Source organism: Sus scrofa, chromosome 14 (assembly GCF_000003025.6).
Source record: "Sus scrofa isolate TJ Tabasco breed Duroc chromosome 14, Sscrofa11.1, whole genome shotgun sequence".
NCBI classification, from domain to species: Eukaryota; Metazoa; Chordata; class Mammalia; order Artiodactyla; family Suidae; genus Sus; species Sus scrofa.
Window position 1 is genome coordinate 51,472,564 of NC_010456.5, and position 66,493 is coordinate 51,539,056.

General features: G+C 58.6%; 5 protein-coding genes and 1 non-coding gene across 12 annotated transcripts; 4 read left to right on the top strand and 2 right to left on the bottom strand.

Annotated features, from left to right (window-relative positions):
- DGCR8 (DGCR8, microprocessor complex subunit) lies at positions 949–16,972 on the top strand. The gene is given in 13 exon segments (NM_001206919.1): positions 949–1,973; positions 2,421–2,580; positions 4,203–4,345; positions 4,479–4,761; positions 6,066–6,263; positions 6,419–6,520; positions 7,127–7,225; positions 8,329–8,411; positions 12,578–12,678; positions 12,896–13,002; positions 13,742–13,869; positions 14,819–14,932; positions 15,338–16,972. Coding segments are annotated over 13 exon segments (2,322 nt in total). The 5' UTR covers positions 949–1,253; the 3' UTR covers positions 15,422–16,972.
- MIR1306 (microRNA 1306) lies at positions 1,355–1,434 on the top strand. The gene has a single exon (NR_035395.1). It is a non-coding gene; the product is annotated as a microRNA 1306 (primary transcript).
- TRMT2A (tRNA methyltransferase 2 homolog A) lies at positions 17,326–21,641 on the bottom strand. Of its 2 annotated transcripts, none has more exons than XM_021072787.1 (12): positions 21,291–21,641; positions 20,616–21,175; positions 20,283–20,391; positions 19,931–20,112; positions 19,614–19,728; positions 19,409–19,524; positions 19,102–19,330; positions 18,662–18,784; positions 18,446–18,521; positions 18,090–18,206; positions 17,860–17,956; positions 17,326–17,759 (listed from the first exon to the last, which is right to left on the bottom strand). In XM_021072787.1, the coding sequence occupies exons 1-12, from the start codon at positions 21,315–21,317 to the stop codon at positions 17,528–17,530; spliced, it is 1,983 nt and encodes a 660-aa protein (XP_020928446.1). In that variant the 5' UTR covers positions 21,318–21,641; the 3' UTR covers positions 17,326–17,527. The 2 variants fall into 2 exon arrangements, with proteins under 2 accessions (XP_020928446.1, XP_001927820.3); XM_001927785.5 differs by having other exon boundaries at positions 19,219–19,330; positions 21,291–21,640.
- On the top strand, positions 21,695–27,857 carry RANBP1 (RAN binding protein 1). Of its 2 annotated transcripts, none has more exons than NM_001185070.1 (6): positions 21,695–21,972; positions 22,954–23,090; positions 24,815–24,972; positions 26,243–26,371; positions 26,900–26,965; positions 27,447–27,857. In NM_001185070.1, exons 1-6 carry the CDS (start codon positions 21,958–21,960, stop codon positions 27,560–27,562), a joined length of 621 nt encoding a protein of 206 aa, NP_001171999.1. In that variant the 5' UTR covers positions 21,695–21,957; the 3' UTR covers positions 27,563–27,857. The 2 variants fall into 2 exon arrangements, with proteins under 2 accessions (NP_001171999.1, XP_005670990.1); XM_005670933.3 differs by lacking the exon at positions 21,695–21,972 and adding an exon at positions 21,980–22,411.
- On the top strand, positions 30,511–45,014 carry ZDHHC8 (zinc finger DHHC-type containing 8). Of its 5 annotated transcripts, none has more exons than XM_005670948.3 (11): positions 30,513–30,733; positions 36,872–36,993; positions 37,165–37,322; positions 37,401–37,573; positions 37,772–37,874; positions 38,319–38,410; positions 38,572–38,710; positions 38,915–39,035; positions 39,108–39,217; positions 40,408–41,408; positions 44,111–45,014. In XM_005670948.3, the coding sequence occupies exons 1-11, from the start codon at positions 30,630–30,632 to the stop codon at positions 44,421–44,423; spliced, it is 2,436 nt and encodes an 811-aa protein (XP_005671005.1). In that variant the 5' UTR covers positions 30,513–30,629; the 3' UTR covers positions 44,424–45,014. The 5 variants fall into 5 exon arrangements, with proteins under 5 accessions (XP_005671007.1, XP_005671005.1, XP_020928447.1 ...); XM_021072788.1 differs by lacking the exon at positions 44,111–45,014 and adding an exon at positions 43,014–43,603; XM_001929653.5 differs by lacking the exon at positions 44,111–45,014 and adding an exon at positions 42,436–43,603 and having other exon boundaries at positions 30,514–30,733.
- On the bottom strand, positions 45,106–48,059 carry CCDC188 (coiled-coil domain containing 188). The gene is made up of 9 exons (XM_021073688.1): positions 47,927–48,059; positions 47,325–47,434; positions 47,076–47,183; positions 46,813–46,935; positions 46,665–46,736; positions 46,509–46,568; positions 46,340–46,404; positions 46,122–46,179; positions 45,106–45,917 (listed from the first exon to the last, which is right to left on the bottom strand). Exons 1-9 carry the CDS (start codon positions 48,057–48,059, stop codon positions 45,672–45,674), a joined length of 975 nt encoding a protein of 324 aa, XP_020929347.1. The 3' UTR covers positions 45,106–45,671.

Sequence of the window (66,493 nt, forward strand, 5' to 3'; positions counted from 1 at the left end):
GACAGGTCTGCCTAGAGGCTCTGTCCACTCTGTGCAGGCCCCGGCCTGAGTGCCACAACGCTTGTCCTCAGCCCCTCTTGTCTCTTCTCTCCACCGCCACCGGTCAGCAGTGCTGTCAGTTCTGTGCCTGCTATTCTCGAGGGCTCTGTCCCTGTCTCCAGAGCCTCTTTCACCCCTTTGCCCTCTGCCTCGGGTGTAGGCACTGTGCCTGGCATGGCTGTTGGCCTCCCTTCTCAAGTAGGGACTGAATGGTGGCAGGTTAGTCACTTCACCCCTAGTGGCTTGTTGCTCCCAGGATGGAGCCAGGCTCCAGGTGTCTCCTGCGCCCCCGCCCTGACCCACCCTGACCAGGCCCCCTTCCCCACAGCCACCACCCCTCCTCTCTTGAGAACAGAACCTTGCCACCTTTGGGCCCCCCAGCACGGTGCATCACTATCCCCATCCATGTGCCCTGGGGGTCAGGGGTAACAGAGCCCCTGGCCGTGCCTCTGAGGCCCTAGTGCCGCAGAGTTGAGCCGAGGGTCTCACGCTGGCCTGACTGCCTGGCCCTCGCAGGTGAGTGGATTGCTATCGATGTGCTGGAGGGAGGCCACGCATCTCTGTGTGTCCCAGAGAGGGCCGCACACTGTGCAATTTGCCTGGTAAACCGAGTTGGGGATGCTGTGGTGAAGTTTAGTGGAGATTTTTTTTTTTTTTGTAATCCTTTTTGAGCCTGAAGATAATATTGTTTTTGTGCTTCTGAAGTTGGAATTACAATGAACAGTTTAAATTTGGATTTAAATGATAATTTAGGTTCTGAAAAAAGTGAAGGTTGATTGTTTTGAAGCCTAAAAGATTCTCTCAGGCAGTATTATTTTTAAGTTCTGACCACATGTTAGTAGCGCTTGGTGCCAGGGAAGCGGGAGGTCTCTTGTCATTTTGTGACAACATCTTTACGTCTCTTCGCAGGTGGAGGAAGACAGGTGCCCCTCCGGCATGAAGACAGACTCGCTTAGTCGTCAGTCATTTAAGCTGAGTGCATTGTGATTTCCAATAATTGAGGCAGTGGTTCTAAAAGCTGTCTACATTAATGAAAAGAGCAATGTGGCCAGCTTGACTAAGCCGCAGCGCGGGCAGGACGGCACCTGGGTCTCGACGGACTTGTGCATGTTAGCTGTGTAGATTTATGTAAGGTTTTTTTTTTTTTTGTTTTTTTTGTTTTTGTTTTTTTTTTAAAACTCTGGTCTTTTAAACTAGTCTTAAGCACTTTTACTATGGAGACGTGTGAGAGCCCCTGTCCTCTCCCGCGTGAGCCCGCAGGAGGAGCGGTCATGGAGAACCCAGCTTGCCCCCTCCCAGCGCTGCCCCATGGACAGTCTCCACCACCTCCCCTGCAAACGTCCAGTGATGCAGAGGTAATGGACGTTGGCTCTGGTGGTGATGGACAGGCCGAACCCCCTGCCGAGGACCCGCTCGACTTCTACGGAGCTTCTCTTCTCTCCAAAGGATCCTTCTCTAAGGCCCGCCTCCTCGTAGACCCGAACTGTAGTGGCCACAGCCCACGCACTGCCCGGCACGCACCTGCGGTCCGGAAGTTCTCCCCTGACCTTAAGTTGCTTAAGGATGTAAAGATTAGCGTGAGCTTTACCGAGAGCTGCAGGAGTAAGGACAGGAAGGTGCTGTTCACGGGAGCGGAGCGCGACGCGCGGGCAGAATGCACCCTGGCCCTTAGCCCTGTCAGTGGAGACGTGCATGCTTGTCCTTTTGGCGGGAGCATTGGTAACGGGGTAGGCATAGGGAGTGAGAGTGCTGATAAGAAGGATGAGGAGAATGAGCTGGATCAGGAAAAGAGAGTGGAGTATGCAGTGCTGGATGAGTTAGAAGATTTTACTGACAATTTGGAGCTAGATGAAGAAGGAACAGGCGGGTTCACGGCTAAAGCGATCGTGCAGAGAGACAGAGTGGATGAAGAGGCCTTGAATTTCTCCTATGAGGTATGTTGGCGGCCCCTCCTTTGGAGCACTCTTAGCGAACCCCAAAGAGAGGTGTTGGAATTGTGGCACCTTTTGAAAGCCGGTGTTGCAGGGAGAAACACTGACGTGAGGTGGAGCCATTAATGTGAACAGAGAAAGCTGCCAGGAGTCCAGGTTTTCAGACTTTGCTAATGAAAAGCTTGGCCGACAGGTCTGCCTCCTGCCCTTTGTCGCCGCTGAGCTGGAAGGAGCTGCTGGCCACGCCCCCTGGTGGCACGAGCACCTGCCCGAGCCTGTGGTTCAGCTGTTGGTTTCATCCCATTTGTTTTTCAGATGATCACGTGCCATAAAGGCCCACCTAGACCCCTTGAGAGCGCCTCCTTTCTCATTGTCACTGATGCTGTGACGCTTGCCGTCGGGCAGGAGCTGGGTGCTGGGGCCAAGGGGTCTGAACAGCATGTTTTGCAGGACGACTTTGACAATGATGTTGATGCTCTGCTGGAAGAGGGCCTCTGTGCCCCCAAGAAGAGGAGGATGGAGGAGAAGTACGGAGGAGACAGCGACCACCCGTCCGACGGGGAGACAAGTGTGCAGCCGATGATGACCAAGATTAAAACCGTGCTCAAAAGTACGTTGGGCCAGTGAGCACTGAGCGTTACCGGGTGGCTTGGGGCTGCCCTCTGAGGGCGGGAGGGTCCTGTCTGTGTGGGGAGGTGGAGAGGAGACGCCCAGACCCAGCTGCAGGTGGGGCTGGAGCAGTGTAGCATGGCGGTTGGGGGCAGGGCCTTTCAAGGAGGTTGGGCAGAGGCCAGAGGTGGGTGCCAGCATGGTGGCTGGTTTGGGTTCTGGGTTCTGTGCTGACTGTTGGGGAAGTGCCTGGAACCGGGCAGGCATTGGTACAGTCTAGTCTGAGCATGTCCTGGTGTGCAGCATGGCTCAGGCACTGGCAGGGGCAGAGGTGGAAGACATGGAGGTGTGGCTGGGGGCCATGCGTCTGCCCGAGGGGACTCTGGTTGGAACAGGAACCTGGGCCTCAGAGCCTCTGGAAGGTGGTGTCAGTGGTCTCCCTGGGCAGGTAGAGCCGTGGCTGTTCTGAATGGGTTAACAGGGTGCCTACCTGCCCACCCTTGGCACTGCTGTATCTTTCCCTCTGCAGCCTCCTCCTCCTTGACTGCCTCTTTCCCAAGAACTGTAGGCTGGGCCTTGAGGCCACAGACTGTGAGCTGCCTGCGAGCTGTCTAGGCGGCCTTGCTGGCTCTGACTGCAAGCTGTCGTGAGCACACTATGGTCCCATGTTGTGCTCTGCTCGGTTAGCATGTCCTCCACCTGACTTAGCCCAGAGCTAGTTTAAGGTGGCTCCTGGCCCAGTCTTGGGGTGGGGTGGTGCTGCCTGATGGGGTCTGTGTGTGTCCAACCTCTTGTTCTCTCCCAGGGCCGTCCAGTGTTGGCTACATGTGGGTGTCCAGCCTGGCACTGAGGGGGCACTCCCTTTTCTGTGAGGGTCACTGGTGGTGTTTTTTGTATATTTACGTTGCTAAATTTCACTTGGTTTTTCACCTTTGTTTTCAAGTCTGTAAATTGTTCTCAGTGTTTGTAAGGAAATTTTTATTTTAATCTTTGCCATGTGCTTTCCCCCGCAGTCAGGTCTGTTGGTGGCAGCAAGCCTCAGGCCTCCTTTATAACTATAGAACACAGATGCGTGGGAGTGGCGCCACACACAGGTGTGGAAGTGGGGCGGTTTGAGGCTGTGCTCTGTGTGCTGCTGAGAGTGCAGTACAGTCTCGACGAAGGCTTGTCACTTGCTCGTGGAAAGCCGGGGTCCACAGGAGGGACTTACTAGCCAAGCCCGCCCAGCCCCTGAGGTACCTTGGCCTCAGCCAAGTGTCAGTGGTGCTTGCCAGCTGTGGAGGCAGGGCTGAGGTGAGGCCCTGTGTCTCCCAGGACACTGTTCCAGGCTCTGTGTTTTGCCAGCACTGTTCTGTACAGCATCCTGCTGCGTCAAAGGTCTTGGGGTCTGTGGGTCACACCAGGTGACAGGTGCCGTTACGGTGTGCACAGTTGTGCAGGTGGGAGGTGCTGAGTGGCAGGCGCAGCACTCCCCTGCTTCTGCTTCTTCGAGCGTCTTTTTAATGTTTGGTTGAGCTTACAGTTGTTACCTGCCATGGGTTGTAACTTTGAAAACTTCCTGATGATTTTTACACAGTTTTAAGTGTTTTCAAGTGATAGTAGGGTGTTCCTGTCTTCACGCAGGCCGCGGCCGCCCGCCGACAGAACCGCTGCCCGATGGGTGGATCATGACGTTCCATAACTCTGGAGTCCCCGTGTACCTACACAGAGAGTCTCGAGTAGTCACCTGGTCCAGGCCCTACTTTTTGGGCACGGGAAGCATACGGGTTAGTCTTGTCATTGCAGCAGGAGTGTGCGTGTCTGAACAGGTTGCGTTGCAGGCAGATGGGCAGGTTAAAGGAGGACGTGCAGAGCTGGGGTGGCCATCCTGTAACCCATGTTGTGGTTTCACATCTGCAGAAACACGACCCCCCTCTGAGCAGCATCCCCTGCCTGCATTATAAGAAGATGAAGGACAGTGAGGAAAGGGAGCAGAACCGGGAACTCGCCCCTGGTGGGGAGGTATCCCCTGCCAAGCCCCCGGGCCGATCTGCGGAGCTGGAGCTCCCCATGGAAGAGCCCGACTCCTTGGGGGCCGATTCAGGGCCCCCAGACGAGAAAGACACACTGGGGGCCGAGGCCGCACCTGGGGCCCTGGGGCAGGTGAAGGCCAAGGTGGAGGTGTGCAAAGATGAATCGGTTGGTGAGTCTCCAGAGTGAACTTGGTCCTTCATGCCCGAGGAAGGGGCCATGCGGGCCCATCCCCTCCCACCCTCCCACAGTTCTGAAAAGCCGTCTCCCGAGCCCCACGCTGCCTCCCTGCATGGTACTGCCACGCAGATGGCCTTTCTCTCTGGACATGTTTTCCATCTTCCATCAAGTCTTGCTTTTCTGTGGATGTGCTTATGTGGCATCCTGATGTACCGGGCGCCTGTGGAGTAAGCCTCTCCAGCCACACAGTGTGGGCGAGGCCTTCCTCTCAAACCCACAGCCGCCCTTGGGTATGTGATGTCCCCCTTCCTCCTTCCTTCCCTCCTGTGTGTCTTCCTCAGTGGCAGCCTGTTTTAGCTGACCTGCTAAATCTTTCAGAGGGCTTAGTGTTTTTGGGATCCCCAGTTGTCTGTGTGCTGAGGTCTCTTGAGCGTGAGGAGCTGGGGCGGGGGGCACTGCTGCTGAGAGCGTGACAGAACCCTCTCAGGAGAGGCTGGTGCAGTCTCAGGCAGCCCACCATCCCACTGGCTCCTCTGTCTGTATACAGGCTTTTCTTGGGGGCACAGTTGGAAGGGATCCCTCTCTCAAGACTCTAACTTAGTGGTTTCCCCCTGCTTGGTGTCATCACACGCACACACTCACCTAACACCTGAGTATGCTCCTGCTCTTCTGAAAATACCTGCCTCCCACCTCTGACCTAACTGCATTTGTTTCCAGACCCACTCTTATGCACCCCGTGTAAAGAAATAGGTGGTTTTGATCAGTACTTAAGAGTAGCTCAGGTGGAACCTTGGACTTGGGCTTGAGCTGGGTGCAGGCAAGTGTGGGCATGAGCATGCCACATGGGAACCCCATGGTCCTGCGGGGAGGCAGGGACCTCCTGAAGAGGGTGGGGAGGAAGAGGCACAGCAGACAGGGTAGGGCCGATCAGTGCCAGGGCCCCCAGCCACCCAGCACTTTGAAGGTGGGAGGTGGCTGTGGGGCTGGCTTAGTGCCTCAGCTGCTGGTTTCTGTACAGGGAGAAAGGTCCAAAGACTTATGTCTTTGTTCTTCTTAAGGTTCCTTTTTCTTTGTTTTTGTATTCTTGTTCTTACTCTAAGTAAACTTAAAAAAAGGACAGAAAGTTGTCCAAAGGGGAGCTGGCAGAGTGAAGGGACCTGGGCCTTTGCTTCCCTTGCCCTTGGAGAGGAGAGGGGAGGAAGTGTTGTGTGGCCGGGACCTGTTTTGCTTACTGAGCAGAGGACAAGACGCTTAGGTTGGGAGTCAGTGATTCGGGTCACTCTGGATCTCGTATAGACCTCGAGGAATTTCGGAACTACCTGGAGAAGCGCTTTGACTTCGAGCAAGTCACCGTGAAGAAGTTCCGGACATGGGCTGAGCGTCGCCAGTTCAACAGAGAAATGAAGCGAAAGCAGGCAGAGTCGGAGAGGCCCATCCTGCCGGCCAATCAGAAGCTTATCACCTTGTCTGTGCAGGACGCGCCCACGAAGAAAGGTGCACCGGGCTCAGAGATCATGTCCGCCTGACATTCGGGATGTGTGCTTTGTGGGGCTGTGTGGGCAGAGCCCGTGCTGCCGTGAGGGCTCAGCATGGACACTGCGGGTCCCCAGGGTCCCCTGCTTTTGCTGAGACAGCCCCTCTCTTCACAGAGTTTGTCATCAACCCCAACGGGAAGTCCGAGGTCTGCATCCTGCACGAATACATGCAGCGCGTCCTCAAGGTCCGTCCCGTGTACAACTTCTTCGAATGTGGTGAGTTAGACCTTCCAGCTCAGCCCCAGAGGTGTCAGGGCCAGTGGAGTGGGAGCCCCCTTCAGCCTCTCTGCTGGGATAGAAACGGGTGTGGGGATTGGCGGGGAGGGTCAGATGGGCCAAGAGTGTCAGACTGTGCCCTGTCAGCGTGACCATTCTGCTTCCCACACCCCCATCCTGCGCTGCCTGGACCTGAGGCAGGCCTCCCCACTTTGCCTCCAGGGGTCGAGTGAGGGGCAGGTGGATGAAGGGCCCATAGGTCTGTACTGGCCACCAGCTGTCCTCTTCGACCATCCTCAGCACTCCTTTGTGAAAAGTAGAACCTCGGCCTCAGTCATTTTCCTGTCTGGCCCTCCGTCCTTTCTCCGTCTCTGTCCCTGGCAGCACTGCCTCTTGCCCCCTTCTCCTGTCCAGTTTGCTGTCCATGATCCTTGTATCCCTTGATTTCCTGGCTTTGTTCTCTGCCTGCTCTGTTCCTTGGCTCTGTCTCTGTGCTCTGGGACCCCCAGACCCCCACCTCATACATTGGCCTGAGCAGGTTGTATATGTACCAATGCTCTTAATGTCTGGGCAGGTGTGTTTCAAGATGCTAACTTTAATTCTTAGAGAACCCAAGTGAACCTTTTGGTGCCTCGGTGACCATTGATGGTGTGACCTATGGATCTGGAACTGCAAGCAGCAAAAAACTTGCAAAGAATAAAGCTGGTAATGTGCCTGCCTGGGCAACAGACTGGGTCGCCCTGCCGTGGGCCAGGGAGGGGTGTGGCTGGGGCACATCTGTTTTCTGTATTTGTTCATACTTTGACTTTTTAATATTATGTTCTCACTGGAGAAAATTCAAACAGAAAAAGTAAAACATGAGAAATGAAAGTAGAAGGCTCTTCTCCACTTGACAGCTGGGCCGGAGCCTCCCGCCCGGTCCCCTATGGCTCACAGATATTGAGGTGTGCTCACCGCCAGCCAAGCCCAGGGCCCGTTTGTATTTAAGCTGAGCAGAATGTGGGTGTGCTTGGGGGGCAGCATGCTGTTGGCATTCTTGGTTTTGTTCCCTGAATCCTTCAAACTCCAAATTTGGGGTTGCCGCTTGCTGAAGGGGACCCAGCAGGCACTTGGGGATGCTGGTGTTTTCTGGTTAAGGCCCGTGAACCTCTGACCATGTGCCGCCTCTTGCTTTATTCCTGGCACTCCTGGGCATTGGCGTTCTTTTCCAGAACCATCTAGCCCCAGTATCAGGCTTATTTGGCCTCTCCCGGGGAGTGGAGCACATCACAGGCAGGTGTTGGATGCACCCCAGGTCCTGGTGGGCCTCTCCCATGGTGTTGTTTGCAGAGCGTGTTGGCTTTTTTTCGGTCTCCCTGAGTCTCAGTGGGTGGGGCCTTTGTGCTTCGGTGCTCAGGTCCCTGGGCCTTGCTTTGGTGGCAGTGCTGAGATCGATTGGAGTCTGTTACCGACTGTCCTGTGTGTGGCTGCACTGGGCTCGCATGCTCTCTGCCCCAGCCTCCAGCAAGCTGGGCGTTCCCGGGGTCCTAGAGCGGGAACCAGCAGAGGGGCCCAGTGTGGAGGCTCCAGTGCTCTACTGACACCAACACCCCTGCAGGGCCAAATGCCACACACACCCCTGTCCACTGGGCACCTACACTCAGATTCTGTCCCTCCCTGCCATCTGTCCTGCAGACGCTTCCCCATTGTCCCCTACCTGGCCGCTGTTCCTGCCTGTTCCCTTGGCCTGCTTGTCCTCAGGGCCCTGTCCTTATGTGTCCTGAGCTCCCTGCTGCTGGGCCTTCGCTCTCAGGGTTCTCTCTCCACAGCCCGGGCTACGCTGGAAATCCTCATCCCTGACTTTGTTAAACAGACCTCTGAGGAGAAGCCCAAAGACAGTGAGGAGCTGGAGGTGAGTGTAGGACCCTGACCTTCTGGTCAGGCTGAGTGGCCCAGGTTCTAGGTGCTCTGTTTCATGCTGCTGTGTGCTGGTGCGTGTTTGGGGAGTAAGGCCAAGGTGTGAGGGAGCCTTGGAGGCAGAGTCTACAAAAGGCTAGGTAGATTATTCCCTATATTAAGAACCATTTAAAACTAAACTTTTTCAGGGAAATAATAGTTTTTCATAGCAAGGTTTTTTGTAGCAAGAGCTTCTCACTCTGAAGAATCCGTTCTTTTCCTTAACAGTTTTATAGATAATGTAATTTATGTACCATAAACTTTGCTCTTTTAAACCACACAATTCGGTAAATATTCAGAGTTGTACCAACCATCATGACACTCCAATTCGGGAACGTCTGCATCCTGGAGAAAGCACAACTGTCCCTGTTATCGGCCTCTCCCCTGCCACCACTAATCTAGTCTAGTCTCCTTCCGAACCTGCTCTGTGGCTCACCCGATACATGGTCCTTTGTGACTGGTCTCTATCTTCGCTGTGGGTTTTATCAGATTGAGGAAGTTTGCTTCCCCTCGAGGAAGTTTCTTTCCACTCCTGGTTCGTTGAGGGGTTCTGTGGAGCTTGTTTTCCTGCTTCTCTTGAGAGGGTCACGTGGATTTTGGCTTTTACTGTACTGACGTGGAGGTGTATTACATTGATTTTTGAATGTTAAACCTTCCATTCTTGGGATAATTCCCACTTGGTCACCATGTATAATCATTTTTATGCGTTGCCGGACTTGGCTCCCTAGTGTTTTGTTAGGGATTTTGCAGCTCTATTTCTAAGGGATGCTGGTCTGTATTTTCTTTCTTTATGTTGTGTTGGTGTTGGTTTCAGGGTAATACTGGCCTCAGAGTGAGTGTGAAGTATTGCTTCTTCTTTCCACGTGTGGCATAGATTGTCAAGGATTGATATTAATTTTTGAGCACTTGATAGAATTTCACCAGTGAAACCATCTGGGCCTAGACTTTTCTTTGTTTGAAGTTATTTATTTATTAATTCAGTCTTACTTGATGTACATCTTCAGATGTTCTGTTCCTTCTTGAGCCCTTTTTGGGACTTTGTGTCTTTCTGGGAATTCTTCCACTTGATCTAGTTTGACAAATTTATTGGTAAATACACAGTCATGGTGTTCCCTTGTGATCCTTCCTGTTTTGGTAAGGTCATGATGTTTCTTGCCTTACTGATTTTAGCAGTTTGAGTCTTTTTTCTTGGTTGGTCTGACTAAAGGTTTGTCAATGTTGTTAATCTTTTCAGAGATCCACTGGAAGTTCCTCTGTAGCCCGGTGGGTTAAGGATCTGGCATTGCTGCACCAGTGACACAGTTCGCAGGTCTGGCTCCATTTGATCTCTGCACTGGGAACTTACACATGCTGTGGGTGCAGCCAAAAAACCAAAACCAAAACAAAGATCTACCTTCCAGTTGATTTTTTTGGTTTGGGTTTTTTGGCCTTGCTTGCAGCAGGTGGAAGTTCCTGGGCCAGGGACAGAACTCTGACCATAGCAGTGACAATGCTGGATCCTTAACTGCTAGGCCACCAGGGACTTCTTTTTTTCCCCTACTATTTTTTTATTCTCTATTTCTGCTGTAGCGTTTATTATTTCACTTATTCTGCCAGTCTTGGGTTTAGTTTTTGTACTTCTGTATTTTGTAGTTCCTTAAGGTTAGGGTGTTGATTTGAGACATTTTTATTTTTTAATTTATTTTTTTCTTTTTCATTGGCATCCATGGCATATGGAAGTTCCCAGGCCAGGGATCAAGTCCAAGCCACAGCTCTGACCTGTGCTGCAGCTGTGGCAACGCCAGGTCTTTAGCCCACTGCACCAGGCCAGGGATTGAAGTGGTGCCTCCACAGAGACAAGCCAGAACATTAACCCACTGCACCACAGCAGGAATTCTGAAATCTTTTTTTTAGGTCTTTTGTCTTTTTATGGCTGCACCCGCGGCATATGGAGGTTCCCAGGCTAGGGGTCAAGTCAGAGCTACAACTGTCGGCCTACACCACAGCAACGCCAGGCAGATCCAAGCCTCATCTGTGACCTACACCACAGCTCTCAGCAACGCCAGATCCCCAACTCACTGAACAAGGCCAGGGATTGAACCCGCATCCTCATGGATGCTAGTCAGATTTGTTAACCACTGAGCCGTGATGGGAACCCCCTGAGATTTTTTTTTTTTTTTTTTTTGGTCTTTTGTCGTTTGTTGTTGTTGTTGCTATTTCTTGGGCTGCTCCCACGGCATATGGAGGTTCCCAGGCTAGGGGTTGAATCGGAGCTGTAGCCATCGGCCTACGCCAGAGCCACAGCAACGCGGGATCCGAGCTACATCTGCAACCTACACCACAGCTCACGGCAACGCTGGATCGTTAACCCACTGAGCAAGGGCAGGGACCGAACCCGCAACCTCATGGTTCCTAGTCGGATTCGTTAACCACTGCGCCACGACGGGAACTCCCCTGAGATCTTTTTATAGGTGAAGGTTACAACTATAAATTTTTTTCTGTGTACTGCATTGCAGCCCATGATTTTGCTTTAGTATATGTTGTGTCTATGTTTTCATCTATTTTCAGGTATTTTCCTAATTTCTCTCGTGATTTCTTCTTTGAACTGTTGGTTATTTTAGAAGTATTTTCTTTTCATGTATTTGTGAATTTCCCAAGTTTCCTTCGGTTATTGATTTCTAACTTAATTCGTTGTGGTTTGAAAACACAGTTTGTGTGGTTTCAGTCAATCCTTTGAAGTTTGTTAAGGCTTGTGTTGTGACTGCCTGAGAGGATGTGTATTGTGTTGCCAGTGGAGTGGACAGATGTCTGGGTGGTCCAGCTAGTGTGCTGTTTTTGCTGCTCTCCTTCCTTGTGGGTCTGCTATCATTGAAGCAGACCCCCCATTACTGCTCAGTTGTTTATTGTACCCTTCACCTCTGTCAGGTTTGGCTTGGTGCATTTTGGGGCTGTTGTTAGGTGTGTGTGTGTGTTTGTGATACTGTGATGTACAAGAAGTACGTGTTTGGTCTTTGTCCCCAGTTCCTGAAGTAGCTTCTGTTGATAACGGTGAAGGGAACATCCTATGAATGCCCCCTCAGCTGCACCTGCTTTATGTTCATGAAGTGACCTGGAAACCCTGAGGGTGGGGCTGGTTCCCATAGAGCCCAGGCCAGGGCTGTGCTCGGGCCCACACAGTGAAGCCTCCACAGAAACGCTGACCGGGGCTCAGCGGGGCCTCATGGTGGTGAGTCTGTGGAGGTGTTTGGGGGCGCGTGCTCAGGGACCAGCGCCTCGTCCTGACTTGGGTGAGGGAGAAAGCCCCCTCCCCACAAGAGCACAGGGGGCGCCTGGGGCCCCAGAAGCTGGACAGTCCAGGAAGGTGCCTCCTTAAGAGGCCTCACAGGAGCAGCCAGCAGAGACTTGACTTTGGACTCTGGCTTCCAGAACCGGGTGAACATGTGTCTTGGTTTCAGCTATACTGTGTGTAGTTTGTTGTTCCTGCTACCCTGGAAGATGAGCACATCCCCTGCCAGGGCATGGGCCTCACTTTCAAGTGGGTGCCAGGGGCTACCTCTGGGCTGGCGATGCCTCTGTCACTAAGAACTTGCTTTTCCTCCCTGAACCAATTGGGTATCTCCTATCAAGAACCCCTGGTAACCTTTCTGTTTTGCCAGATCCTCTATAAACTCACCATGGTTTTCAAGCTTTTCTCCAAAGGTTGTTATCTTTCGGTTTCTGACCAATTATCTGATCAGACTCTGACTCAGAACAGGCTTCTCAGGAATTACCATCATGACTCTGGGTTAAGAACCTGACTAGAGTCCATGAGGATTCAGATTTGATCCCTGCCTTAATTAGTGGGTTAAGGATCTGGCGCTGCTGTGAGCTATGGGGCAGGTCACAGACGTGGCTTGGATCTGGTTGCTGTGGCTGTGGCATAGGCCGGCAGCTCTGATTTGACCTCTAGCCGCAGGTGCAGCCCTAAAAAAAGAAACAGAAGTTCCCTAGGCTCTCAGGCAGTGACCTGGGCCCCTGGCCTGTCCAAGTTGAGGGCACCTGGTGGTGAGGGGTGGCATGCTTGGCCAGGTGCCAAGGAGATGGGAGGCAGCTTTGAGGGGCTGCAGACACGGCGGGCACTGCCACTGCAGCTTTGTTTTGTAGTATTTTAACCACATCAGCATCGAGGACTCACGGGTCTATGAACTGACCAGCAAGGCCGGACTGCTGTCTCCCTACCAGATCCTCCATGAGTGCCTTAAAAGGTAGGAGGCTGCTTCTAGCGGTCGGGCATGAGCCTCTCCTGGTTGCCTTGTGCCCTCACTGGTACAGGCTCTCCCTCTGCTCTGCTGGCATGTGCTCGGAGAGGCCCCTCCACTTTAGCAGAGCAGTGTCTGGGGAGCGGGATGTGCTGTCTCTGGGGGCCCTTGGAGGGCCTTTCCTCCCCCTCAGCTGATGTGCCTGCTGCGTTTCCTCCCACAGAAACCATGGGATGGGGGATACCTCTATCAAGTTTGAAGTGGTTCCTGGTAAAAACCAGAAGAGTGAATATGTCATGGCGTGTGGCAAGCACACTGTGCGCGGTTGGTGTAAGGACCTCCCCGCCCCCAGGCACACACAGCACTTTCAGTGACCCCTGGGGCCATTGCCCTGCCCCCCTACCCCCCACATTGACATCTGAAATGCCACCTGAGGCACAGGGCTGGTCATCTTGGCTGGGCTGCATGCTCCCCTGACCAGTCCTCTGTCCCTGTGAGGGGACAGCAGCAGGACCTTGTGCTCGTGGTGGGCACCAGCTGTGCTTACCACCTGACTTGGGTTATTTAGAAGAAATTTTAACTGCTGCAAACACAGGGTGTTGGTTGGGAGGTGATGCGTCAGGAGGCCTTGGGCAAGGCCTGGGTGTGTTTTTTGTTTCAGTGGCTGCCAGGCCCTCCACCGAGACCTGTCCTGGCAGGTGGGCTGGGCAGGGCATGGGACAGACCCTCATCTGAGCCAGAGGCCCCATCTGGATGGGGGCCTAACCTCGGCTCAGCCCACCTGGTCAGTGGTCGTCCCTGGTCCTCACTCGCTTTTCAGACCCACCGTGGACCTGCCTCCCACCATCTAGAAACCTCCACAGCCCAGGACACCTTCTGGACACTCCCTGCCCCCACCCCTGCCCTGCAGGATGCCCCCTCTGTATGTCTGCAGATGTGGGTGTAGGGGGTGGGAGGCTTTGTGAACCATGGCCTTGGTTGTGTTCCGATCTCAGGGCAGAGATGTTGGGACGAGGTGTTCCCTTGGATGTCTTGGTGTTTGTGACTCCCTTCCTGCGTTTCCTCACAGGTAAGAATAAGCGAGTTGGGAAGCAGTTAGCCTCTCAGAAGATTCTTCAGCTTCTGCACCCGCATGTCAAGAACTGGGGGTCTTTGCTGCGCATGTACGGCCGTGAAAGCAGCAAGATGGTCAAACAGGTAGCTGGGGCCCTGCCATCACAGAGTCAGGCAGCTGTGCTCTTGTCTGTGGCTGCCTCTTGGGCTTTGTGGGGGCATTGTGCTGTCCCTGATGATGCCTGCCTGTGGAGGGGCCTGGGGGCAGGCAGAGTTGGGGGACTGCCTGGTAGGAGGTGTGTCCTGTCCTCCCTGGGGCTAGAGGGAGTGTGAGCAGACACTCAGCTCTCCTTGGCCACTATTTACCTCGTATGTCATCTGCTTTGTTTCTGCTGTTTGGTAAAGATTGAGGTTTTAGCCAACACCTTTAGGTTTTTGTGTGTTTGGGGTGGAGCAAAGCACAGGCAGGGAAGTGAGGTTTGTGTTCTTTGATAAGGGCCTGGGCACCCACTGAGTGGCAGGTGGGGCTGGTGGGGCCGGTGGGGCCGTCCCTAAAGAACTCCTGGCTCTGGGCAGGACAGGGCTGGTGAGGGAGGGGACACTGGGCCCAAGGTGCTTGGATGTGCTGAGCAGTGCAGGGGATGCTCCTGCTCTGTGCTCAGGTAACCTCTGCCCTGCTGGGCTCTGAAGAGCGAGAGGAAGCCCCTTGAGCTGGATGGCATGGTCCTTTGAGAGTGGTGGAATATGGCATCCCAGGGCCAACAGGTGTCCTCAGAGGTGGTTCCTCACGGGAGGGGCCCTGCAGGGCCTGCAGAGTGCTCCACATTGGGGGCCCACAGGCTCCGAGGGCCCCAGTGCCAGGGCGAGTCCTTTCCCATGATGTGCTGTCCCTGTAAGCCAAGGTCGTGCTCAGTCAACCCAGTCTCAGGGCTCTGGGCAGTGAGTGCCCACCCAATGGCCGTGTTGGAGGCTGAGGGTGTTGGAGTGGCCACCCCATGTGAGGAGGAGGCAGAAGAGAGGGCAGTGTGGTCAGGAGGGAGCTTGTGTGCCCGTGGGGCCCAGGCAATCCCTCGAGCAAGGCTCTGCTCTCCAGGAGACTTCGGACAAGAGTGTGATTGAGCTGCAGCAGTTTGCCCGGAAGAACAAGCCCAACCTGCACATCCTGAGCAAGCTGCAGGAGGAGATGCGCAGGCTGGCAGAGGAGAGGGTGAGGCTGTGGAGCTGTGTCACCCGGTTCTGGGCTAGAGCTGGCACCCCTGGCTTCCCAGCCTCTTGTGTGTTGGCCTGGGTTTCCCGTGGGTCCCTCACTGGGGTTCAGGAAGCTTTGAGTCCCTGGTGGTTGTGACCTCTGTGACCCTCCACTTCTGGGTGTGCATCCTGATTCCCAGGGAAGCACCAGCACACCGAGCTCTGTGATGACATCCACAGAGACCCTCCTGCCCAGTCCCTCCCCCATCAGCCCACTCTTTAGGCCCTCCTACTACTACACAGGCCGCCTGGTGCCTGGCTGATGGGCTCTCCCTGCCCCCTGCCCCCTTCCAGAGCTTCTTGCCCAAAGTTGGGCTGTGTGTTCCCACAACACCTGCATCCCTGACCTTGGCTTTTCTTCTAGGAAGAGACGCGGAAGAAGCCCAAGATGTCCATCGTGGCCTCTGCGCAGCCTGGTGGTGAGCCCCTGTGCACTGTGGATGTGTGAGGTGGTGGCCAGGCTCAGGGGCCGCCTGCTGGGGAGACCTCGCCTGCTCACTCTGTGGCCTTGAGCCTTCAGTCTAAGGGCCTCCCCACCGCAGTGTTTCTGAGGCCGGAGACAGCCAGGGCTATGCCGCTTTTCCCCGGGGGCCACCCACAGGTCTGGGTGGACGAGCTGAAGCATCAACTCACCTACCGCACAGGTGGAAGCTGAACGTGCGGAGGTCGCTGTGGACCTCTGCTTGTGCGGACTTGCTACAGACCGGTTTTATGAAGGTTTTCATGAATTTTAGTACATAACACGCACTGACAAGAAGTGGTGGCATGAAATGGGAAGGCCCCATGCCCGGGGCTCCCATAGGCACCAGAGGAACCTGGTTAGAAGGCGCACACTAGCACCCCATCCCCTTCTCCACCTCCTGTGATTCCTTTTTTCCTCTGAAAAAGTTGGACTATTTCAGACCCTTTTGGTTTAAAATAAACACGGTAGCAGAACTAATTTTCAGAGGTTGCAGGAAAACCATCAAGGTGACTATTCTTTACCTTGAAATGCATTGCCAGTGGGTGAAGGTGCCTATCCCTGCCTGGCTTGGGATGTGGTCCTTTCTGAGTAAGTCTTAATGCCCCCCCCCTCCCAACATGCCTTCTCAGACACTGAGGCCCCTCACCTTTGCTGGCCTCTGTTAACTTTTTACTAAAATTTTGCAGTTAAGTCTGTCTGTCTGCCCATTGATTTTTAAAGCTTTTATGATATTTTAGAGTTTGGAGAAACTTTTACAGTGAGAGTAGAAAATAGATTTGGAATCATGTAGCAGATATGAAAATTAATGCATTTTAGCTCACAAACTTATTTAAAAAGGAAACAAGGACTTTCAGTGCAGTGCATTCTGTCACATGCTGGAGTGCCTCTCCAGAGCTGGTGTATGTGGGGGTGGCACTGGATTTTAAGAGCAGCTGCCCTGTGCAGCCAGTCCTGGTAACCAACCAGGTGACCCCTGTGGACAGGTGTGGGGTAGGCTGTTCCCACTCCAGTCCTGGGACACACTGGGACTCCTGGCCCTCAGAGCCTTTGGAGGGTGCAGTGTGCCCTCTTGGCACTTCCCTCATGGATGGTGTTGGTGGCTGTTTTCAGGAAGATGTTTTTCTTCCCTCACTTGCCCTGTGACCAGAGTGGCTCCGGTGATCTTTATAAAACTCACAAATCAAGTTGCTGTAATTACACACTTGCTTGTGTCTTGCCCCATCTGCAGTTGTGAATAATCATTTGACTGTAACTGCCCTTAAAACAGCCAGATGCGCCATTGTGAACCAAAGCTTTGTGCACACTGGAGGCGAGTAAGCCTCACCTTGGCCCCCCACCAAGTCCTTCCTTCCTGTCCCCTGTGTGGGTGCAAGTGTCCTGTGAACACAGCCATGCTGTTGGGGCAGAAGGCAGGGAGGGCCTGTGCTGAGGTCACCTCCATGTGGCCAACACCCTTTGCAACCTCCCAGGGGGTGGCTGGGCCATAGCTCTAAAGATGAGCCTGGACTGTCTGAACACATAAAACTGTCTAAAAGGAAAATAGCTGGTCTGTCTTTCTTCCAATGGTGGGGGGGGCACGGGCAAGCATGAGCCCTGGACTGGCCAGCTCTCCCAGAGTCTCCCAGGGGCTAGGGCAGCATCCTAACCCCCACCCTCCTGCCCACGCTTTGAGGACAGGGCTGAGCCCTGAGCCTGCTATGCTGCCTATGTGGGGAAGATCAGTGGGTCCAAGACCCACACCCAACTCTCCTTGGGGCTCAGCACAAAGCTGGACATCCTGTAGAACAGCTCTGCTGGGATTCCCTGGGAGGGTTGCTCTGACTGGGCTAGTGCCCAGGTGCCCTCCTGGCCCTGTGCACCTGCAGTGAGGGCAGAGGGAGCCACAAACATACGTAGTTCAGCACGTTTATTCCAGCCCTTGGGGCCCAACTAGTCCAAAATAGATGGCGGGGGTGGGGGTGGGGCAGGTGAAGGGGGAGCACAGGTCTCATGCTCTCTGCAGCTGCTATCTGAGTGTCCTAGAGCAGTGTGAAGACTGGAGAGCCCTGTTTTTGGCCCATGATGGGGTCTGGTTTCCACTGCCCCAGGGGCCTAGGAAGGTGGGGAAGCCCCAGTTTCCTGCAGGATGTCACCTAGGGGCTCTGGTGGGGGTGGGGATGGAGGGTCCTGGAGCTCCACAGCCCCTGAGCCATCGATGTGCTCCACCCTCTCAAACAGGATGAGCATCTCACAGTGCGGGGTCTGTGGGAACAGGTCCACGGCCACAGCCTTGACTGGCCGGAAGGGCATGCCCTTTACCCGGTTAGATGGGGCCCTACAGAGGCTGAGGGAGGGAGTACCGCAGTCAGCTGCATGGATCCACAGGGGCTCCCATGCAGGTGAGGCTGGGTGCTGTCCCCTGCCCACCCAAACTCCATACTCACTCCACAAAATTGCCCATGGCTGCCCGGGGGCTGCAGGAGACGTACAGGAGCCGTCTGAGGTTCTCAGCTCTGCGGACAGCCAGGATCACCTTGGAATCTGGGGAGGCACAGACCCCTCAAGGCACAGTCCCCAAGGGCTCCCCCTGGAGGAGGGGGTGGGGGCCAGAGGCCACACAGCCTAGTGTGCCACCCTCTGCCTGCCCACATTGCCCCAGGTGGAGACCACTCACGCAGGCCAGCACGTGGTGGGTCCAGGATGGCGACTAGCTGCTGGGAGGCCAGTCTGCTCACCAAGGGGGGCACCAGGTCCTCAGCTCTTCCACAGTGGAATTCCACGTTGCTCAACTCTGGAGGTGACACAGCAGCCCTGCCAGGGGGCCCAGAACACCCAAGCCCCACCCAGCTTCCCCACATCCAGGAGCTCCTGGAGGGTACCTCAGGAAAACCCTCCCCAGAGGGGCAGCCTTTCTGCCCTGCCACTGTGGGCCCAGGAGTCACGGGTGGGGCCCAGGTGCTGTGTCACGGATGCACAGGGTATCTGCAGCCCCATGGCCCCCCACCCACCATGTAGCTCGCTGGCTCTCACCATTGTCCAGGGCGTTCACTCGGGCATCATCCACAGCCTCCTGGCTCAGCTCGACCCCCACTACTCTCTTCACCTTCTAGAACAAGCACAGGGCACAAACTGATGACCTTCTAGGGGACAGTAAAGAGGATCTGGGACAGGCTAGGGGGTCACTGAGCAAGTGATAACATAGGGTGGGGTTGGGGGAGTGTGTTCTCGGCTGGGCAGGAGGCTCACTCGGGCCAGGGCCAGGCCAATGGTGCCAGTTCCACAGCACACGTCCAGCACTGTGCTCCCTGTGTCCAGCTGGGCCCAATCCTGGATGACTGTGTAGAGCACCTCAGCCGCAGGTGTGTTCACCTGTGGCAAGAGCCAGAATGTCAAAGCAGCCCTGCCGCCCAGGTCAGCTTCCCCTCCTGACTCATCACCTGTACCCTGGGTGTTCATCCTCTTAGACAAGCCCCTGGCCCAGTCCTTCACCTCCTCCCCACCTCTAAAGGCCTGAGCACCAGGGCCCCTGTGTCCACCAACCTCCCACCAACACCTCTCCTTCCCAATAGCTGGGACTGTGGGACTACTGCAGCAGCAGGCACCATAGATGCCTCCAGAACCCCAGGGCCATTCCAGCCCCTACCCTCCCACAGGGTTATCACCAGGATTATCTAGTGACATATAACCTCTTCCAAATCTCCTTCCTTCTCCGTGGTTCTGGTGGCCCCCAACGTGAATGTCCTCTCCCAAACCTCCACAGGCCAACCCCTCACGGCTGTCCTGGTCCCCAGTGGCTCTGCTACCTGGAAGAAGGCATGAGGGGAGATCCGGAAGGTCAACCCCAGCAGGTCCTCGTAGATGCACTGGTCCCCAGCCACGTGTTCCAGAGGCAGGCCCTCCTGGCTGGGGGTCTTTCTGTGGACAGTAGGGCAGATCTCTCAGTGTCACCAGCCCTGGTAGGAACCTACCCGCCCTATCTGGGCTACTACTCACCGCTGGCCCTCTTCCACAAAGTAGAGGCAGGTCACCCCGCTGGCCTTGCCTGGACCCGTTGTGAAGTGCTGTGCCAGAGAGGCCTTCAGCCCTGCTAATTCCTCAGGGCTCAGCTTCTGAAGCAAGTGGGAGAAAAGGCCTGTAAGGATGTCGAAGTCCACTCCGGCCCAGACACCCGTCCCCGAACAGCCCGCTCTCCAGAGACCTGGGGGTGGAAGTAGGCAATGGCCATGGCTTGGCCGCGGCGACTGGTACGCACGGTCAGCTGCTTCCAATGACCCGAGTATGTTTCCGGGTCATACGCAGAGTATGGAGTGGACCTGTGAGTGCCACAAACAGCCTGAGTCCCTAACACATCTGCCGACCAGGACCAAGCAAGCAGCCTCCCTGCTTTCTCCTCCAGCCACACCCACCAGACCAGAGTGGTAGGATGCTCCCCCGCCCACGCCCAAGGCAGAACCTGAGTTTTCTTCTCCCAGAATGCCTCAGGCTGTCCCAGAGCCACCAGCCACTCATCCCTACCGGATAAACTCCTGGAAGGCCTTCACCACCTGCTTGGTGGCCGTAGGTATGTGCACAGTGTCGAAGGGGGCTGCTACAGCACACGTACCGCCCTTGTACTTGCCAAGCCTGCAGCCTACCGTGTTGTCTTCCCCATCGACCCCTACGCCGACCAGAAACTCACACTTGTTACGATACTCAGTCTGCAAAGAGGCCAGAGGAAGACAGAGACAGGGCTACCCTCAAACTGCCCACCCAGGACCAGAGACCGACAACTACCGAGCACTTAATATACGTGAAAAGCAAGAGCGAAACAGAAAGAAGAGTGGAAGGAACAGGCAGGAAAAACTTCTGTAAGAGCAGAGGACCTAACCTGCTGGGGTGACGGCTTGACCCCTTCTAGCATGCAGCAAGCCTTGTTATGCTTTTGCCTCTGTGACAGTAGCCAGGGCAGCAGAGCACGGTTGGTGTTCCCAATTTCTCTGCAAGGTAAGGTGAGGTGGAAGTTGGACTCAGCCAACTGCCCATCCTCAGCTACCCTCCAAATGGCCAGGCGCCTGGGCCCCCACTTGGGACCTCATTGACCCAAGTGGTAACACAAGGGTCCTACTGGCCAGCGCCCCAGAATGACATCTGTACGCATGGGGCAAGCTCAGGAGGCCGCTTATGGGAGCTGTGCCAGGGGATGCTTTGACCCAACACTCACTTGGCTAGCTTCTGCAGCACCTGCTCACATTCCAGTCGCTTGCGCTCAAGCTGCTCTGCATAGGGCACGGTCCAAAGAGGGGTCACTACATCAGCGATACAGGTGGCCTGGGAGGCTGGCGGCTCACCCTCGTCCTCTCTCTGCCTCTTCCTGGCCATGGGATCAGCCTTCGGCCTCGCTAGGCGCACGCTGAGCGGGCGGCCCTTCCAGAGGGCGCCGTGCAGCACGCACAGGGCCTTGTCGCGCTCGGCGGCGCTACGAAATGTCACGAAGGCGCAAGGAGGCTGCCCGAAGAGTTTGGTCTTGTGGGGTTGCAGCCCAAAGCGGCCCAGGAAGCGCCGGACGTCGCTGAAGCTGGCATGGCGCGGTACGTTCTGCAACTCCAACTTAAAGATCTCCGAGGTGAACAGGCCGGCCCGGATGTAGCTATAGGGCCCCGGCTGAACGTCCGGCCCCGCGGCCCCAGCGTCCAGATCCTTCTCCTGCTGGGGGCCCGGGGCCGCGGGGCTGCCCGGCGCGCTGGGGCTGTCCTGACCGGGGTCCCCCACGCGCGCCTGACCCTGCGTGGAGACAGCAGACAGGCGGGTTGGCAAGCGCCCGAACGCCCGGCCCTCTGTCTCAGCCACCCATCTCACCACCCGTCCCTAACTCCAGCGGAATTTCCCTTCCCCGTACTTCGCTGTCGGGCTCGTCACCCATCATCCACTCTGTCCGCGGCCTCGTCCAGGGCCTTGCAAACAGGGGGCGCGCGGTGAGCGGGTGCGACTCCGAGAGGCAGGCCTCGCTCCAGCCCGGGCGGAGGCAGGACTCCCTCGGTGCTCAGGTCCAGGTCTCAGGCATGGCCCGGGCCCCCCACTCTCCTTGCCGGTCACTTTCCCGTCCGCTGCCGGCGCGCGTATCCCAGACAGCGTGTCTTAATCGTCTCGGCTTCCGGCGACATCATCGCCTCGCGCCGCTGAAACCCCCAGCCGCGCCTGCGAGCTCCAGGGGCGCGCGGCCGCGGGGCGGAAGTGCGCGCGAGGGCCGCCGGGAGTGCGCGTTCCCCCGCCTGCCGGGCTGGCCGGGCATGCGCCGCGGGCCTTTTGGCGGGAAGCGCGGGGCGGGCTGGACAATGAGAGTGTCTGCCGCCTGAGCCAATAAAGCTGTGCTGGTTTTGAATCGCGGCGCGTTTCCCGCCGCCGGGGTCAGGGGTCGGGGGTTCAGGTCGCGGGGCGGAGGGAAGAGCGGGCGGGCGGGAGGCGCCGGCGCCAGACGCGGAGGAAGAAGCTGCGACCAGCCGCCGAGAGGCCGCGGAGCCCGCGACGACCGAGCCCGCCGAATTGCCGCCGCCGCCGCCGCGCCCATGGCGGCCGCCAAGGTGGGCCGGGCCGGACAGGCCGGGGCGGGGGCCGGGCGGACTGGGGCCGCTACCGGCGGCCACGTGGGCGGCCCGCGCCGCCGCCAACCCCCACCGGCTTGCGGGCTCGGGTGCGGGGCCTCGTGACCTTGGGGCGGCCCGGCCTCGCGCTCGCTCCTCGTTTCCGGGCCGCTACTTGCCGCGGGCCCCGCACCGAGACGGCCCCCTCCCGCGGCCCGCGCAGCGCTCCATTCATCCGGTGGTGGCCCTCGAACCGCTACCGGACTCCGTGCCCGCGCGCGGTCCGGCGGGCGGCCTGTGGCGGCGGAGACAACGCAGTGCAGCCCGGTGCGGTCCGGCTAAGGGGCCGGCAAAGGCCTGCGTTTTTGGGCCGAGCCCGGGAGCGAAGTCTCTGGGAGTCTTAGCCTCCGGGTCTATGGATCATCAAGCCACGTGTTCCGTGAGACAACCTAAAACACCATCCTTTGTGTGCCGTAGTTAGTTCTCTGCACTGGAGCCGAATTCTATAACTCTTTTGTGTGAATCTTTTTAGTTTTTAAATCTGGTTTCCCAACCGAGATTAAATTGCTGGCAGAACTGTGAATTCTGTGTAAACGCTAGCAATCTTATCACAACTTTTTTTTTTCTTTGAAGTAAGAGGGCAGATTTTTCAGTAAAAATTCAGATGGATGATTTTGGTTTTAAGAGTATACTGAGGCTCTCTTCTCCTCATCACTGTGTCCTTGATCTGCATTTGACAGTGAGGCGTTCCAGGACCCTTGGAATTCCTGAAGCCCAGTTAGTCTGTGCAGTTTTGGTTGTTGCATCTGAGGGAGGGTGACAGAGTCCAGAGTCTTGCTGCAAGTCCCTGCAGAAAGCTTTGGGATGAAAGGCTTTTTAAGCCTTTGTTTTGGTGTGAGGCTGTTGACTAGTGGGGTTGCCCACCGTGGCCACTGGTGAGCTCTAGCACGGCCAGCAGGGTCACGACTCCCTCCTCTACAGGACACCCATGAGGACCACGACACCTCCACCGAGAATGCTGACGAGTCTAACCATGACCCCCAGTTTGAGCCGATAGTTTCTCTTCCTGAGCAAGAAATTAAAACGCTGGAAGAAGATGAGGAGGAGCTTTTTAAAATGTAAGTGAACTGATGTTTTTTCAGAAGGAGGTATCTTTAGTTTAAGATGGCACCTAGTGGTTTTATAAATTTCCAGAGCTTGGCTTGACCTTTAGCCATACCAAGGGTTTTGTGATGGCTAATCCCATGTGGAAATCAAGGTGGCTGTTAGCATTTACCTATTCCATGGCTCCCTGGTGTCCTGTTACCATAGCTCTGTCCACAAGGGACATCTCCCAGACCCCTGTGCTTGCTACCCGTGCCTCTAAGACTTCTGAAGCCCTTGCCCCCGCTTGAGTATTGGCTCTTTAGTGTTACGCTCTCTCTTTTTTTTTTCAACACAAGGACACTCTGAAGCACATGATTTTCTGATTCAGTGTCTTTGGCACACTAGGCAAAACTTGGAACTACAAGTGGAAGTGGGTAGTGTTAGAGTTACTCGGAGTTCCAGTCGTGGCTCAGTAGTTAACCCAACTAGCATCCATGAAGATGCAGGTTTGATCCCTGGCCTTGCTCAGTGGGTTAAGGATCCGGCGTTGCCATGAGCTGTGGTACAGGTCGCAGATGTGGCTTGGATCTAGTGTTGCTGTGGCAGTGTTGTAGGCCGGCAGCTACAGCACTGATTTGATCCCTAGCCTGGGAACCTCCATATGCCGCGGGTGCGGCCCTAAGAAGACAGAAAAAAAAAGAAAAGTTTCTTGGTGGCAACTACAAGTAGCTGTAGCTGCCATGCCACTTTGAAGCACTGTTTGCAGAATCTCTGTGTCCAGATGTCTGTGATAGTCACAGTACTGACAGCAGCACTGACACGGATTAAAGGAGACACTGGTGTAGCCCCAAGTTAGCGGAAATTGGGGGCAGGGTGGAACAGATTCTTCCCACCCCTTCGGACTCCGTCCAGGATGCCAGATTGTGGTTTGACTGTTTTGTTGTGAGTTGGAGGAGGGAAGCAGCGGGGCCAACACTGCTACCACTCTCTAAGGCAGGGAGGCTGGAGAAAGCAGCCCCTCCCTACCCCTCCCAAGGGCCTGAGGAGGAGAGCCACACACCCCTTAGGTCTCAGGGCTGGAGGCACAGGTTCTCTGGGTCTCTGTTCTGCCTGGAAGCGCTGCCGCCTCTCTTGACAGTTGAGTTTGGGAAGAGAGCAGTTTTTGCAGGGAAGGGGCCAGCAGAGCTGGGATCCTATGGGGACGTCTCCTGCTGCTCTATGCCCCAGGGACGCCAGGGTGCCCATGCACCGCAGTGGCAGCCTCTTCTGGGAGTGCTGCTGCACTCTCTGAGAGGGCAGGTCTTTTTTCCCATTTTTATTTTGAAGTAAAAACCCACAGTCTAGGGGGTTCCCGTCATGGCTCAGCGGTTGATGAATCCGACTGGGAACCACGGGGTTGCGGGTTCGATCCCTGGCATTGCTCAGTGGGTTGAGGATCCGGCATTGCAGTGAGCTGTGGTTTAGGTCGCAGACGCAGCTCAGATCCCACGTTGCTGTGGCTGTGGTGTAGGCCGGCGGCTGCGGCTCCAATTGGACCCCTAGCCTGGGAACTTCCGTGTGCCGAGGGAGCGGCCCTAGAAATGGCAAAAAGACAAAAAAAAAAAGAAAACCCACAGTTTTGTTAAGTTGTCTTGATTCTCTGGTGACGTCTTGACTTGTGGTTCTTGGAGTGCAAGGAAAGGAGGGCCATTTGGCAGGGCCTCCTCTGTCCCCTCCTGTGCTTGGCTAACCTTTTGCTCCACGGATCCCCTTGAAGGCGGGCAAAGCTCTTCCGGTTTGCTTCAGAGAACGACCTCCCAGAGTGGAAGGAGCGAGGCACTGGGGACGTCAAGCTTCTGAAGCACAAGGAGAAGGGGACCATCCGCCTCCTCATGCGAAGGGACAAGACACTCAAGATCTGCGCCAATCACTACAGTAGGTGCCTGGGCCAGCGCTCCACAGACCTCCCGGTGAATGTAGACTAGTGGGCGTCAGTCCTGGGCCCAGAGTGGGGATCCCGGGAGAGTCACCTGAGGCCCGGCCGGCGAAGCGGTAATGGCAGGCTCCCCACTGCGTTGGCCTCGGATTGCTGGGCTGCTGAGTGTTCAGGGGATGCGTATCCTGGGCTGTGTCTGCATTGAGGGCGTGTGTCCGGTGGGGCAGGGCCTCTTGTGTGGACGCCCAGGAGCCAGAGGGAAGGTCCTGGTGGGAAGCACAACAGCCTTTGTATGCCAGTCACTGCGTCCCAGCCTGAGTGGCTTCCTCAGGAGCTGCCCCAGCGGCCCCGCCCAGCCTTTCTGCCCTGGACCAGCCTGCAACTTCCAGCTGGATGTGAAGTGCTTCCCCAGGGGTTTTCACTGCCACTGCTTTTCCCAGAGCCCTATGTCACTGGGTTGTTTCTGTGAGCTGCAGAGGGGGTCCGGAACCTGGGGCACAGCACAGCCCTCCTGGGCAGGTGGTGACAAGAAAGGTGCCTCTGGGTGTCCTGTGAACAGGTGGGCTCAGTAGTATCGGGCTGGGCATGTCCCGTGTCTTGGAGGTTTCCTAGAGATCTTTTCCCCCTTGGGTCTGAGAGGGACCCAAGGAGATGGGAGCCAAGTTTGTTCCTGGCTATAGCTCTGTCTTCTATGAGGTACAGGCATGTCACAAGGCTTTTGCTATCCACTTTTGATGGTCTTGTTCCTTGTGGTGTTCCTGGACCATGTGAGGCTGAGAGTCGTTGCCCTGATTTGATCATGTGCCCTCCTGGGTGGTTAGCCTACCTCCTAGCTTCTGTCTTTCTGCTGTGCTCCACCTTCTGTGGACCAGGTCTCTGTGGGCATAGCCAAGCGTGGACAAAGCCTTAGGGGGCGGGGGCGGCAACGGCAGGGCCTGCTAGGCCATGTGGTCCATGCCTGCCCTGGGTGGGGGCTGCTCAGGCAGGGGCCAGGCATGAGCAGACATGCTGGCATCGGAACGTTAGGCTGAGATGGGGTTTGAGACCCTCGTTGGGGTATCTTTGTGGTGGGGACTGGGGTCCCTGTTCCTAGACTTTAAGTGAACACGGGATGTTTTCAAAGAGTCATGGTTTGTAAAACTCAGATCCCAAAGGACTTAATCAAGTCCTGCTTGGTGAACCTCAAGCCAGGCCTGTTTTGTCTGCAGTGGGTGGGAAGGGTGGGCTGGCTTGGCAGCCACACCGTCCTCACGGTGCTTCTCCCTCCAGTCACGCCGATGATGGAGCTGAAACCGAACGCAGGCAGTGACCGTGCCTGGGTCTGGAACACCCACGCTGACTTCGCCGACGAGTGCCCCAAGCAGGAGCTGCTGGCCATTCGCTTCCTTAACGCCGAGAGTAAGTCTCAGGCCAGCCTGACCACCAGTGCCCTTGGTTTCCAGGGAGACTTGACAGCAGCTGGGAAGCATGCGGTGGGGTCTGGTTCTGCCCTGCTGTCTGGTGGGCTCAGGGAATGGAGCTAAATGCCTGTAGGCTGTGCCCAGGGAAGGTGTGTCCTCTCACCATCGCCTGGGTGCCAGCAAGGGCTCTGCCCATGCTGATCTCTCCCCCTGCTGGGCATCCTCCCAGCCTGGGTTGCCTACCCAACCCAGGCGGTCCTGCAGGAGTTGGGTGGGTGCCGGGATTCAGCACCCCAGGAGCTGACGATCTGGTGCTGAGTGGACCTTGCCTCTGCTTTGGGAGTGGCCTGCCCAGTGGCTGCTTCCAGTCCAGGTGGAGAGCAGAGCACGTGGTGAAGTGAGGCTGCCCACCTCTGCCCAGACTGGTGTGCAGTCAGGCAAGGAGGTGGCTGGCTCTCCTGAGGTCATCGTGGCCTGGGACTCGCTGCTCAGGGATCTTAATGGGCATTCTTTTGTATCTTTGCAGACGCACAGAAGTTCAAAACGAAGTTTGAAGAATGCAGAAAAGAAATTGAAGAGAGAGAAAAGAAAGGTGCTGGGTGCTAGTGGAGCTGGGGAGTTTTTAGGGTAGGGTTGCCTATGGGGGGACTCTGCAGACTCGCTCTGCTCCCGGCCGCAGCCCCGGGCGGGTGCTTTTTCTGTCTGCCACAGGAACATCCCGGGGCGCTGTGACCACTTTGACCTGTCAAGGGCAAGGCAGCTGCCCCGGTACATGGTGTGCTTTCTTGGGGGTGAACTGCCAGTCAGGGCCCAAATATGTGCTCTCTGGCCTGGCCTCCCGGCACTCAGCCTAACTGCCAAATCACAGTGTCTGTTGGAGTTCCCCAGGGCAGTAGGGGCTTCTCAGAGGTCCTTGTGGTAATCTACTTGCTTGGGGTCCAGGTGGGAGGACGTGTTTACCTGTGACCCTGGAGGCACATGGAAGGGCAGCCAGTCCCTGGAGCGTGCACAGCTGCAGCGGGGCTGGGCAGAGCAATGCTGCTGCTTCTTACTGCATCCCTGTGCCTTGGCAGGATCTGGCAAAAACGATAGTGCTGAGAAAGTGGCCGAGAAGCTAGAAGCACTCTCGGTGAAGGCGGGCACGGAGCCGCAGGACGAGGCCAAGCAGCCGGCCGAGGAGGAGCAATGAGTCGGCTCCCACGTCCCTTTCTCCCTGTCTTTTCCCTCTTTTCTTTTTTTAAATTTTGCCCTGCCCCTCTTCCGTTTGTTTTTATTCTGTTTTGTTTTTACAAGGGACTTTATATAAAAGAACTGACTTCCGACATTCAGGTTGTTTTTTTTTCTCAGTTATTGCCCTATTGAAGATGACTTCAGAGAACCCCTTCCCCAGTCATGAGAATGTACTCTGCTAACTTTCTTTTCCACAGTGGAAACACTTATTTATAGTCATCAAAATAGTGAATAAATAACACATTTGAAACCTGCATGGAGGCAGGACCGTGTGTGCGCCGGCCCTGTCCTGGGACAGTGGGTTCCTCCATCTCTGCCGTCACACTCCCCCTGCCGTGGCCACTGGGCTGAGGTGGGCAGATGGCCAGGGGAGTGGTGCCGTCCTCTGGCTGCCTTAACAGCCCTGTTCTGCCCTGTGCCTGGGAGCAGGCAGCCTCTTTCTTGGCCTTGGGGGAAGGAAAAGAATCCCACCAGATCCCTTGGCTGTGGCTTCAGGAGGCCATGTGTGTCTCCGGTCTTTGGCCGGGCCACCTTTGGTTGGCCCTCAGCCCCATGGCCACCCTCCGAGAAGACCTGTCTGCTCATGCCTAGCTCTCTGCGTGGCTGGAATTGAGGGTGCCTGCAGTGCCTTTTAGGAGGGCGTTTTCAGGAACACAGATGGTTAGAGCCAATTGGGGCTCATCTTGTAAGGCAGTTCTAAGCAAGGGAGAAGTCTCCACACACACGGGCACTTCTGGGGTGGCCTGTGTCCCAGGAGGCCCCTCAGGCTGTGAGGCACAGGGCAGGACCTGACCCTGGAGGGAGCACGCCCCTGGTTGTGGCCTTGGTACCTTCCAGAGGCTTACAGTGTGGCACACCCTGGTCTATTCTCCGTGTACTGTCCAGCTTGGACCGCCTGTCCTTGATCCCTCTGGCAGATGCACCTCCAGAGAAAGCTGCTCTTGTTTTAAAAGAGCAAACTGAAGACATCACTGGCCCTTGTCAACTCTTGGTGGCCCTAGGCCTTGCTCCTGGGACCTGCAGTGGTCCTTCCTGCATTGGAGAGGGGGTGTGCTGGAGCTTATGCACCTTCTCATGTTGACGAGTTGGAATGGTGATGTTGATGTGATGCCTTGACATGGAAGGCTGGTTGGAGGTCAGACACCCAATCCTGCCAGCACAGCAAGGGTGTCAAATGTCTGTTTTGGGCTCTGGATACAAGGTGAATCCCACTTGTAGAACTCCAGTCTGGTTTCCCTTTTGAGTGACAAGATGTGTCTCCAGGGGGGAAACCCTGAGTGAGACAGCCTTTCCCTCAGTGGTTGTGACCAAGCTGCATTGAAAACTGACTGGGTGAGCAGGGACACTTTGAGGTCCCCTCTGAGCCCCTGGCCAAGCAATTCCCTGTTTTGTGAAATGGCTGTTCCTTTCTAGGTCAGTCCCTTCCCTGCAGCTTGGCCAAACTTTGTGCTGTGGCCATCTCACCTGAGACCTCCCTTGCTCAGACAGTTGGCAAGACCTGGTCAAAGGAGGTGTACACCATTCCTGCCCATGGCCAGCTCTCCCCACACAGACCTGGGCCGCAGTCTGTCCAAGGCTACCAGAGGTAGAGTAAGGGGTCTGCCCTGCTTGCCTGTGGGCCCTGGGCTTCTGCAGTAGGCACCCCGAGGGTAGAGGCTACAACTGGGGAGTTGCAGGAGGGGCCCGTCACTGTTTCTGCTGTCCAGCAGCTGCTTTTGTGCCCCACTCCACCCCAGTCTGGTTCCCAGACCAGGTTCTTAATAGCTCCCAGCCCAGCTGGGCTGGGACCTTCATAAGGCCCATGTCCAGCCAAGGAGCCCCAGGGCCTGTGCAGCATGGCCAGAGGAGGTGGACACTGGGCTGCACGGGGTTCTGGTTATAGAGAAGCAGTTGCTCAGGGCCCTCGAGGGGAAGGGCTCCACATGGATTCCCACCAGGGCAGGGGCTGATGGGTCTTGGTTTCAGAGCAGAGGGCCCTGAGGACCTGTTGGAGGGGACAGACTCACTGGTCCTCACTGCAGCCTGTAATTTGCCCCAGCCCCTCTCCTCCCAGAGGCTCTGGGTGGCTGCTCCACTAGGAGGCCAGTGGGCCACCCTGCTGCTGGTCCGCCCACACTGCGAGGCCGCTGGTCCACCTTAAGTAGCTTCAGGGGTGGTGCTGGCGGGTGGGATTTCCTGCAGGAGGTGGGTCCGCCCACGGGCCAATCCGAGGCTAGGGCAGGGTGCCCAGCACCTCTGGAGGGGCACTGCACGCCCCTCCTGGGAGGCCTAGGGTCCCACCCACACACTCGTCACCTGCAGGAGGGACAGGCCATTTGGCCTGAGGGCTGTGAGGTGGGCAGGGGAGAGAACCAAGGTGCCTCTGCAGTGTTGCAATAATCCTTCCTCTTGAATGCCGGGGCGAGGAGAGGCTCCAGACAAGAGGAACCTGGCCCTATTCTGTGGCAGTGTCACAACCCCTCACCTTCGTGAATGCTGGGCGCAGGGGTGGGATGCGCTCCAAAGGAGGGACCTGGCCCCATTCAGGAATAGCTCTCATCAGGGCCGTCAGCCGGCTCCTGGGAATGTGCTCCCCCCAGGGACAATGTCTGAGAGGTTTAGTGGAGAGTCTGCAAATGGCCCAGGAAGGAATGTAAATGCCACAGCGCCAGGACTGCAGGTTGGAGATGGGCCCTGGCATTGGCTGTGTGTCCACTGGGTGGGCAAGGCCTCTGGGGCATGGCCTTTTGGGCCACAAGAAAAGTCCCCACCCCTGAGAGGTCCTGGCCAACTACCCCTCTATCGCCGGGAGGAGGGTCGCCAGAGGGCCCCTCCCCGGCCCACGGCTGCTGCCGGCCCATGGCCGCTGCCAGTCCACAGCCGCTGCCGGTCCACCTTAAGGGGCGCGCTTACATCAGCACGGCGTCTCCGCCGCCGCCCGTGGGGTGGGATTTCCTCCGCTGCCGCCGCTGCCGCCCGGGTCCTGCCCGTCCAGCCGGCCCCGCCCGCCTGGCCCTGGGGAGGGATGCGGCGGCGCGGCGCCCAGGATGCCCCGCAGCCCCGGGACGCGCCTCAAACCTGCCAAGTACATCCCGGTGGCCACAGCGGCTGCGCTGCTGGTCGGCTCCAGCACCCTCTTCTTCGTGTTCACGTGAGTCGGCCGCGTCGCCGGGGCCAGAAGGGGCAGGGCTGCACTCAGCGGGGGGCACAGCCCTGTGGGACCAGGGCAGGGGCCGGGGCACCAGGGCTCTGGGTGATGCAAACCTGCACCCTGGGCTAATGCCGATGCCCTGAGTGTGCCCATCCTGGGAGCCAGAGCCAGGTGAGTCCTGGGTGTGAGGGCACTAGTGGCCAGCAGGCACCTCCTGAGTGTGCCAGGCAGGCCCTGGGTGTGAGGCACCAGGCCCGGGCAGGGAGTCTGTATAGGGGCTGCCCAGGATGTATGCCACCCTGCCCTCCCCACAGGCTGCCTGAGGGGACGTGGGTGCCCAGAGCACCAGCCCTCCCTGGGAGTTGCCAAGGGTGGCTGTTGGGCACCTTCCCTGCTGTCCAGCCCCATACCAGAGCCAAGTTGTTCCCGCGTAGGTGTGGTCTGGCCCAGCTGCCACGTGCCTGCCCTTCGGCCACCACCAACGCTGGCCTGGCAATGCCCTCTGCCTTCCCTTGACCTCCTTCTCAGGAAGGCCCAGTGGTCTCAGCTGGAGGGCCCAGGCCCAGCCACACCCAGGGACACTGGCTGTGGTGGGCTCTGGGACACTTGAGGCAGAGGGCAGGCAGGTCCTGGACCCCTGCAGCCCAGAGCAGGTGCTGACCACACAGTTCCCTCTGCAGGGCCGTGCCCACCCCCACCCCAGGGCTCCCCAGGCTTCAGCCGCACAGACCTGAAACCATCTCTTTCCACAGTCCCAGGCTCAGTGACAACCTCTCAAGCTTTCCTGGGGACCTGAGGCTTGGAGTGGCTCCGTAGCCAGTGGGGCAGTTCTTCCAAGGAGGGTCAGCCCCTGAGCACAAGCAAGCCCAGGGCAGGGGCGGGCAGGAGCCAGCCTGACACCCTTTCTTTCACCTTAGCAAGGGCGAGGGCTGTGGCATGAGAATGGCAAGGCTGCACTGGGCTCCTGGGGGGTGGGCGAGCCCCTACCTGAAGGCTGAGGCCAGTGGGCATCACGGGCTGCCAAGAGCATGTTTAAAAAAGGCCTGTGTGGACGGGCTTATTTCTGGCTTTGGCGAGCAGACGTGTTCTTGTCACTCAGATGCTGCTGGCTGTGGGGCCGTGGGCAGTGGGCGCAGGCCAAGATGGGGACGTGTCTAGCTGGGGCTTCCAGAGGGTGGGGCCAGGGCAGGGGTCTTGGGGGAATCTCGGTCCTGCTTCCTGACAGCCAGTCCTGGTTTCTCACCCCCCGAGTGCAATTCAGCATCTGTCCTCCTGGTTTTCAAAGTAATACATGTTCTCTGTCGAGAACTTGTGAAATGCAGGGGAAAAGTTTAAAGAGAAATTGAAATCAGCCAACTCCAGCGAGCCTGCCCACAACCTCTCCCCCTAGGTGCTCCCCAAAGAGTGCTTGTCCAGAGACTTCGGTGATTTCAGAGGGTCCCCACTCCCTGTGAACTGGACCCTCCCCAGCTGGTGGGCCTGGAAGCTGCCCACCCTCCCTCTGGGTGTGGGGTCCTGAGCTCAGTAATGGGTGCTGAGAGGTGCTGGTTGCCTGGGGCAGAAGAGACATTCCCTGCATCCTGCCCCGAGTGACCCACTCTGCCTGAAAGGTGGTGCAGAAGGCGGGGGTGCAGGGGTGCTGTTTGGGGTCCATGTGTAGTGACCATCTTACTGAGTGGCAGGGCTTCTGGCACCTGAGCCCACATTCCCTGGCTGAATGGCTACTGAGGATCCTGGTCTGCTTGCAACTGGCTCTGCTGGGCTCCTCCGAGGCACTGGGATTCCTGAGGGGGCTCTGCTGGGTAGTCCCGGCCCATTGATGCTGCCCATGGAGAGCTGATTCTGGGCAAGCAAGGGACCAGGCTGTCCCCTCCTTGGGACAGGCCTCTCGTCACCCTGGCCCCCATACCTACGGACCCAGGCCCAACACAGACTCAGATGTGCTCTCCAGGACCCGCCCTACCTGGTCTTGGTGCATTCTCTCATATTCCCTCTTCTCTGCCCTTGGACTTCACTGGATGCCAAGTGGCCCCTGGCCCCCTCTCTACACTCAGTAAACACAAGCTCCCCCCTTCGAGGCAAGACCACAGGGGCAGCAGCTCCTGGAGATATCCAGGGTGGGAGACCAGGCCTAGGGGACCAAGGACACCTTCCCTAGCTGAGAGGCTAGGACCTGTAAGACATTAAAAAATGTCACCAGGAGAGGCTGGGGTGTGAGGAGGATGCCCGGGCTGGGGTGTCCCCCCTCTGGGGAGGGCAGCACACCACAGGGCAGGTTCCCAGAGGCCCTCTTTCAGGAAGCCTTCCTGAGTTCTTGGTACAGTCCTGCCCCCCTGGGCCCCAGAAGGCCTTCACACTGTGGCTCAGCCCCAGGCCAGGCCTCTGCCTCTGCTCCTCCCCCCTCCTGGGGATACCTTGCCGAATGACAGGGACGCTGTGAACATCAGAGGGCCAGGGCTGCTTGACAGGGAACAAAAGCCTGGGGCCCACGCCGGGCCATCTTATTCCTGTCCGGGGCCATTTGGCTGACTTCTGGGATATCATGGTGGGTCCCCAGGGTGGGCCCAAGCCCTCCCTGTGCTCAGAGGTCCAGTCAGGCCACAAGGCCCAGCCTAGGAGAGTGAGAAGTCCAGCCCAGACCAAGCCAGACTGTGGGTTGCCCAGGTGGCTGGAGCCGCTGGCAGGGACCGCGTGGGGAGGGGGAAACTTGGTGTGATCTCCCTGCCTGGAAGTGCTGTGTGTGGCAGGGGCACCCCTGCCCCTGAGCTTCAGCTTCCCCATCTGCTCAGGTGTATACAGGGATGGGATGGTTGGCGCACGTGGTCGGAGGACCTGCCTAGCTGGACCAGGGCAGAATGGCCACAGACCCTCTGGTCCTGGGTGCCCAGTGCATGAGTGTCATTAGCCAGAGTTAATGAAGAGCCTGATTTAAATGAAGACGTCTTGAGTTAAAATTTTCCATTCCGCATTTAGCTATGGTGGCATGCTGCCCTGCAGAACCTCCATCCTGCTGGGCGGTGTTTCCCTCTGGCCCAGGTGGGCCCATGGCAGAAGCTCAGGAGATGGGGGCTGGCCTGGGGAGGGCTGGAGCCTCGGAGCCCGGCTACCCTCAGCCCTGCCCTGGGCTTGCAGGTGGCTGCAGCCAGCAGGGAGAGTCTGACCCCTGCCTGGCACAGCAAGCCTGGAGCACACCAGCCCTAGGGGAGAGTGGGGTGTCCCTCCAACCCCAAGGGCAAAAAGGTGCATCTGGAGCCAGGCACGACTCAGGTGTGCTGGGTGGTGCTGCCTGCCCACAGTGCTTGCCTTGTCCACAAGACACAGGGAGAGGTCCAGAGAGGGTCAGGGTGTGGGGTTAGTGGAAGAAGGGACATCTACATCTGTGTGTAGGAAGGAGGGTCCAGATGTGCCATTGTGTGCACGAGTGTGCATATCTGTATACGCAATGTTTACATGACTTACATGTTGATACACATTGGCATACATGTGCCTCGTGTGTGATCATGTGTGCGTGCATGTATGAATGCCTGAGCAGTGTGCACATGTGTGCCTGGAGCATTGGGTGTGTCTACATGTGTCCTACACATGTGTGCATACATGGCCTGGTACGTTCATAAGAATATGTGTGTGTGTCTGCACGTGCCTGTGTGTGTTCTTTCATCGTCTCTGCTACCCAGCTGTCTCTGGGCCCCAGTGCCACTGGCTAGTGATCTAGTCACTGTTAGGCATGACCCAGGCCTGGGCCCCCCTTATAGCAACATCCTGGGGACAAAGGCCACCTGGGTGAAGCGGGGGTGACAGGATGCATGAAAGTGCCTGATCCTGGGTCTGAGAACCCTTCCCCCCACCGGCTGGCTAAGCACCCGCTAAAGCCCCACCCTGCCCTCCCCTGGTATGCTCTGCCCAGGCATGCGGAGGGTGGGTGGTACCCACCCTGGATAGAGGCCATCCAACCCCTCTTTGCCAACTTTGCTGTTCCCCCGAGGCCTAAGCATGTCACTCAGGGCCTCCAGCTCACGCGGCCTGCAGGGGGTCACTGAGGCTCAGGGAGGAAAAAGCAGTACGTGTTGCCAGGGCCAGTGGGAGTAGGAGTTCAGTCCCTGCCTTGAGTGACAAACCCTAGGATATGAGCTCCTTGTTTGTAAACGGGGGTGACATATGAGCCCTCGATCCCCACATGGGAAGCTGGGAAGGTAGCATTCATGGTCCAGTGCGCAGGCCTGCTGTGATGATGGGACCATGTCACAGTCTCAGTGTGTCCTACCGCACCTTGTGTCAGCATGTCCATCCAAGGACGGCTGGCCCCAGTGCCCCCCAGTCCCCTGGCCCCTTCCTCTCTCAGAGAAGGCTGGCTCCATCACGTGTGCCAGCACAGGTGCCCAAGAGCCCTGTTGTCCTTCTGCACAGACAATGCAGCCTTCCCTCTCCAGAAGGTACATGGGGAGCCGGCTTGTACTGCCAGGGGTGTGGACTTTGGTGCTCTCACCTTTCTCCACCGACATCTGGGTCTGGGCCCCCTCCTACCCTATTGGGCAGACAACACCTCAGGGGCCCACTGTCATCCTGCCAAATGGCATTGGATCAGAGGCCACAAACACACACTGAGCACCATCTGAATGCCAGGCTCCAGCACTCAGGGATGGGAGTGTGGAAGATGTCTGCCTAGGTCTCCTGGCGGGAGTGGTGGAGGAAGGCCTTCCCTGCAGAGGGAACCCATGTCCTCAGGCTGTGCTTCTAGCTACACAGTAAGTCCTGGGAAGAGGAAGGGGTAACTCACGGCTCCCAGCCTGCAAGCGAGCTGCCGTGGGAAGCAGAGTCTTAAAATAGCCACTTGCTTTCCACTAAAAATAGAGAAGTTCTGCTGCCATGGAGGTGGTTGCTGGGGCGGCGGGGCTGGCTCCCGGCCAAGGCTGGCGTGGGTGTGCCGGTGTGGCCGGTGTATGCTGGGTGGCCTGCAGGGCCCTGGGCACCACTCACTCTGCTGGTGCCATGAAGCCTTATCCTCATGGTCAAGGCTGGTGTAGGGGATCCCCACCAGCCCCTCAAATCCACAGAGGGCCTGATTGTGTGGAGCGAAGCAACCCCACTGGGCGCTCCCTGCCAGTCACCACAGCCATGGGAAAAACAGGGAGCCAAAGGCCACCTGGTACCCTAGTGGGCAGACTCAGGGACCCTTGCAGGGTTGGGGCTGGGGGCACAGGCCACGTGCCCAAGGACTGATGGGTCTCCACAGAGGGGACTCTGGTCAGACCCTGTGGGGAGATGCCCTCTGTTGCAGAGTGTCCACCAGGGAGGGAGCAGATCTTCGCAGGGAGCCAGCAGTCTGGGAAGGCTTCCTGGAAGAAGGGGCAACCTTGGAGCCAAGTGCTGAGGGGCAATGTAGGGGTAGGGAGGTCCCCACACTTTTAGAGTCCCCAGGTATCCTGTACAGCCATGTGGAGAGTAAGGTAACAATCAAAACAAGAGGCTGCCTGGGTGGAGACACACCCTGGGCTCAGACCCTGAGTCTGCACCCCAGGAAAAAGCAGGCATGACCCCCAGGCATTTACAGACTGAGGACTGGGGCTCCCTACACCACATCCTAGAATATCCCTGGTGAAGGGGTCCTGCCAAGCTGGGGACAGGTCTGGGTGAGGCCTGGGGCTGACCTGAGCTGCCCAGTCCATCACTGGCCTCTGTCTGTCAGAGCACATGGGCAGAACAGGCTTCTTTCCTGTCCTGGGCTCCTATCCATTGTCTGTGTTCCCCTCAAGGCAGGGGACCCAGGAAAGCTGCCCAGCTGGGGCAGGAGAATGTAGCTTGGCCCTGGTCACCCCCACTTAATGGTGTGACCCAGCCCACGGGCCTCGCTGAGCCTCAGTGTCCTCAGCTGGGGGCTGAGTTCCTAACAGCACTTGGGGTGGCCGGAACCAGGGGTGGCACAGAGGAAGCCTATGCACAGCCCCATGAGCAAATAAGCAGTGACTGAGGGGTAGAGCTCTCCCAGCCAGCCTAGGGCAACAGCTTCTCCCTGATGGCCACACTGAGCCCTAGTGTTGAGACCTTGAAGGCCCAGCCTGGACTCATGTGGCCATGCCTTATTCTTCTGCCTACATACCTGCCATACCCCCAGACCTAGCTCTGTCGTGCTGTCCAACACAGGTGCCCATGGTTGACACGAGCTGTGTCCCCAGCTGTTCCCGTCTACAATGGCATCCTCTTCCTCTTTGTCCTGGCCAACTTCAGCATGGCCACCTTCATGGACCCCGGTGTCTTCCCCCGAGGTAGGGCTTTGTGCTGATGCAGCTCATGTGCTCACTTCTGCTAGAGTGTGAGTGGCTGATGTGGGAGATCCTGGCTGGGAGTGGGGATGGGGTGTCCTTGTGGGTGGGCTAGCTGGGGAGGGGCTCTCCTGCCAAGAGGATCACTTTCTTCCTGCCCTGGCCGGCTCACAGCGGACGAGGACGAGGATAAGGAGGATGATTTCCGGGCCCCTCTGTACAAGAATGTGGACGTGCGGGGCATCCAGGTCCGCATGAAATGGTGCGCCACCTGCCACTTCTACCGCCCACCGCGCTGTTCCCACTGCAGCGTCTGTGACAACTGTGTGGAGGTGACCGCCCACCCCACCCCCCTACACTCGCCCCCACCCTCCCACCCCCTGGTGCCCTGACGCACTGTTTCTGGCCAGGACTTCGATCACCACTGCCCCTGGGTCAACAACTGCATTGGGCGCCGCAACTACCGCTACTTCTTCCTGTTCCTGCTGTCTCTCAGCGCACACATGGTGGGTGTCGTCGCCTTTGGCCTGGTCTACGTGCTGAACCACGCAGAGGGACTGGGTGCCGCACACACCACCATCACGTATCCTTGGCCTGACCACAAGGCAGCATAGCGTAGGCTGGGAATGTGATTCACAGGGGAAGTAGAGGCTCCGAGAGTGGGTGGGCAGCCCAGGGGCTGGGTCATCTTCCCTGAGTGGGAGGAGGGGAGGGGTGGGTGGTTTGTCCACAGGCACCTGCTCTGGGTCCTCGCCCACGGCCATTGGCCTTAACGGGCCAGCATGGCTGTCATGTGTGTGGCTGGCCTCTTCTTCATCCCTGTCATCGGCCTCACGGGCTTCCACGTGGTGCTGGTCACTCGGGGCCGCACCACCAATGAGCAGGTGCAGACCCTGGGGGGCCGTGCTGGGGGTGGGGGGATGGACATGGGATGGTCCCCACAGGCTGAAAGAGGAGCCTGGGCCACACAGGGACTGGAGGGGGTGGGTCAGGGCAGGGCCACGGGAGCATTGGCCACATGGTCTGTGCAGTCGAGGTGGGGGAAACTCTGGGCCTGGAGATCTTGGGTGGAGTTTGGGATGTGGGGTGTTACCTGCCCTGTTCCCTGCTCACTCCTACCTGTGGGCACTGCAGCCACCAGTGAACCAGAGGCCAGAAATTCCACAGCTGCGTGCAGGGGCAGGCCCTGGTGACCTGGTGGGGGGGTGCACTCCTCAGCTGACCCTGCCCCCTCGCTTCTGAGGAACCCTGACGTCCCTGCCTGTCCCCCTGCCCTCCTTGGCTGGCCCCTGGGTGGCCAGGCTGGCTGAGGGGTCCCATGTCCACAGGTGACGGGGAAGTTCCGTGGGGGCGTGAACCCCTTCACCCGCGGCTGCTATGGGAACGTGGAACATGTGCTGTGCAGCCCCCTGGCGCCCCGGTGAGGCCCGGACGGGTGTCCAGGGGGCCTCTGCTGGGTTGGGGGGGGCAGCTGTGGACCCTCAGTCTGATCCACTTCTACTCTTGGCAGCTGGGGCCCTGCCCTTGGCACGTATTCAGGCCAGGTCATCCTGGCCACTGACCCCTTTGCCCCTGCTGCAGGTATGTGGTCGAGCCACCCCGGCTGCCACTCGCCGTTCGCCTGAAGCCACCCTTCCTTCGGCCAGAGCTCCTGGAGCGAGCACCGCTCAAGGTCAAGCTTAGCGACAATGGTCTGAAGGCTGGCCTGGGCCGCAGCAAGGTGGGGGCCCAAGGGTGAGGTAAGGGATGGGGTGAAGGTCAGACTCCTGGGGGCAGGAAGCAGCCAGGTTGGAGGGGCCTAGAGCAGAGGGGAGAGCCGGTGGATTTTAGGGAAGGGTCTAGATCCTAGGCCCAGGAAGGCATTCCCAGTTAAGCCTTGCTCCTGGCCTATACCCTGCCCGACACTGACCACTCCCCTTCCCAGTCCAAGGGCAGCCTGGACCGGCTGGATGAGAAGCCGCTGGACCTAGGTCCGCCGTTGCCCCCCAAAGCAGAGGCCAGCACTTTTGGCAGTGACCTGCAGACCCCACGCCCCGGCAGTGCTGGTGAGGTGAAATCGCCAAACGGAGGGAGGGGCTTGGACGGATCCCAGCCTGACCACGGTTTATCTCCTCCAGAGAGTGCCCTGTCAGCGCATAGGACCAGCCCCCCAACACCTGCCATGTACAAGTTCCGGCCCAACTTTCCCACGGGTCCCAAGGCACCCTTCTGTGGGCCTGGTGAGCAGGTGAGGAGGCCTAGCCCTGCCCAGAGGTCCCAAGGCTCCACCCTAGGAGGACCTGCCTTCAGGAGGTCTCCCTGAGGCTCCCCAGGTAGATCCATGTGAGCCCTGATTCCCCTGAGTCCTCACGCTGGAAGACCCTGCCTGGTCACAGAGGGTGTGAGGCTGAGGCTGGTGGAGGGGAGTAGAGTAGAGTGTCCTGGGAGGGGCTGGTGCAGGCAGTCACACCCCCACCTCCACCCCCACCCCCACTCCCACTTTAGCCAGCTGGCCTAGGCATGGTCCCCAGAAGCACTGTATGCTACCCCACGTGGAATTCCACCGTTAGTCACTCCTCTGGCTCTGGGGAAGGCTTCAGAGAAATCTGGGATTAGTTGAGGAAGCACACTTATTTTCTGCATTCACATGGAGTAGTGGACAGACCTTGTGCCCTAAAGTTCCCAGGTTGCCTACCTCTCTCCACCGGTGGCTGGGTCAGCACACCTAGACCAGCCCTCTCTTCAGGGAACCCCTTCCAGGACCAGTGTTTTACCTGACCTTGCCTAGGGCCTGCTGGTCTGGGTAGTGAATCTGGCCTCCCTAACTAGTGTCTGGTGGCCCTTCTTGGGAGTGGTGGGCTTTAGATGGGGTTCCTCCTTCCTGGGATTGTCCTGGATCCCACAGAGAGTCTGACCAATTGGCCAAGTGCCCTGAGGCCACACATGTCCCCACCCAAGCACCTTCTGGGTTCTGAGGTTCCTCAGGCTCTTGTTCCAGGGCAAGCCCCTGTGTGTCGAATCATGGAGAATCCAGGAGACTTCTCCTCCCTGTTGCTGTGGCTGCCCCCTGGCCTGGGGGGCTCTGAGGGCACCGCCCTGGTGTCTGCAGTGGTCTGCTCTGGCCTTGCACTGCCCCACCCTCAGCCATGGTGTGCCTGGGAGAGGGCCCTGGGTCGCTGGGGGTATCCAATCTCCAGAGGCTGCCCCACGTCCCCCACCCTGTCTCTGGGAGGTATAGGCCTGTTCTGTTCCACTCTGTCCTGCTTTCTTTTGTGGTGGACAGGGGTAGCAGGCTTCTGGGAATAGCTCATTGGTTGTACCTGCCATCTCCTTTTGATGCCACCAGGATGGCAACTTTCAAGTGGGCACATGGCACCTGGTGACCGAGGAGGGCACGGTAGGTGGGCAGAGGTAGACACGCTCCATCGCTCCCTGCAGGTCACGGGAACTGACTCCCTGACGCTGGGGGATGACAGTATCCACAGCTTGGACTTCGCATCGGAGCCCAGCCTGGACCTCCCTGACTACCCACCTGGTGGCCTGCATGCAGCCTACCCGCCATCCCCACCCCTCAGTGCCGCTGACACATTTTCAGGCGCCTTACGCTCCCTGAGCCTCAAGGCCGCCAGCCGGCGGGGCGGGGACCATGTGGCCCTGCAGCCCCTGCGCTCTGAGGGTGGCCCCCCAACGCCCCACCGTGGCCTCTTTGCCCCCCACGCGCTGCCCAACCGCAACGGCAGCCTGTCCTATGACAGCCTGCTGAACCCTGGCTCGCCCGGGGGCCACGCCTGCCCGGCCCACTCCTCAGCTGGTGTGCCGGGTTACCGCTCACCCTACCTGCACACGGGGGCAGTAGGTGACCCACCGCGGCCCCCGCCCCGCAGCTTCAGCCCTGTGCTGGGCCCGCGGCCACGGGAGCCCTCACCGGTGCGCTATGACAACCTGTCCAGGACCATCATGGCCTCCATCCAGGAGCGCAAGGACAGGGAGGAACGTGAGCGGCTGCTGCGCTCTCAGGCCGACTCCCTCTTTGGAGATTCGGGCGTCTACGATGCACCCAGCTCCTACAGCCTACAGCAGGCCAGTGTGCTGTCCGAGGGCCCCCGAGGCCCTGTGGTGCGCTTTGGCTCCAGAGACGATCTGGTGGCCGGGCCTGGCTTCGGGGGTGCCCGCAACCCTGCCTTGCAGGCGTCGCTGTCCTCACTGTCCAGCACCGTGAGCCGCGCTCCGCGGACCTCCTCGTCCTCCTTGCAGGCAGACCTGGCCAACAGCAGTGCCCCGGGGGCCAGGCCTGCCAGTGGCTCACACAGGTCGCCCGCCCGCCAGGTCCCTCCGTCCCCGCCTGGCACACCCCGTTCGCCCTCCTATGCGGGCCCCAAAGCCGTCGCCTTCATCCACACGGACCTCCCGGAACCACCGCCCTCGCTAGCTGTGCAGAGGTGGGTGCTTGGGGTGCAATCGGCTGCCTGGCCACCTGCTGGGCCTCTTGGCCGAGCACATGTGGGTTGCCCAGGAGGCCTGAGGCTGCCTAGCAGGGTGGGCCTCACCAGCCTCGGAGGCTCCTGGGAACCTGTGTGAGGGTAGCCTGGCTGCAAGGATTCCCTGGCATGTCCAGGATTGGGAGCAGGAGAATTTGCATCTTGATTCTCCCTCAGCTGGCACAGACCCAGTGCCTGGGGCCCCTGGGTTTCTTCCTCTGGAGATAGTGCCTCTGTCCCTCTCCAGAAGTTGTGAGGGCCATCACCCCACAGCAAAATATGCCACCCTGTGGTCCTGGCCCTTGGTGGGGCACGCAGCCCCAGGAAGCCAGGGTGTCCTGCTCAGAGATGGGGAGATGAGGCTCGGAGGGGGCAGGCGGGTCCCAGGCCTCCAACGGGTGGGTCAGGCCCAAGTCAAGAGCTGAGCACCTACTGTGTGCTGGGCCCCATGCTGGGAACATTGGCTCACTAGGGCATTACTCACTGCCATGGGTGCAAGCTCATTTGGCAAGGAGGTCCCTGTTGGTGGCAGCTATGAGGCAACCAAAGGAGGGAGGGGCTCCTGCCCCTGGGGAACATTTGGGTAGTGAGGTCAACAATGTTAAGGACAGCCCCTCATTTTCCTGGAGGGAGCAGGAGAGGCCACCTAGTCACCATTGGGTGCCCCAGCTCGGGGCACCAGTCAGAGCAGGGACCAGGGACTCGCCTGACCAGCATCCACCTGGCCTCCCTCTGTCCCATGGTCTGTGCCAAGGGGCCTGGGAGGGGATGACACCATTTGACATCTGTCTGTCCTGTGACAGAACAGCCCTCCCCTGCAGGCTTGGCACCCCCTCCCATTTCTGTGTGGGCGCTTCCAAGCTCAGGGGCAAGGGCTGCCCAGGGCTCTGTCTGTCCGTGTCCTCTGTCCTGTTGCCTCCGCTGGCCTTCGTCGTGAGTGTTCCCGTGTTCACTGTGTGCATGCGTGTATGTGCTTATTTTGATGCAGGGACCACCCTCAGCTGAAGACCCCCCCAAGTAAGCTTAATGGGCAGTCCCCAGGCCTGGCCCGCTTGGGGCCTGCTGCTGGCCCCCCAGGGCCCTCCGCCAGCCCCACCCGGCACACGCTCGTTAAGAAGGTGTCCGGCGTGGGTGGGACCACATACGAGATCTCGGTGTGAAGGAATGACTGCCACCTGTCGCCGAGGTGCCATGGGAGCCAGGACCCCCCAGCGGCTGCCCCCTCCCAACTTCTCTGCCCTGGGAGAGGAGGCCCAGGCTTGGTGTGGACGCATCGGCGGGAGGAGAACCACGCCTCCACGGGCCTGTGCTCATCCTCAGCCCGTCCATCACTCATCTGCTCACCAGGGCACGGCTGGGCCAAGGGCCACGAGGCTGCAGGATCTGTGTGCTGGTGGCCCTGCTCCCAGGAGCTGGGGCTACGAGGGTCGTGGACTGTACCTGTGCCCCCTGTTGTCACCAGGCCAGTCCCACCCACTTCCCTTTACAGATGGGTCACTATGGTCCAGAGCTGGGCCTCCCAGACAAAGGGCCCGCACCCACCTGCCCTAACCCATTGCCTTTCAGGGCCTCGCCGGAAGCTTGTAGCTGGGCAAGCCCAGCTCTTCTGCAGGGAGTCCAGGCCCGGCTCGCAGGCACCCCGCTCCGGGACTGCTCTGGGTTCTGATGGACAGGTGGACAAACGGACAGACGGACGGACAGCCAGCTGTGGGTGGGGTCCCAGCTCCATGTGTCTCGTCTCGCCCAGCTGGTGGGTGCGTCCCATGTCTGTGCGCTGAGCTGCCATGCCACGTCCCATGTGTTAACGCTTGGGCCCCCGTGGGCCCCACTGCCCGGAAACTCGCTTTAATTGAAGCCTTAACCTCTGCTTTATGCTCTTGTGGGAGGCGACGGGGCAGGGGAGCAGGTGCAGGGGGCTGGACGCCGCCACGGGGCCCTCTCTGCCAACTGGAGACCCCCACATGAGGCGTGCACAGTGCAGGCCCCTCTGGAGCCCGGGGGCCCAAGTGGGAAGCACATGGGGGTGGGGTCGGAGTTTTGTCTGGCTCCAGGGACCCGAGAGTAAGCACACGGCCGCGTCTGCTTGCGTTGTGTCTGTTTTATGTTTTTATATCTACATCTATATATCTATAATTTTATTAAAAAAAGAAAAAGAGTCAGTTTGATCCTTTCCTTGAGCAAAGCCAGGGGCTCTGGGTGGGGGCAGAAGGGGTCAGGCCCCGGGAGAGGTGGTGGCCGGCAGCCTGGGCGCGGGCCTCCTGCATGGGCGTTTCCGCTGACTTAAGCCAAGTTGGAGGCTGGGAAGGTGGGGACTGGCCGCTGGGTCTTTGAGTGACAAGTGTGAGGCTCCCTGGGTCTGCGTCATTCCTGGCAGTAACAGGGCATTTGGAGAAATGCTGGGGCCCATGGGGTCCCGGCAGCGGAGGGGGGTACCCACTGGCCCCAGGCCCTGTGGGGGCCACTGCCCCATCCTGCAGCTGCACTTTCTGAAACTCATCCCCTGCCCCCACCCCCACCAAATGTCTAGGTTCAGAGACTGGGGGCTGGGGCAGGGGCTGGACTGTGTGGGAGGCCAGCAGGGCCAGGGACCCTGCACTGGCAGCAGGGCCCCTTGCTGACCTCCACCTTTCTGCTTCTCTCTCATGGGACGCTGCGGCCCGCAGGGGGCGGATCGGCACCTGCAGCCGTGGATGGGGGCGGCGTGGCCAGCCCAGGGTGCCCCCCAGCCTGCACCTGTGCCACCTTGGCCTCCCAGAGGACCGCCCACCGCTGCGGGCCCCTTGGAGTCCAGCCACTGGGGCGCCCCCGCGTGGGGCTGTGTGCCGCCTGCATTCGGCTGCCTCCAGCCTTTTTCCCAGCCTCTCAGGGCCCCAAGCGGGTCACCAAGTAGGCGACTCTGGGGCCCAGGAGGCCAGGCTGCCACGGACCCTTGGATGTGGGCTGGGGTCCCCTCTCCACCAGCCACACCTCGACTGACCCCAAGCCCACCAGGGCCCGTGACCCTGTACCCTCCCACCTCAGGAAGTCCCCACCTGTTGCAGAGGCTCCAGCACCCCAGGTGGCGGCCCTGGAACTGCTGGGACCAACACAGCCTACCCAGGTGTCGTGTCCCCACCTCCCCGCCTGATCAAGCACTTTATATGGCGCTTCTTCCCCAGGGAGCCCCAGCCTCTGTGGGCTGGGCTGGGTGGAGGGTCTCAGGTTGCCCCTGCAGATCACTGCACTCCCCCGTTCCTGTATCCAGCACATGAACAGATGCCTTAACCTCCTGGGGCCGCCAGCCTGGTAGCCCTGCCTGCCAGGGAGGAGGAGACCTAGGCCAGCCCAGAGTGGTCCTGCTCATGGCTCTGCCCTGACCTCACCTGGGCAGTCTGTACTCCCAGATGTTACACCTGGGACCTCAGAGGGCCCTGCAGTCCCCAGCCAGCTGGGCCTGGATGCCCCAGGGGCAGGGCGGAATGCCCTATTTCTCCCACCTGGGGTTGAGTAGCCACAACACTCCTCTCTATTGTTCTAAAAGGTATCCCCCTGTCCCAGTTTAATGCACTAAATAAAAATTTTAGTGTTACCACCATGGCTCTGTCCACCAATGCAGTCCCCCTGTCTGGGCCTTGGGCAGTGCCAGGAGGCTGGACTGGACAGGGACCTGGGTTGGGGAGGGAACAAGATCAGGGGATGGGTTGGTGTCTGGGTGGGTGTGGGAAGGGACATGGGTCATGCGAGGGGTATGAGGCTGCTGGGTCAGCAGAGCAAGGCTGAGACCCTGATCCCTGAGGTCTGTCTGCTTGGACGGCTCCAGGCATGAAGCCTGAGGACATCACTTTCAGGGGAGCCATGCCTGCACACCCACCACTCAGGGCCCTGGGGTGGACAGGGGCATCCTGTGAGGAGGCTACTGTCCCATGCGGGGAGGGGCTGGGGGGAGAGGCAGGGGCGCTGCCCTGAGGGACCCTCCACTTCAAGATCTGCCTCAGAAGGCAGCAAAGCTTGCTGCTCCCCGCCCCCCGTTTCCATGGAAACAAGCTTGGAGGCTGCATGTGTCATGACTATATGTCCAGCTGCAGGCCCAGCCCTCGGGACAGACCCCGCCTCCACCCTTCTCCAGGGCTCCTGGCAGGGACGATGTGTGGCAGTGCCATGGGCAGGGTCTGGCGCGGCCGGTGGGCACCCGGGGCAGTGCCAGCTACTTGGCCTCCTCCTCGCTGGGGCCACTGGGCCTCTGGCCTAGAAGGGCAGGAAGTCGTCCACCTCAAGGCGTAGGAATGGGCCTAGCAGGGCCCGGAGCTTCCAGACGGCGGCGCGGCTCAGCAGGGGCGGCACCAGCCCCTCGAATGGCGCAGGGTCCACCACGTACACGTAGGCAGCGGTGCAGGCCAGCAGGGTGCCCAGCAGCAGCCTCAGGGCCAGCAGCCTGCGGGCGGCGGTGGTCAGGGGGCGGGGGTGCCTGGGACAGTCCCTGGGGATGGGGCTCTGCCCACTGGCTCACACGGTGACCTACCAGAGCTGGCCTCTGAGGCCCTCAGGACATCCTGGCTGCAGCTGTGCCTTCTGCAGGACAGGGGCCAGGTCAGAAAGCTCTTGGTCCCCCCAAGGAAGGATAGGCATGACCGTCACCAGGCTCCTCCTCCAATCCCCAGGGGGCCTCCAAGCAGATGGTGTGGGGTTGGGGCTTACCCCTATGCAGGCCATCTGCTGCTCCTTCCTCGCCTGGGTGCGGCACTGGGCCTGCTCCCTGGGTGGGGGGCCACACAGTCAGTGCCGTGAGCACCCCCCACCTTAGCTTGGCAGCCCTGGAATGGTGCAGTGGAACTGGGGAGGGGTCGGGGTCAGGGATTTGTCCACCCCGTCCTGACTCCGCCCCCTGGCCCTGGACCCCCTGCCCCGTGCATCACCCCAGAATCTCCAGCTGGATGTCTTCCATCTGGTCAAGAACACCCCGGATGTCCTTCTTGAGGTTCTGGGGGCAGAGGAGGTAAATCCGGTCCCCTATGTGTTTGCCCCTCACCCCCGCCACCCAGTCCCTCTTGCCTCCCGCTCTGGGTATTGCCCTTTGGGACCTACCAGGAGCCCGGTGGCCTGGTTGTTCAGGGCCATGTGTACCTCGGCCACGCCATCCCACACCTGGTGGGAAGGGGAAAGCTGAGTCACACCCCCAAGTGTGGGACCCACGTTGGATACACCTCAAATGGGGTCCTCGTCCCCAGCACCCCCTTCTACCCTGTAGGCAGGCACCTCGGTAATGGCCATCTTCTTCCTCTCAAAGGACAGTCGGATCTGCTGCAGCTCGTTCTAGGGGCAGGTGCAGTGTGGGCAGAGGCATGGCCAGTGGGGGGTCTGCTCCTGTCCAGCCCCCCTGCCCACCCACCGGCAGCCCGGGGCCCACCTGGGACTGCTGCATAAATGACTCTTCTCCCCGGCACAGCTCCTGCCGCAGCAGCTGCAGAGGGGCCCTGTCCTCCAGGGGCCGGGCTCCAGCCTGCTCAGGGGGCTGCAGAGGGGCCCCCGGGTCAGCCTCAAGGCCATCAGCAGCGTCTGTGGTCATGGACTGCTTGAGAGCAGGGGTGCAGGTGTAGTGCATGAAGCCACCGGCCGCTCCCACAGCTGCCTGCGGTCCTGCTGTGTACTTACCCAGGCCAGGGCCGTGCAGCTCGAGTGCTCTGGGCACAGGGACAGGAACTGCTGCCCGGGCCCCAGGAGGGCCCCCAGCTGCTCCCGCAGGTCCTGGTTCTGCCTTTTCTGGGGATGGAGCAGAGAGGTAGGAACGCCTGTCACAGCCACTTCTCAGGGGGAGGCTGGGGCAGCGGGGCTGGTGGTGGAGGGAGCGGCGCCTGGGGCCTGTGTGCCTGTGGCACAGACAGGTGGCAGGGCCACACTCACCAGACTCTGGTTCTCCTGCTCCAACTGCAGGAAGGACTGCTCTGCGGGACCCAGGGGTGCACTGGGGAGCTGGGAGGGTGGTGCCCTGGACAGGGCCGGGGTCCCAGCTCCTGGGGGCAGGGGCGGGCACACGCAGTGTCGGGGCCCTGAGCTGGGCCCTGCTCCCTGCCTGGATGTCCTTTGCTCTCGGCCTGGGTATAGAGGCCAGCCCCATTCCAGCCTGGCCTCTGTTTTTCCTTGTCTTGCACCCACTGCCTCTCTTGCCCTCTGTTGCTGCATCTCTCCCTCTTCATTTGTGATAAAGCTCCCAGGTACCTCCCCATCAACTCTGGGCACCCCAGCCCCTGCCACTGAGGCTGGGAAGGGCCTGGCAGACTCCACTGAGTGGGTGGAGCTGAGAGGCCCCAGGCAGGGCCACCTTACAAAGCCCTGGCAGGGTGGGTCCAGGCATCTACCATGGCTGCTTGAAGCTGGAGGTTGGGGACACTGGGGGTGGGAGTGGCCACAGGGTCCCAGGGTTTTTGGCCCTTCCATACCTCCCTGTGACCCCTTCCTGACCCCAGGTCCAGGCTTTGGCCTGGCCCGACCTGCCACTCTCTTACTGAGGGCCTTCTGGGTGTCACGGCTCACAGGTGCCTCAGGGGCACCTGTCACAAAGGCCTGGACGTGGCCAGGGAGGTCATAATGGACTGGGGCGGTGGCCAGAGCCAAAGCCAGTAGGGCCCCTCCCGTCATGTCCCTGTTCCTGAAGTAGCCTCAGCTGGTCACCCCCTCTGCATCTTCCTTACCACACCTGGCTCAGCTAATTTCTTACAATGGATGGCAGATCACGCAGACACGTGGCTAAAACAAATTCCCACAGCAAGCAAGTGCCCAGAGCAACCCTACCCAACCTCAAGAGCCCAGGGGTCGAAACCCTTTGGGAATGGCCACAGGACCACACAGCCTCTGTCTTCACACAGGAGAGACCACCATACCGCCTGGCTCTTTTACCTGATGCATCTCCAAGCTTTTATTTTATTTTATTTTATTAATTTATTTTTGTCTTTTTGCCATTTCTTGGGCCACTCCCACGGCATATGGAGGTTCCCAGGCTAGGGGTTGAATCAGAGCTGTAGCTGCCGGCCTATGCCAGAGCCACAGCAACGCCAGATCCGAGCCGCATCTGCAGCCTACACCACAGCTCATGGCAATGCCGAATCGATCCTTAACCCACTGAGCAAGGCCAGGGATCGAACACGCAATGTCATGGTTCCTAGTCAGATTTGTTAATCACTGAGCCATGACGGGATCTTCACCAAGCTTTTAAAAAGTCCTTTATTAAACATTTGACGGTCCTGCAAGGACAATTATTATCCTCTTTGTAGGTGGGGAGCTGAGTGTCACTTGCCCAAGAATTGTTCAGTGACGGAACCAGTTTCCCACTTGCTCCTCTCCATGTCAGAGGCCTTTTTAGCAACTGCAGGGTGTACCCCGGGTGGAGCTGATTCTTCTGCTTCTTGCACCGGCCCAGGATCTGCCCTACCCCTGCATCCCTGCTACTCCTCACCCCCTGCTGCACAGCCTCCTCTTTGTCCTGTGGAAGCACATCCTCAGAAGGTGGGTTGGTGGACACCCCTGGGCCTGTGCCACATAAACAGCCATAAAGCTCTCGTGAACGCACTGATAGAGGAGGGGGTACGCACTGTCCACAGGCTGTGACTGGCTTAACGTGTGTGGCCTGGACTCAGAGGGTCCCTCTGTGTTCACAGGATGGGTGTGTATCTGGGCAGCATCAACAATAGGCTCTGCTGGGGAGGCTGGGAAGGAGGGGCCTGGAGCCCCATGCAGCTGTCAGGGGCCCCCTGAATGCTCCTCCGATCTGACCAGCCAGCTGGGGGTCTGCTTAGCTGCCAGGGGCAGGGAGCCTCCAGCCCTCCACGGGTTCAGGGTCTCATCTCAGGTACCTCTCTGGGGGCAATGTAAGATGGAAACCGGCAAAGGCTTCTTGGAGGACCTGTGGGGTGGGGCAGCCACAGGGAAGAGGGACCTGCGGGAGGGGACAGCACTCTGTCAGTGCCACCAGGTGCCCGGGAATATCCAACGTGGAGGGCAGAGCTCTTCGTGGAGACTGGGCATTCACCTCCATACTAGCAGCAACGACACTGCCGAAACACGGGAATGGCTGGTGTGGGCCTCAATGCCACTGGACACCCAGGTAGGCTGTGGGACCCAATGAGGTGCCTGGGTCCCACCTGCCACACACCCCGCCCATGCTCCCAGATGCACCCTTTTCCCTGGCTGTTTCCCATCTGGGATGCTTGCTGGTGGCTCGGAGCCCAGCCCTGAAGACCCCAACTCCCTGAAACCTTCCTCACCCTCTCCCTGTGGTCCTTGCGATGTGGCCCTGAGCTTGAGAATGGCCCAAGTGGTGGGGGGCTCTCAGAGGAGGCACACTATGCAGAGCATCCTGCAGGTGCCGATTGGGGCTGGAGTCTACGCTGAGTCCGGGCTCCAGGATCCCACGCGGGGTGGGGATAAGTCTACACCCACGGATTTCCTGGCCGCTGTGTGGCTTGAGCATATTGTAGGGAGCGCCAGGCCACGGCCGCTGTTGCCAGGCAGTGTGCACCTCCCTGGACGCCAGTTGCCATGGCAGCCGCTTCCTGTCCAAGTTGCCATGACGCCCAGTGGCCTCAGGGAGTCTGAAGCTTGTGAGCAGGGGTTGGGCTGTGGAGGGAAGAGGTGAGGAGCCCTACGCCCTTCCTCCCCTGTCCAGCCTTGTGCCCCTGCCAGGACTCACCTTGGTCTCGATATTCAACGCCCGACACTTATTTCCCAAGGTGGGAAACAGGCATGGAATGGATGGAACTCAGGGTATCTGGGCCAGCCTCAGCCCTTCAGGGGGAGCCTGTCTCTGTGGCTCCTAGTACAGGCTCCTGGCCCAGACCCTTCCCCTCCAGGCTCTAGAGCCACCCACTTGCCCCACAGGCCCTGCAGGCTTCCTGGAGCAGCCCCAGGCTGGGGCCCACCCTCTTCTTCAGGGCTGCAGGTCCCTCTTGGGACCTCCCCTTCCCCCAGGGCCTGTGCTCTGTTTGCAACAGGCCTGAGGCTGGGACGCATGGGGCTGCAAGGGCACAAGCCAGTGGCTGCACTCAAAGCAGGAGGACAGGTCCACTGGGTATGGCTGGGTGAGGAGGGCCGTCCTGGGGAGTGACTGCCCCCACCCAGGGCCAGAGGGCAGGTGCACTCCAGGCAAGTGGACACAGGCTGCTGAGCAGCACTGGGTGGCTCCCCTCTCACTGCAGCCTGTGGGGCAGTCCTGAGGATGGAGAACAGGCCTCCGAGGGTGGGCCCTGAGAATGAGGGGCAGGTGAAGGTGAGAGGAGGTGGTGGGGGGCCAGGCAATGGGATCCCCCCATGGTGGTTCTATTTCAGAGGCCCAGGCTCAGAGTGGGGGCATTCCCCCATGTCCTCCCCGTATGTGGGGTGACCAAGCAACTGCCAATGCACTGGCTGTGGCAGGCTGTTATCTCCTCTTTCTGGGTGACTCTCTGGACAGCTACTTCTCACTCTTAAAGTCTAAGAATCAGAAGAGATAATAAGAATGTCAAGGAAGACAATCAATAAATTACTGTTGGCTGGGGTGCTGAGGGCTCCAGGCTGGGGAGGTGGCCATGCTGGGGCCCCTGCACCCCGGGGGGCAGGGAACTGGAGATGCCCACCCTGCCTGAGCCCGGGGACCCCTCCAAGAGGATCCCACTCAGCGAGGCTTATCCCCTCCTTGTTACGCCCTCCTTGATACCCCCATCTGCCCCTGCTAGCCCAACAGCTGTGCCTGGGAAGCCAGCGTGGCCAGAGTCCCTGACTGTCAACTTCACCAGGTCCTTACTGGGCCCAGAATTCCAGACATCTGCCCAACCCACTCTTGCCCTCTGAACCTAGCCCATGCTTGCTGGGAGCAGCTGTGTTGAGCCGTGAGCTCCTGGGCTGTCCCTGTGTTCACGAGCTGACAGGTTGAGTGAGACCAGTGGTCAGAGGAAGGGTGGAGACCTTGGTGCCCCTGTTCCTTCCTCTGAAGGACACCCCATGCTCTCCCTAGGATTGACCACCAGATGGAGCCACTACCCTGCACACCAGCAACCCCAGGCCTTGGGTAGGGGAGGAGCAGAGGTGGCTCCACCCAGGCCAGGCTTCTGGCAGCCCTGGGGTATCTGCAGTTCCACCCACTGTAGCCCTGAAATAAATAATGCTGGGCCCTCTCCCTCCTCATCAGGGTCCCTTGCCTGCTCCCTCCCCAGGGCTCCCAAGGGGCTTCCTCAGTGTGGGACCCTCCCCACAGCCCTGGGAGGGTCCCATGTTGCCCCATTGTCAGTGGGCAGCCCCAGCTGGTATAAGGGGGTTCCAGTTCACCCTGTGGGCTAGGCCAGAATATGCTGGGGTGCTGGGAGAAGAGAGCTCAGCTGTGGGAGGCAGGCTGGTGTGTCCAGGACCCTTGGATCCAGCATGGGGGGCTGGATGGGGTCACTTGTAGGGCCTCCAAGGTGCAAACCATGGGGTAAGTTACTTGGGAGGCTGTGCAGGAGGCCAGGAGGGAGGCCTGGGGGGCTGTAAGAGGCCCTCCCCCAGGCGTGACCTCGGCCCCTAAGACAGCAGTGGTGGCCGTGTGAGGGTGGGGGTCACTGGTGCTCTGTGCCTGGGGCAGAGGGCCTGCTGGCAGCAAGGCCCAGCCACACTTTTGGAGTGACCACACAGAGCCAGTACAGAGAACAAGCCTGGAACCATCTCGCCCCCCTGTCCTGACCATCCTTCTCACAGCATCAGGTGGACACACCTGATGTTTGCTTGTGAGCTGGGGACAGGGGCATGGGGATTCTTTTTTTTTTTTTGTATATACATATATAATATATATATATATATATATATATATATTTATTTATTTTGGTCTTTTTTTTTTTTTTTTTTTGTCTTTTTGCTATTTCTTGGGCCGCTCCCGCGGCATATGGCGGTTCCCAGGCTAGGGGTCGAATCGGAGCTGTAGACACTGGCCTACGCCAGAGCCGCAGCAACGCGGGATCCGAGCCGCGTCTAAGACCTAGACCACAGCTCACGGCAATGCCGGATCGTTAACCCACTGAGCAAGGGCAGGGACCGAACCCGCAACCTCATGGTTCCTAGTTGGATTCGTTAACCAATGTGCCACGACGGGAACTCCGGCACGGGGATTCTTGATGCAAACTCCCCAGCCTTGGGACCAGACCCCCAAGGCCCCAACCTCTCAGGCCTGGCTGGGGTGCTGAGGGTTCCAGGCTGTGGAGGTGGCCATGCTGGGGCCCCTGCACCTTGGAGCCAGACCAGAGGTCTGGGCTCTGCCCTGGCGAGTTAGGGTTTTGGAGCACGGGGAAGGATCGATTGCTGTGAGTGATGAAGTTGGCTGTCTGGATCTGGGCGGGGGCTCCTGAGGGGTGATGTGGGCAAGGCATGGGCATGGGCTGTGGGGTCCTGGATTGGGGGACGGGGCTGTGGCTGGAGGCACATGGGGTTTCTTGGCCCTGGGCTCGTCTCTGGGAGACTGTCCCTTTAGCTGCAATTCCTGCATGGCTGGGAGGCTGTGATGGGGGTTTTGGGGACTTCCTTTGCCCTGGCTGGGAAGTGGACCAAGGTCATGCTCTGCACCCAGCCTCTGGGCTCCAACACCTATGACACCACCAGAACCTCTAGACCAGCCTGTGGCTTCCAGGCTGCCGGGGGCGGGCAGTGGGGGATAGAATGGAGGCAGGTACACAGCTGTGCGGTTCAAAGCAGCAAGCTTGGAGTTCCCGTCGTGGCACAGTGGTTAATGAATCCGACTAGGAACCATGAGGTTGCGGGTTTGATCCCTGGCCTTGCTTAGTAGGTTAAGGATCCGGTGTTGCCGTGAGTTGTGGTGTAAGTTGCAGACGCAGCTCGGATTCCCTGTTGCTGTGGCTCTGGTGTAGGCCAGCGGCTATAGCTCTGATTTGACCCCTAGCCTGGGAATCTCCATATGCCACGGGAGCAGGCCTAGAAAAGGCAAAAAGACAAAAAAAAAAAAAAAAAAAAAAAAAAAAAAAAAAAAAAAAAAAAAGAAAAGGCAGCAAGCTCTTGTAACAAAAGTCTCCCTTTTGGGCCTTTCATCTTCCCCACCACTCCAAAGTTCACCCAGCCAGCAAGAGGCAAGTGATCTCACCCACCAGCCAACCATCTGCTAGGTTACTGACCATTCACACCCTCCCGGCACTGACCCTGGGTGCCCAGCCCAGGTCTGTGGGCAGTTAGCTTCCTGGGTCAGCTTTGGTCAACAGGAGGGGGCAGGTGGATAATACCCTCCCTCCTCCCCAGGCCTGCTCATTGCTGCCCCTCCCCACAGCTTCCCAGCCAAGGAGCCCACTGCCCACCCGCCTTTCCAGCTGGCCCGCTGATGCCCACTCAGGACCATGTGGTGGAGCTGCAGGCGCCCCCAGGGAGGCAGTGGGAGATATTTTTCTTAATAAGGCCCCACATGGCTGATAAATGTCAGGATCACACTCGCTGATGCGCCTGAGCCACTCACCCTACAGGGAGACGGTTAATTTATCTCAGTAACTGGGTGCAAGTTATAAAAATGGTAATTTCTTGGCAATTCAATTACGTGTTTTCATTGTTACCCTAGGTAATCAAGGAAATGATTATTAAAGAAAGTCTGTGGGATGATACAAGTCTGGGGGGAGGGCGGTGCGGGTGGACGGTGTCTTGAGCACAGGGAGGAGAATGGGGTCTGCAGGGGGCAGGTGGGTGGGGTGGGGCTAGGCTGCTGGCCTCTGTCTCCACCGAGCTGGTCCCAGCTGGCCTGGCAGCAGGATGAAGTAGTGCCAGCTGCAAGGATGCCCAGCACCTGGTAGGGCCTTGTCTGACTCTCTCTGGGGCAGAAGTGTTTCCTTATGGGGTTTGGACCTGATTTTCCCTGAGTGGTGTCTTGGCTCCAAATAGCATCCCCAGGATTAACGGTGGTAACAGCCAACAGCTCTAGGTGATGGGGAAAAGGTTTTATGGCCCCTCCGGTGAAATTGAACTTGCTTCGGACGCGTATTTCTGAGAAGAGATTTTCCTCCCTGGCACAGGCGGCAGGTTTCATGCTAATTACAGCAGCATCTCATGGCAGCTTGTCATCTACCCTGCCTAGGGTCACTGCCAGGCCCCCTAATCTCAGCAGACCCTGGAGCTGGTTCTGGGGAGATGACCCCACCCATCTGGGCGGGAAGGTAAGGCTGTCCCAACAGTCACATGGGAGGGGCTGGTTGTCCCCACCCCCCACCCCTGCCCTGGCCCACAAGGGGGCTCCACCTGCCAGTCAGGATCCAGGCGGGAGGATGAGGCCCACAATCCTGAAAGGGGGCTTTTCCCAGAGTAATAGCCTCCCATGCACTTGCAGTAAATACTAGGCTATTTTTTCCTTTTCCAATAATTGAACCTGTTTATTTTTAACTAAGATTAAATGCCCTCTGTCAGCTCAAGATATACCATTGTCCTGTCAGGCCTGGTCAAGGCTCTCTTTCCTGCTGCCTCCTGGGGACAGCCCACCAGCAGGGAAGGGGCCAGCAGCTGGGGTGGGGATGGTGGGCCATGACATTGTTTATCTGGGAAACTCTGGATCTTGGAGAATCAGTTTTCATCATCACTGCTGTCGCCATGACCATGACAACCACCTCCGCCACCACAAACGAATTACTCCAGACTTGGAGCCTCATGCGTATGCAGGTTCCCAGGCTGGGGGGCCAATTGGAGCTGCAGCTGCCAGCCTATACCACAGCCACAGCAACGCAGGATTCAAGCCGCATCTGCGACCTACACCACAGCTCATAGCAACGCCAGTTCCTTAACCCATTGAGCGAGGGCAGGCATTGAACAGCAACCTCGTAGTTACCAGTCAGATTTATTTCTGCTGGGCCACAACAGGAACTCCTATTTTGTTTTGTTTTTGGCCGCACTGCAGCATATGGAAATTCCTGGGCCAGGGATTGAACCCGCACCATGGCAGTGACAACGGGGATCCTTAACCCGCCAAGGAATTCCCTCTATGCTGTTCTGATTGTACTTGAGGGCAGGCCGAGAGGGAAGAGAGGCTGCTCAGGCAGAACTTGAAGGAGTCAGGTCCTTGAGGAGCCATAGCCGAAGGACACCCCTGGTGCCTCCTCCTGTCTCAACACTCACCCAAGTCTACTTTGACCACATTGGGGCAGAGGAGGCTGCAGTGGGTGGGAGAAGGGGCAGAGGAACCCCTAATCCTCTGTCCGACCACACCCGCATCACACAGTCTGGCCTCCCCAGGGCTAGGGAGTGTCTGGACCAGTGCCCAGCTGTCTCCCTGTGACCCCAGCCAGTGCTTGGGGAGCCGAGGGCCCTGGTGCTCAGCAGAAGCAGCCAGGGGACTGTCGGCATGCAGAACTGGCCACTGGGTAGTTTCTTGCCTCTGAGCTTGGCTTGCTCATCTGTGACCTGGGAGAATGCATTGCCTTCCGGGCAGCGAGCCAGGAGGGCAGGGAGGATGCTTGAAGGGCCCCAGATGGGACCAGCCTTAGCTGGTGGCCTTCCTGGGTTGACCCTGAGAGTAGCGGGAAGTAATCAGGGATCTCACACCCAATGTGGCTCCAGGTAGTTGTTCCATAACACTACCCTATGGTGCCAGCTGTGTCCCCCCAGGGCTCCTAGGCCCCAGTCAGCTGCCAACACCACCATCCTGTCCATGCAGCTGGCCCCTGAACTCCAGGCTCCTGGTTTTTCTGCGCTGGTCTGCTGGTCCCGGGGCTGATGCCAGAGTTCCTGGGGACATTGGAGACTGCAGTGGGACTGAATGGCCAGCGAGGCCAAGTTGGTCTTGGAGCCGAGCATGTGCAGCAGATGGGCTTCAGAGAGGTGGATGGGTATAGAATGGGCCCATGCCAGGGAAAGGGCCAGCCTCTGGTCCAGTGTTCAAGGTCTAAGGGGACATGGAGAGAGGATTGGGTCATGGGGTGGCCAGGACACACTTGTTGGGGACATCCCTGCCTTGCCTGGGCAGAGAGAGAGACCGTATGGAGCTGCATCAGACCTCTCTGGTGTTTGGGAAATACTAACAATTAAAGGTCTTAAATCTTCCTGACAATCCCGATGACCAGAAAATTAATATAAAGGCAGATAATAATTACTTAATGATTAATAACTACATTTAATAGTGTTCAAAGTAATTGCAATAAAGAAAAAGTTAAACGGAAACCCATCAGAATTGCTGGGGCTCCATGAAGTGCGGGAACCTTGGTGCTAGGGGTGGATGAGCCATCGGGGACCGGCGTGATTCTGCTGGACTTCCCAGACCTGCACCCCAGGGGTGGATGTTTCCCATGCAGAGAGAGTAAGGACCCCATACCTGCAGGGGCTCTTGTCCAGTTACAGGTGAGATCAGGGGGCTGTGCCTTGTACATATAGGTGTCCTGGGTCTCAGGGCCGGTAGTCAGGGACATCCTCTGTCCCCATGGGCTGATCCTGGTCCTCTGACTGCCTGCAGCCCCTCTGGGTCCTGGGAGTACGCTTCCACCATCACAGTTACCCAGCCATCTCCTGGATCAGCACACAAATTCTCACTAAAGTGTGAGTGGTTACTCAGTGCTACCCTAATCCTCTAGGCCTGCAGTCTCATGAAGCCTTCACCTAAGGGAGATGAGGAGGCAATTCCAGGCAGAGGCCCTGTACTGGCCACCCTGAGTCTATGGACTCTGCCAGCCCTGTACAGCATGTCAGGATGCCCAAGCCCTGGTAGGTGCAGGACCTGAGGACCTGCTGCCCTTCACGTGAATCATTTTTTTTTTCTGATCTTGGTTTCTGGCCCCACCTGGCCAGACTGCCAGCTGACACTGCCCCTTGCCTTGGCCCCAAGGCAGGACCATCCTATTTATGCCCCTCCTCCAAGTCCTCACAGCTCCCAGAGCCCTCACATCCACCTGGTCCCTTATCCAAGGCCAGTGCTGTTCCTGCCCAGCCTGCCACAAGGTGATGCTGGCACACAGTGGGTTCTGGACAGGCAGATGGCCGTTTAAACTGCTCCTGCCACTTTTATGAGTGTAAAGTTTTTTGAAGCACAAGTGAAGAGAAGGTGGCAGCTGGAGAAACAAAGAGAAGCCGGCAGCCCCACAGGAGGGCTGGTGGGCGGACCTCTGTCACTCGGCATGGATGGATGGTTGCCATGGGCGATGGGCAGGCAGGTGTGGTCCTGGCCTCAGTCTCCCACTGCGGAGAGCGCCCCCTCCCTCATCACCCCCATCCAGGGCACACATGGATGTATAAGCTGAGACCCTGAGGGCCCTTGGCCCCTGACCCCCAAGGCTCAGCCCCAGCCCAGGCCCTCAGGGCCAGAACCTCTTGACCTCTGGCCTGGGGTCACTGTCCCAAGGCCCCTTGGCCAGGGCCCTCTCATTAGCCATCATGGTTCTGGTCTGAGGTCAGCAGCCCTGAGGCCATTAGCAGGACGGCGGCTCCTCAAGGCCGATTGTGCATCATGGCTGCTCCATGGCCCTGCTACCCTCCTGCTCCTGGTGAATCCTTCCCAGGCAAGAATTGGCTCTCCACCCAAGTGAGCACCCAGTGGCTCTGGCCCTGACCCAGTGGGTGACATGGCTGGGTGGGTGGCCCTGCCCACCACCCACCCTCCCTGCCTCCTGTCACCACCCAAACCCCAACTCCTGGCTCAGCAGAGGGGAGCTGATGACCTCAGGCTGGGATGTTCCCAGGATGTACCCCAAGTTCAGGAGCCTGGGGAGAGTGGAAACATAGGCTTCCTGGGGGCTGGGAGGGACCTGGTCCCTGTCTCTGCTCTGTAGGTGGGCTGCCCCCTGCAGCTCTGTTCCCTTGTCTGTAGGTGGTCTCAGTGACAGTGAGGCATTGCCTTGGGTACTGCTTTTTCTCGTTTTCTGGGGTCCTTGGGGGCCAAACCCTCCTGAGGGCAGCCTTCCTGCAGCCCTGGGTGGGGGCGTGCTGGGTGTGCTGGTATTCTATCCCTACCTCCCTCCTACTGTGAGGAGGTGGAGCCCCACCTTGGGCCCAGGGTGGAGCAGAGGTGCTGGGAGTGGAGCCAGCCTTGCCCGGGGGCTGCCTCCCCTCCCCATCCCAGGGGTGGGGTGGACAATAGGGGACAAGGCAGGCCCTAAGGACAAAGGGCCAGGGCCACACTTGGAGGACACACTTGCTGTGGGCGGGGACTGTCCCATGGACCCTGACTCAGCTCCCCTGGGCTTCAGAGGCTGGGGAGGATGCTGCCCATGGCTGGCCTGGACCAGCATCAGAGACTTAGCAGGTAGGATATGGGGATCCCCAGGTGAGGGGGCCGAATGGTCCTTGGGCCCCTGCCCTGACCTGGACACCCTTGGGGCTCTTGGCACTGGGCCTGGCCCCCACCCCCGCAGCCTGGCAGACCCCATGGGGGCTCCATGACTACCCCCCTTCAGTCTTCAGATTCAGAGTCAGACTGGTGATCCAGTCCTAATTAGGCCTCCTTGTTCATAACTCATTCCTGCTAATGACCTTTTCTCCTTTGTGACAGTAAAGCTGTCAGTGGGCTGGTGGGTGGGGGCAGCTGGGAGGCCTGCGGTTTCCAGGAGGGATGCGCTCTGGGAGGCTGGCTGTGGAGCTGTGTTCGGGGTCCCTGGCTCCTGGCATTGTCATGAGAAGCTCTGGAGGGTGGGCGGGGCCAGAAGCCTGTTCCAAAATACAGCTGGGCGGGACTGGGAAGGGAGCCCAGGTGAGCCCTCTGAATCCTGTGGGTGGTCAGCAGGGGTGTGGCCTGGGCCTAGGGGTGGGGCCCTGGGGATGGTGAACAGGATGTGGATGAGGTTTGGAGGGAAGGAGGCCCTGGACCACACATTTGGGGCCATCCCAAGAGGAGATGGAGAGAAGAAATGGCACCCTTCCTGTGGGCCAGACTATAGGGTCATTATTCTCCTGCTTTATAGATGTGGAGGCACCCAGCACCTGCCAAGACCCACCCATCCAGGGTCTTTCCTCAAGATCCAACACCCACCCCAGCCAATTACCCCCTCGGGCTGAGAACCAGACAGGTCTGGGGGCAGAGCACACGGTGGCCTCTAGGGGGGTGGTCTCAGGCCAGGGACCTGGATGCTGGGTGTCATCCCCACCCATCCATCTGCCCCAGTCCCCTCAGCAGTTGGCAGGGAGGAGTCCTCCCGTCAGGTGCGGTCACAAAACTCTTAAGACTTAATTAAAATCAATCTCCAATTACTCACATGCCATTGACTCGGGTCTCGGCTGATGGGGAAAATATAATCACCGTTATGGGAAATGTCGATATTAGGGCGTGGACCATTTGTCTCCATACAGATGGAGCAGGCAAGGCCCTACTGCACTCCGGCTGGGGGCCACTCAGCCCTGGCTTGGACCCCGTGTCCAGACCCTTCCTGAAGGGATGGATCTTGACTCCCCCTGCTTCCCTGTCAGCCCCCTGCCGGCAGAGCCTCAGGCGCACAGAGAAACAAGGGCTGTTGGCAGGCTTGCCAGTTGCTGAAAAGTATGCGTCCTGGGTGGCTCCATGGAGATGGCCCGGGTCCTCTTGCTGTTGCCATGGGGATCCCCTGGTGAGTCTCACTGGGTCCACCATTCCTGTCTAATCAGCCCATGGTCTTGACATAAATTCCTTTCAGTCAAGTGGATTTTGAGGCCTGGACTCAGTCCTGGGGCCGTTAGGGAGCAGCTGTCCAGTGACATGCATTGGACACCTTGGCCTCTGTGCCCCTCAGCTTACGCAGGGTGGTGAGGATGGAGAACAGGGCATATCAACAGAGGTGGAATATCCGGGAGGAAGGAGGTGGCACAGTGGGACTGGGAGAAGTGGCTTAGACCACGGACCCTGGGGCCCTGGTCTGGCCCTGGAGCTCCAAGCCTGTCCTGTCCATGAGGGCTCAAGGGCTGTCCAGGGCAGAGGGAAACCCTGGGAGATAGTTAGGAATTGGGAGGAGTAACAGGGGCCATATCGTAAGCTACATAATCCAGTTTTCTGTTTTCCCCCGAAGAAATATAAACCCTTAACTCTCTGCCCTAAAAATAAAAGATCAAGGAGTTCTCACCGTGGCGCAGCAGGTTAAGGATCTGGCGTTGTCTCTGTGGTGGTGAAGTTTCCATTCCTGGCCTGGGAACTTCTATATGCCACCTGTGCGGCCAAAAACAAAAAACAAAACAACAACAGAAAAAAAGTCAAAGTGCTTCTCATAAATGCAGCAAATAAACCCTGGCCCACCCCCTCCCCGGAGATTCTTGGTCGTGACCGTGGGGGTGAAGGCCTAGCAGGGCTGAGAGGGGGCACAGGGATAGTGAGGGAGGTCTTGGCACTGCTGGCTTCAGTGTCCTGTCCTGTCTCTGTGTCCTCTGCTCTGGGTCATTGTGCCTGGAAGGTGGTGGGAAGAAGAGGTGCTGAGGGGTGGTCTGTGCTCACGTCAGGCATCAGGCTTCACCAGGTGGGGCCACAGGGCTGCAGGGAGGAGGGCTTTGGCCGGAGTCAGGTCTTCAGGGCATCAATGGGGACCCTGTCCCTCCCCCAAACCTCGCCTGGGAGGTCAGGACTCAAGGCGCAAGGGGCCTTCGGTGTGTGGGCCAGGGAGTGTTCCCGGGCTCTAGCTAACGGGCTTTTGGGAAGAGTGTGGGGTGTGTCCCTCTGGCCATTCTTGGCCTCCCCTGAGTGCCTGACCAGAGCCTTTCCAGGGAGCCCTGGCCTGCATTGTGCTGAGTCTTTTGTTACTTTAATTAATGCCCAGCTTCCTGACGCCTAATTAAACTGGAATTCCTCCATGTCCAATAGCCACATGTCCCATTAGATACAAGTTAATGCAGTGGCGGTGAAATGAGGCTGGCGTGTTCCTGGGATGGCCTGGAGCACAGTGGGAGGGTGGATATTGGAGGCCACATACAGAGAGGCACCCGGCCTGGGGCCACACACTTGGGGCCTCAGCACCAAGGAACCTGACCCTCTTGAGGTCCTGGGCTGATGGGAGCCCAGTTTCTTGCTGCTTACGCTCTGATTCTGATTGCCAGAGAAACTCATGCCCATGTAAGAGAAACAGAGAAAGGAAACCCCAGAAACGAGCCCACCTTTCCTGCGTTGCCCTCTCGTGAGCCTGCTCTGCGGGCGGGAGGGTGCTCTTTGCAGCTAGGGTGTGTCTGGGGGGGGTCCCTGGGAAGATGATGGGCATGGAGGCCAGTGGTAAGGAGCCCTGTACCCCAGGACCCAGCAGTTCAGGAAGACCCCTGGGGTGGCAGGGATGGGAGCCAGCAGGGTGGTGTCCCACCTGAGACCCCGAGTCTAGGGCAGCCTCAAGAGGGTTCTGCCAGGGGCCAAGGAATCCTGCCTGCTTGGCCGTCAGCCCTGAGCCTTGGCTCTGTTCCAGGAGGGATTGGGTGGGGTGGGGATAGACGAGAGGAAAGGCCACCCGGGGAGCTCTGTGAAGGCCCCTTGGTGGGCGCTGACTGCCCTCAGGGATGGGCTCCCACCTGGGGCCTGGGACCCCTGAGGTGGGTGTATCTCAGTCTGGGGTGGCTTGCCAGTGGAGGGGGAGGCGTGGAGCTGTGGGGACAGGGTAGGTGGAGCTGTGGGGCTCGGCACCCTCTTCAGCCATATGCTGTCCTGTCCCCACGTGAGGCCAGGGCTGGTCTCCCTGCCCCTGCTGTCCCCCAGTGTCCAACTCAGTACCTGAGGACTGGTATGTCTTGGGAGCTGGCAGAGGGTCTCATGGCTCCTCCAGGGATGTCCCTGCTGTGTGTTTGGCTCTCTCTGAGCCCCTCATCTGTGCTGTGCGGTTCTGCTGTTTGCACAGAGCAAATCCAGGCCTGTTTGTTTAGCGAGATTGCCTCTGCCGAGCCACCCCTTGAGACAGGTGGGTGAGGTGGGGGGACGTGCGCAGGGTGGCTGCAGAGCTCCCTGCCTGCACCCTGCTGCCAGCCTGGAGCTCTGGAGGCAGAGTCATGAGGTTGTCATCACTGAGGGACCCTTGACCCACACAACTGGGTCCCTGCCCCATGGCTCCATCACACTGGGCCCTTCATCCAGCCTCCCAGGGCCTGCTTGCTAAGCTTGACCACCGGGGCCTCCTTGGCAAAGAGCTACCTGCCAGGCCATAGGCGTGAAGGCAGCCAGCCCTGCGTGCTGCCAAATCCTGCTTCAGTGGAGACCCACACTGGCCAGGGGTCCGGAGCTCGGCCCTTCTCCTGAAGGTGGTCCTGTGTTTACCGCCCACCTGATCCACTCAGGATGGGGAGCCTGGGCTTGCTATCACACACAGTCTTTTTTTCTGGAAAGGTGCCCATGAGGGAATCTGCCTGGAACCTTGGGAGCTTCACTTGGGTCTGTTCTCTGGGGTCTGGTGTCTGGGGTCTGGGTGGGCTCCTGCCCCTTTGCGCCCCCTGCACTTAGGTCTGAGCCTGGCCTTTGGGGACCCAATGCAATCCCTGACCCTCCATGACATTGGTCTTTGTCCTTCCCTCAACCCAGGTGGCCTGGGATAGCTTTGACCATTAACCTTGAGTGGATATGATGTGAGCTCGGCCTTGGTCTTCAGAGCTTGGAGCTTCCGTCTCCAGCTCTTGGCCCTGAGCTGCCATGTAGGGAGTCTGACCACTGGCCACGTGGAGAGGGTGATGTGCTGGGCCCAGGCAGGCAGCCAGTCCACCCAGGCCAGGCATGCACTGAGTGACCCCGAGGGACCCCAAAGACACCACATAGAGGGGGGCCTCACCCCCACACAGCCCAGCCTGGATTCTGACCACAGCATGAGCACACAAGATCCATGAAGCCTGTCTGTTACCTGCACTAGGTAACCAGGCACTAGTTCTCCTATTCCTCTGTGCTCCTCTCAAAGCCTGTGGGGACCGCATCTGGTCCAAGGGCTGAAATTTGGTACCCAGGAGCCTGGCCTTCTGAAAAAGACCAGTGGTAGTCAGGGTCAGGATCTGACTCATGGCTTCCTTTCTAATCTGAGTCTGGGTCCCATCCAGCACTGGTAGCAAAGAGGATGGTGACAGGTGCATCTCACACTGACAAGCTCCTACCTGTGCCTCAAAGCCCAACTCTGCAAGGCCCCTGTGACTTCCCACTGGGGTACCACTGCACCCATGTCTTCCTCTGCTACTGTATCAACCACTTTGTGGTTTTAAGTGTTTAAGGCCTGGGCAGATTTAGTCGACCTGGTCTGTCTGCCTGGGAGGCCATGAGCTGCTCAGGGGACGTGGGTCCTATGTTGCCAGGGGCACACAGGGCAGAAGGATGAGAATACAGAGCCTACCAGTTTGAGGGGCGCGGGGCGGCTAGCAGAGCAAAGCACCCTGGAGGAGCAGTGGCCTGCTCCCGCCCTCCCCCTCCCATTGTTTCAGCAGCAGCAGCAGCGGAAGAGAAAACAAGGACTTTACAGCTGTCACAGATATTTCATCCTTCGTGTTTTACAGTCCACCACTGCTGTGAATGCTGGGTTTCGGTCAGAGCCAGAAGAGTCATAAAATGCATGTGGGTTTTTACGTGCAATTATCCCATCCCCCAATGGGGCCCCAAGAGCTTCCCCATGTAACCCCCAGGCCCCTGCCCCTGTCTCAGCCCCATCCTCACCCCAGCCCGTTTCAGGGGAGAAGGCCCGGCCCCACCTGCCTTCTCAGGAATCTCAGGTGAGCTCTGAACACCCGCGGGGTGGGGAGGGCTCCTTGCCAGGAGTTGGGGGACACCGGGGCTCAGGGGGCTGTGCCCCCAGGACCCATTCCTCAGGCTCAGCCTTCCTGGGCCTCAGTTTTCGCTTCTGGAAAAAGGGTGCATGACACGTTTGCTGGGAAAACTCTTGTCAAGAGCTTGGCCCTTGGAACCGTGACTGGAGCTGGGCTCTGGGAGTCTGGGCTGGGTTCAGTCTGGGCGCGGGGACGACGCCAGGGCTGGCGCATTGGCGCGGGGAGCGGCTCATCACTTGCGGCCTCACGTCCCTTCATTACAGCGCCTGCAGAAGATGTTCTCTGATTAGTCCACTGAATTATGAATTAGGTTCCGGGTCCCTGTGCAGCTGTTCCCGGCTTGTCATCCCTACCACTTTATTTCCCCATCTGCTTATAAAACCAGGAGCGCCGTCCTGCAATAAACACTTCAAACGCTTTTTTTAGGAGCTAATTAATTGTGTTGCATTTCTCCGACACGGCATGCAGGCTGGACCTGCCCCGAATTCCCAATGCGAGTGCCGCTCCCCAGAGTGTGGGGAGAGCGGGCTGGGGTGTCTGAGGGTCCCAGAGCCTGGGGCTGCAGGTGGCTCCCCCAGTGCATGTCCCCAGAGGCATCCTCCACCCCTCTTCTGGCAGGGTTCTCCTGGCCTATGTCCCAGGGCCATTGCACTGCCCCTCTCCCACAGCTGATAGTGACCATCCAAGGTCAAGTTCATACTCCTGTCCTTCATGCTGCCACTGGCAGCACTGACCCTGTGGCCCCTACCCCTCAGCATCTGACCTTCACCAAACCTCCCTCAGTACCCATCCTTGGGCCTCTGCCTTTAGCCAGGCTGTTCTGTCTAGAGCTCTGACCCCTCATCACCGATCCCTCACACGGGAGTGTCTCCTTCGCCTGAGGTCCTTCTTCCATACCCCTTCAGAGAGTTCCTTTTTAGTGGATCCAACCTCTGGCATCTGAGGAGGTCCCTGGGAGCCCCACCTCTGCTCTGCACCCCGAGGCCCAGCAGAGAATGTGGTGGAGGAGTTTTAAAACAATGACATTAATAAGAAAATGAAATCACAATTATCAAACTACAAAACAGAGAGCTCAGAGACAATTAAGTTACGGCTGCCATTTGACTGTTCCCAGTGCCAGGCAAGTGGCTTTTTATTAAGTTGATTCTCTTTTTTTTTTTTTTTTTTTGTCTTTTTAGGGCCGCTCCCGTGGCATATGGAAGTTCCCAGGCTAGGGGTCTAATCGGAGCTGTAGCCGCCAGCCTACGCCAGAGCCACAGCACACGGGATCTGAGCTGCGTCTGCAACCTATACCACAGCTCTCAGCAATGCCAGATCCTTAACCTATTGAGCAAGGCCAGGGATCGAACCCTCAACCTCATGGTTCCTAGTTGGATTCGTTAACCACTGAACCATGACGGGAACTCCTGTTAAGTTGATTCTTAAAGTGGGCTCTGCATCAAGTCAGTAAGAGTTTTGGGTATTAAACCTATGGCCAGGTGTTGGGGTCCCTCTCCTGACCCCAGTGGACCTGGGAGGCATCTGTCACATGCGCCAGGTGGGGCCCAGGGCCTGCGACCCTGTGGTCCCCATTGGAACTGGTTGGCTCCTTGTCTTTAGACGACCCTGTGGGAGTAGTCTCCACTGGCTCCCCTTACCACAGCCTCCAGCTCTGGCTGGCATCTCCGTGCACAAGGAGAGGATCTCACCATTTATACCCCAGCCCCCACTCCTGAGCACAAGGTCATGGGAGTGGCTGAGCCATCACCCTGGGGCTCCTTCCCTTACTCAGGGCCTCCAGCTGTGCCCGACACACCTCAGAGATCCCGGCTGGGCTGTGCTCCTCATTCCCATCTGCCCTGGGCCAAGGACACCTTGACCCGCAGTGGTTCCTAGCAGTTCCAGCAGAGGAAGCTGAGGCCAAGGAGGCCAGGCTCCCTCCCAAAGAGCCTCGGACTCTTTAGGCCAAGGGTGCAGGGTGACAGTACTTGATTTGTGAGGGGTTGGACATGGGAGACTTGGGGAAATGTGGCCACAGGATGACACTGGGACAAGGGAGCCCTTGGACACGTGACGAGCCCATTAACTGCTCCAGAGTGGACCCTGACCCCAGGCTGGTGTGGGAGCTTGTTTGGGAGGTGAGGCAGGAGCAGAGGCAGGAAGTGGAGGAGGCAACCCGGGCGAGCCGGGGGTGGGTCCTGTGGGATGGACTACCTGGGGAGCCCTGGGGAGCAAACACCTTTCCTGGGGTGGAGGGGGACAAAGAGAGTGGGGGGTCCCCGGACCTGCATGGAGGTAGGCACCCGCCCCAGAGCAGAGAGGGTCTCTGGGTCTTCCAGGAGGGCTGGCCCCAGGCCCAGGAACTGGGGATCCTGATGCCTGTACAGGAGGCCCAGAGAGCCGGTGGCACCCTACCGGCTAGCTGGGCTCTGCTCAGAACATTTTTATGGGCTGTTAATTGTTATGCTTCCATTTAA

Bases quoted from the DNA above. Each gene is read 5' to 3' on its own strand.
- TRMT2A (XM_021072787.1), bottom strand. From the start codon at position 21,317: ATGATGGGTGACGAGCCCGACAGCGAA. The intron at 21,176-21,290 runs GTACGGGGAAGG...GTCTCCACGCAG, and splicing joins GTGACGAGCCCGACAGCGAA to GGTCAGGCGCGCGTGGGGGA. The intron at 19,331-19,408 runs GTGAGTAGTAGC...TACTGTCCACAG, and splicing joins TTTGTGGAAGAGGGCCAGCG to AAAGACCCCCAGCCAGGAGG.
- ZDHHC8 (XM_005670948.3), top strand. From the start codon at position 30,630: ATGCCCCGCAGCCCCGGGACGCGCCTCAAACCTGCCAAGTACATCCCG. The intron at 37,574-37,771 runs GTATCCTTGGCC...TTAACGGGCCAG, and splicing joins GCCGCACACACCACCATCAC to CATGGCTGTCATGTGTGTGG. The intron at 38,411-38,571 runs GTGAGGCCCGGA...CCCCTGCTGCAG, and splicing joins TGCAGCCCCCTGGCGCCCCG to GTATGTGGTCGAGCCACCCC.
- RANBP1 (XM_005670933.3), top strand. From the start codon at position 22,388: ATGGATCATCAAGCCACGTGTTCC. The intron at 23,091-24,814 runs GTAAGTGAACTG...ATCCCCTTGAAG, and splicing joins GAGGAGGAGCTTTTTAAAAT to GCGGGCAAAGCTCTTCCGGT. The intron at 26,966-27,446 runs GTGCTGGGTGCT...GTGCCTTGGCAG, and splicing joins TGAAGAGAGAGAAAAGAAAG to GATCTGGCAAAAACGATAGT.
- CCDC188 (XM_021073688.1), bottom strand. From the start codon at position 48,059: ATGACGGGAGGGGCCCTACTGGCTTTGGCTCTGGCCACCGCCCCAGTC. The intron at 46,737-46,812 runs GTGGGTGGGCAG...ACCTGCCCCTAG, and splicing joins AGGTGGGCCCCGGGCTGCCG to AACGAGCTGCAGCAGATCCG. The intron at 45,918-46,121 runs GTAAGCCCCAAC...GCCAGTGGGCAG, and splicing joins AGCAGATGGCCTGCATAGGG to AGCCCCATCCCCAGGGACTG.